At 39.0% G+C, this 72,089-nt stretch overlaps 4 protein-coding genes across 5 annotated transcripts in view; 1 reads left to right on the top strand and 3 right to left on the bottom strand.

Moving 5' to 3' along the window:
- Positions 1–23,438: 23,438 nt before the first annotated feature.
- Positions 23,439–34,336, bottom strand: fem1c (fem-1 homolog c). The gene is made up of 6 exons (XM_061729295.1): positions 33,778–34,336; positions 28,244–28,413; positions 27,950–28,138; positions 26,451–26,962; positions 25,544–25,720; positions 23,439–25,422 (listed from the first exon to the last, which is right to left on the bottom strand). The coding sequence occupies exons 1-6, from the start codon at positions 34,319–34,321 to the stop codon at positions 25,158–25,160; spliced, it is 1,857 nt and encodes a 618-aa protein (XP_061585279.1). The 5' UTR covers positions 34,322–34,336; the 3' UTR covers positions 23,439–25,157.
- Positions 34,337–36,810: 2,474 nt separating this feature from the next.
- Positions 36,811–42,469, bottom strand: tmed7 (transmembrane p24 trafficking protein 7). The gene is made up of 4 exons (XM_061729294.1): positions 42,359–42,469; positions 41,891–42,083; positions 39,512–39,757; positions 36,811–38,861 (listed from the first exon to the last, which is right to left on the bottom strand). The coding sequence occupies exons 2-4, from the start codon at positions 42,047–42,049 to the stop codon at positions 38,625–38,627; spliced, it is 642 nt and encodes a 213-aa protein (XP_061585278.1). The 5' UTR covers positions 42,050–42,083; positions 42,359–42,469; the 3' UTR covers positions 36,811–38,624.
- A 5,442-nt stretch (positions 42,470–47,911) lies between these two features.
- On the top strand, positions 47,912–55,955 carry LOC133451087 (RNA-binding E3 ubiquitin-protein ligase MEX3C-like). Its single transcript, XM_061730026.1, has 5 exons — positions 47,912–48,387; positions 53,404–53,642; positions 53,793–53,838; positions 54,618–55,354; positions 55,501–55,955. Exons 1-5 carry the CDS (start codon positions 47,946–47,948, stop codon positions 55,900–55,902), a joined length of 1,866 nt encoding a protein of 621 aa, XP_061586010.1. The 5' UTR covers positions 47,912–47,945; the 3' UTR covers positions 55,903–55,955.
- Positions 55,956–61,803: 5,848 nt separating this feature from the next.
- Positions 61,804–72,089, bottom strand: part of LOC133450568 (mothers against decapentaplegic homolog 4) — a 13,240-nt gene continuing 2,954 nt past the window's right edge. For both annotated transcript variants that reach the window (XM_061729292.1, XM_061729293.1), the window contains exons 4-10: positions 71,654–71,905; positions 71,228–71,329; positions 71,071–71,121; positions 69,905–70,088; positions 66,784–66,952; positions 66,422–66,560; positions 61,804–63,550 (exon numbers count right to left, since the gene is read on the bottom strand). In XM_061729292.1, the coding sequence (XP_061585276.1) occupies positions 63,339–63,550; positions 66,422–66,560; positions 66,784–66,952; positions 69,905–70,088; positions 71,071–71,121; positions 71,228–71,329; positions 71,654–71,905 (1,109 nt within the window). In that variant the 3' untranslated portion in view covers positions 61,804–63,338. The remainder of the gene's footprint in view (positions 63,551–66,421; positions 66,561–66,783; positions 66,953–69,904; positions 70,089–71,070; positions 71,122–71,227; positions 71,330–71,653; positions 71,906–72,089) is intronic.

Raw genomic sequence — 72,089 nt, 5'->3', positions numbered from 1 at the left:
GACAGAACAGCCGCTGGGGTCCCTTCATGCTCACGGCTTTGCAATTTTCTTTCAATTTTAAGGTAGAGTCAATGATTGTCCCCAGATATTTATATGATTGTACCTGTTCAATGACTTGTCCCTTAATCTTAACTGATTCAGTTGTTTTGGCGTTCTTCCTGAAATCAATTGCCATGTCTTTGGTTTTTGTCTTGTGTCTTGTGTCTTTGTGGTGTGAGTCTTCACACCACTTGGAGAAGTTTTCAACCACAGGGCCGTGGTAACTTTCATTTCCCTGCAGCAGGCTAACAATCACAGAGTCATCTGCATACTTTAAAATGAGGCGGTTATTAAAAGTGCTCTGCACATATTAGTATATAAAATGAACAACATGGGTGAGAGCACGCACCCTTGTTATGAGCCTGTGGAGGAACACATTTTGTCAGATAAAAATCAATTTACTCTGACTCTCTGTGTCCTGTTTGTTAAAAAGTTTAAAATCCAGCCCACGAGATTTGTACTCAAGTCAAAATGTTCCAAAAACCTCTGCGTTAAAACGTGCGGCTGGATTGTACTAAAAGCGGAGGAAAAATCAATGAATAAAAGCTGGGCGTGACACCCGCTTCCTTCGAGATGTTTAAAAAGTGAAATGAAGAAGAGTGAGTGTGGCATCCTCCACTCCTCTTTTAAGCCTGTAGGCAAATTGCAATTGGTCCAATCCACTCTATGTATTTTTCAATATTTCCAACCGTACCAATTTTTCAAAGATTTTCATCATGATTGAAGTCAAGGCTCCCGTTCTAAAATCATTCAGTGCTGTGGGGCAGGTGGATTTAGGGACTGGGACAACCACAGCGTCCTTCCAAGTCCTTCCAAAAAAAGCCTTTTCAACATCCTCTTGTGATACCAAGAAGTGCTGATTGTCACACAGTTTAAGCTGTAATGCCTGTATTTCCTTATATATATAACATATCAAAACGATTATAAAAGCTATTAAGAGCATTAGCAAAGTCAGTATTTGAGCTAAAACCATTTAAAGTGACATTAGTGCTTTCTCTAGTGTTCTGGAGACCGGTGAATAAGGGTGCATAAAGCAGGGTTACAAAAGGCTCAGCAAACACCCTCTAAAATGTTATACCAGCACAAATAGTGCAATACGCCTGTCATAATATACACATAGGGCCCGATTTACTAAGATCCTAAATAAAGAGTACTAAATTGCGTGTGCACTGAAAAAGTTTGCGCGTGCTGTTGTGTGTTTTGCGGGTGATCAACTAAGATTGCGTGCGCAATTGATAACAGGTGCAAACCTAATTTAAATGAGGTGTTGCGCGTCTTATGGATTGCGGCGCAAACTTTGCGCCATGGAGAGTGGATGGAAAGCAGGATATAGTTGCAAGTGCAAAATGAAATTTGACGAGTTGGAGTTAGAGATATTAGTGGAAGAGGCAAATTGTTGTGCCGTATTCAGCACCCCTGCCGTGAAAAGCACCCCCTCGTATATTCAATGATAAGTAGACCAAGAAAAAAAACAACACACTGACACTTCAATATATTTATATATACACACTCACACAAACACATACTTAGGAGTTTATATTATATATATTTACAAATATTATGGAAGACAACACAGTAAGCAGGCTATTAATTCACCCGATTTTTTTTTTTTTACCCGAATCCATGAGCGCATTTAAACATGAATCATTAACACAAAACTGGATGCTAAACAGAACATGGACAACAGAACATGAACAGAACACGGAATGAGAATAACACCGGGGTATGACTGCAGAACAAGTATAGGCGCACAATGAGAAACACTTTTTTCTCCATGAAAACACGTGATTTATTTATTATCACAAATAAAAAAATGAATGTGCCTCCTGTGGCAAACTTTTGCTGAATAATACTCGATTTAACATTCAAATAAAATATTTCTCCTTTTGCATGTGGAGATTAGCACCTTCCTTTCGAACGTATTAAATACAGACACAATCACAATCCACGCAAAAACTTTCAGGCTTGGTAAATCTCATTGCGTGTGGTAAATGGAGATATTTGCATGTTCCCCTCCCAGTATTTAGCGATTTCTGGCGGGTACGCCCCATATTGATTATTCATCAGGCCAAAAGTACTAAATGGATTGCGTGTGCTATTTTGCGCATTTGAGAGGCGCAGTCCTCTTTGCACGCTGTTAGTAGATCAGCTGGCACTTTGGTTTGCGGGTGCTGTCAAGTTTGCACACGTTTTTACACACGCAAACCTTTAGTAAATCGGGCCCATAATCTTATGATTATCAGATTTTTTTTTTTAAATTTTAGTTCAATTCACTTCAAAAATACTTTTTGAATCCCCAAAGGACAGTTAATTGTTGTCGAAGTCATGATGTCAGTCTCTTCAGAGATTGATGGTAAAGGGTTATTGCTGTTGTCTGAAGGATCTCTTGTAGCTGTTTGTGTTGCAGTGGATCTGAAGAAACCTCTGACTGAAGACACTCTGTGTCTGAATCACTGCGCTGTGAAGAGGATGTTCAGGGTTGTTTGTGATCTTCTCCATTTTATGAAGTATCCTAACTTGAACCATCAGTTCCAAAGGCTTCAGAACAGTCACCAGAATAAGAGCCAGCCTTCTTTACCAGTTTATTCAGTTTCTTGAAGTCACTGGCTCTGATGCTGCTCCCAAAACAGAGGACTGCAGATGTGATTGCACTCTCAACAACAGACTTATAACAGAATACAATATCTTGCTGCAAATGGTGAAGCTTCCTTAAACCTACCGTGCAGCTGCGCCCCCGGTGGCCGTGATGAACACAAACTCTGACAAAACGCTCCTCCGCCTGGAGAGTTGCTGTAGTTAGCAGCGTTTACCGGCAGGGGGCGCTGTGACTCGACGGTGGATTGAAGATCCCCTTTTCTCTTGAGTCTTTGAAAATAGTCTCTGGCTGTATGAGCAGCTAATGTCTCTTTGCTGATCATCTGAATTCGATTTTTTTTCAATTAGGGGAAAACATTTTTTACAAACAAAATAATTTTGTTTGGACACGTCACATTTTGAAAGTAAGTATGTACGTTTTTAAATAGGGTAATTACAATACCTCCAGAAGAGTTGTAATTTGCTTGTGAGAAACACATTTTAAAGGACTATATAAATGTAAATGAAAAAAAATCGGTTATGTATGTGTGTATATATTAATAAAATAAATATATGTGACATATTAAAAAAAATATATATATATCATATGTATTTTATATCAAAATTGCACATATGTATGCTTTAGGTTCTTACCAACATGGTATTAACCATTAATATGTCTGCAGACAAGGTAAAAAAATAAAAATAAAAAAAAATAAATGAATGTAAATGATTATTAACATTCAAAAGGTAATCTTGTATTGTACCTCCGAGCATACAACATTTAAAGATGGTTCATGCAGAATAGATTATTTCTGAAGATGCAAGCTGGAAAAATGGTATTGAGACAGCTGAATAGGAAGGCTGGACCAACTGTCCAACATGAAGATGAAAGTAGTAAAATGTTAAGGCAGTAGAGGTTTCCACAAGGAAAAAACGTCAATCCTGGCTTCAGCACATAAAACCTCCACCATGTCTTCATTTGTGGAAAGTAATATCCTGTTAGGTCAGGATTTCAATGTCCTCAATTGTAGTCTCACAACTAGATCGAACTGCCTTTTGAATCGCTGGATATTATTTTTCTTTTATTTGGGCCATTTCCTGAGAAATGTTACGGAAACATCTGACTGCACCTCAGTGCTGCCAGACATTTAGAATCACCTACATCTTACGCTCTCAAATGGGTGCTTAAGAATTCTGCAGAGACCTTGGTTATTTCAGTCGTCATCTTTTTTTCATGATGGACAACTGCTATAATTATTGTGGGAACTGGTGAAATGACAGTCAGAGAGAAAATGGAGGAGGGAGAGAGGGAAAGAATGGAGGGAGTATAAATAGCAACCTGAATCCATTATTGAGTGCAGATATTGGGAATGGTCTCTCCCATGGGTGCAGAGGCAGAGTTGACATCGCAACATAAATAGCAACCGCTCTCCTTAATGAAGAGAGTTACAATTTCCTGTCTCATCGCCAGCCAAGAAATTCACTAAATATAATAAAAGGGGCAAGCAGATGAACCCTGTAACTGATGCAACCAATCAGACAAGTGAGATGAGATTAGTAGGAAGGGATTTCCCACGAGGCGTCACATTTGTGAACAGATACAACATTTGTCATGACCAGTCCAAGTTTTTTCAGCTCAGCAGGTGGTTGAATGACTTCTGTCACATATTCATAGCGCTGGGAGAAGTAATCCGCTCTTTTACTTCAATAAAAACACCAAAGTTCAGTCTGCGACAAGCTGATTTCACACATTTTATTTTGACTTATTTTAGAAAGAAAAGAAAACCATTCAGGACATTATAATGAAAGTATTAAATGTGCTGCTTGTAAAGTTGGGGCAACTTTCATACTTTGTCCACTACTTGGTAGCATGATATTTCTGGATCTGAAGCAATGTCCAAGCATCAACCAGTTTAAAAACAAATATAGACAAATTATTTTTACAAGATACAGGGAGGAGGGTGCTTGAGAGGGTTTTGGGGGGCTTTGCTGTTATGATTTGTTTTTTTGTTTTCTTTTCTTTTTTGTATATTGTTGAGACTGATATATTAATTTATAAATGGGTATATTTATATCAGCGTATATAGGTGTGAGGATGTATTATTATTGATATTTATATATTGATCTTTTGTTTTATGTATAGAAATTAAATACATTTTGATCATAATGAAATATAGTATATGGGGTAGGATTTAATAAGTTTTTACTTCTTCCTACTCGTTTTCAAACATGTTAATTATGGTGGATGCATGTTTTTTTTCATTTATATTTTTGTTTTGTTTTCTTATTTACATTTATTTATTATTGATTATTATTTTTTTGTATTCACTACTGTTTCATGTTTGAAATAAAATTTCAATTCAATTCAAATTTAATAGAGTGTCACAATTGGAGTTTTCTGGGGAATAGAATGTACTAAAGTACACTCCAACTACTTCATACTCCAGTGTGAAGTGAAAGAACCCCTCTACTCCACATCATTGCATGTGGAGTAGAAGTAGTACACTTGTATAGCGCTTTCCAGCTGTACTCCTACAGCCCCAAAGCGCGTTACACTGCAGAGAGTCACCCATTCACACACCGGTTGTCGGTGGAGCAGCCATGCAACAGCTTGGCCTGAGGCACAACTGGGAGTTCAGTGTCTCGCCCAAGGACTTTGGTGGACACAGGAGGAACTAGGGCTCGAACCACTGACCTTCCTGTGGGGGGCGAGCGCTCTACCAACTGAGCCACCTCCCTCCTTTTCACCCACAGTAGGGTATCTTTAGAAAGGACAATTTAGAAATCACTTCAGAGCGTGCCTTTAATCTTATTCACATTTTTGAGATTTCACACTGCATTTGCATGCTTAAATCTCATGATATATCCCTGTCTTTAGAAGGCCATTGAGCAAGGGGAAGTAGTGGTAAAGTAAAGTAAAAAAAAAGAGAAAGAAAAACATGGTTGGGCATTAACCTTCTCTCAAGAGCTAATGTGCTGTTTGAAATGTTATAAGACTATCATCCCGATAGACTTAGAGGTCAGTTTCATATTCATGGACGGTGGAAACAGGAGCTGGTACATCATTATTTATGCCATGTACCAGCATGTTTATTTATGTGTGTGAATGTGTTTCCAATGAAAGCATGTGTGTTGCAATACTCCTCATACACCAACGTCAAGTGTGTTTACAAGCGTAAACCTTTAGCCCCAGTGGCCGTCAGCCCATTGCTAAATGGGAGTGTTTTCAGTCAACATCCCTGCTTTAAAGTGGACACACACACATAAATAGCACACAGATAAAAATACATTGCATGGACACACACATAAGTCCACATGACCATTTTTTTTATGTTAGAAAGTGTCTGGTGCCAAGATCCAGAGGGGCAATGTGATCAGTTATTTGACCTATTAAAGTCTATATGAATCAGAAAAGACCCTGTTATGTGCAGCTGCAACCTGTGAACATTTACTTTAAAGACCTTTGCGAGAATTCTGTTCGCATTATGTCCAAAGTGGCATTTATACCATATAACCCTAAAAAACATGTGTAGTTTCTCATATGACATAAATTCAAGCCATATGGGGCATACGTAGTTTCAGCACATGGGGTCAGCTCGGTCGGAGTTTTATTCGGGTGCTCCCTGATGCTTCGGGTAGCCATGCACACACACTAACACACACAATTTGTTCTTACACCTGCTGTAATCGTATCTGGTGTTATAAAGCAATATGAGCTGGCTGCATCCTGCGTAACATGTCGAGTGCCTTAGATGCAGACAGGCTGCTAGCTAGCATGAACACGTGCATTTGTGGCTGTGTGTGCGCGCGTGAAAGAGAGAGAGAGAGAGTATCAGCAAATTATTTGGACGGTAAGGAGGGTGGCAGAAGGCAGTGGGAAAGTGATCAGTCTAAATTATTTGCCTGCTGTGCTTTAGTCTTGTATGTTCTCTGTCTATGACGTCAACACCATCCTTTCTGCAAATGTACCTTTAGTTTAATGGAACACGTTTAACTCAAACTTGGACTTGACTTTTGACTTAAAGGGGGAGTTTATGTTCATGTGTAAATTAAAGAATTTTTTGAAAGTCTGCCAGTTGACGTCTTTTGCTGCAGGCCCAGTTGTGACTTGTCTAAATTCTGCAGACAGGCTTCATAAGAGGTAATTTCTATAGTGTTCATAATCTCTGCAATCATATACTCGAGAAAATACTGGACAATACTGGTTTGATTTGAAAGTTGAAAATGAAAAACGAGAGTCTTGTTAGACAAAAAAAACGTTTGGATCCTGAGAACATCAATGATTCTCTCACCTGACCTTTCATTCAACACCACTGGCATGTCAAAGTTTCCGCTTGGCCCACAGCCCAGCGCAGTCAGGATAGTGTTGCCGGAGTCACAATATCAATGCACATAATCTCTATAGCTGAGTGTTTTTATGATTAAATATAGCTTCAAATTTTTACTTGAAGCCATGCATTTTTCCATTTTCCATTTTTGTGTATGTATATATGCATATCTGCATGTTAACTTGCTCTATTCATCATTGGTCCATGTTGTTTTATTTTTTTGAATTTATTTTTCATTCAATTTTCCAATTCTGTTGGTTAGGTGTCCAACCTGTTCAGGGGACGGGAGGGCAGGGGTGTTAAAATATAAAAATGAGCATTGTAATCCTTTTGTGTCTGTATCCATGTGCTGTGCTATTAATGCTCAATAATAAATAAAATTATTTTAAAAAAAAGAAAAAAAAGGGCCTCTGGCAAGAAATAATAGGGTGATTAATTCTTATGCACCTCATCAGCTAAAACATGAAAATACAAATGCATGCATAAATAATTATGGGGAACATTTTTTTGTATTTTCATCATTATTTTCTTTCTTTTTTTGCATTTCAGTCTCTGGTTTCAAATGATTAGCTGTCATCACTTTAGCTACTTAGCGCTTCAAGTCTTTTTTTAGTTTGAGACTTAACATAGCAATTCTTATTTTAAAGATAATATGGCTTGTTGTGCTGTTATCTGTACTGACAGACCATTAAAGAGTTCTGTGTTATGTTTTTTTTCTCATTGTTCCCATTGCTTCTTCCCGTTTTCATCCTCTCCTCTTTTTGCCTGAAGCCACACATTTCTCCTTTTACTGTCCTTCTCTCGGTGAGGAAGTAAAAAAAACACATATCAGGATTTTTTTATTTATCTTTTTTTTATCGGTTGATGAACAAAACACTACAGAGCAGCTTTAAAACATGATACTGTTTGTGATTCCAACTGGCCACAAGTAGTCTCACATTATTTGTTTATGGGTTTTACCCCAAAAGAGGCCGTGGTCATCCAAAAAAAGGGCGAAACATGGATCTGTTAGTCACCTCTTCCTGTATTTTTTACAGTTACCATTTATGGAGTTTCACAAATCCAGTTCAGACAAGAAAAGAAAAAAGTTCAGGTTCAGGTGTTTGATGTGCATGTTGTCCTATCATACAGTATACTCAACATTTCTCACCAAAACTACAGGTTACTCTATTTCAAAACATATTTACTGCCATAGCGTGGCTTCTGTAATGGCATCTTTATGACGAGCTTAAACATTCTCATAAGGATTTAAGTCAGATAAAACGTTCATTGTCAAGGCCTTTAGTAGTTTGTCAAGAAGTGTTTTAGCTTATATGCCATGAATGAACTATGTTTTGGAAAGTACCTCGCCTGATCATGTTTGACACAGTTCAGTCTTTGTTCCTTGTAAACTTCGCATGTATCTGTGCATGAATGTGGTCAAACCAGAATCAGTTGAAGCTTGGGAGTTACCAACCCTGACTTGCACTGGAGTGAACGAGGTGCACAAATAGCTGCTCACTCTTCCAGTCATATGATGTTTATGTGGTTTATTTGATCAGGGAACTTTTACATTTTAGTTAGCCAGAAAAAGAAAGGGGGGGAAATGACTGGGAGGCGAATGCAGTCCTCTTTTGCATGTTGCCTCAGGCAGCTGCATTATTTAAAGTGATGTTTGCCACCAGAGACTCATATTGTTGAACGATGATGTCCTCCTTACATGCACTACATATTGTGCAATATACACACATACAGTGCAGTGTAATTATCTCTACAAAGACTACTAAGCATTAAATATATATAAATAAAGAACAAAACTAAGATCATTTTACAGTTATATGCAATATGTACAAGAAGTCTCCTCTTGTCAGCTTGTCGTTAAAAAGCCATGTCAGCTGTATTAATTGCATCCAAAAAGGATCATGATTTCTAGTGATAAAGTTGAACAAATCTTAATAGTTAATACAAAAACACAAACACGCGACAAAGGTCGCTGCAACCAGGTCACCCCTCCCATCAGAAAACCGCGTGTGCTCCGGCTCTCTGACTGGAGCGATACTCCCCTCAGAGCATCGCTTACTGTCATGGGATACACAAAATCTGATTACCAGCAGCCACGTGTTCAGCCGAGTTTTATCTTTCAAGTATACTCTCAAATACTTGTTGAGCAGTGTATGTGCTTTTGCCAGCAGGGTTTGGTTGACGGAGAACCAGCTGAGGCTAAACCAATGCAGCACAGCAGCAAATTAAGACTCACTGAAGAAGTGGGAGCAGCTGAAAGGATGGGGGTTGGCACGTTATAATCACATGTCTTCTGTCATGATGCTGCTCTTTGCCAACTCTGCCGCAGAGGATGATTTCTAAACCCCATTGAGACACTCTATCTTTTGACTGTAAGATAGCAATTTTTTATCTTATGTACTTCATTGCCAAGAGTTGGATTATCACTACTCTGAGGTTTGGACTTAAAAGGGCCAGGACATGTTAGCTGAACTGTGTGTAATGACTGGTAACGTGGGGAGGATCCCCAGCCCATCTGGCTGTGTCTAAAGGTAATAAAACCTGTCTACCAACACCTCTAATGCTCAATAATTAACACATCCTACTGTATTTTGTTTTTTTTTTATCTATTTAAAGTAAAGGAAAGCTGCTTCCCCAGGGATGTGAACTCGGGGGCCTTTTGGTAAGAGTAGATATCCATCATGAACAAAAAAAGTAAATATTTGTAAATATACAAGCTACTTTTATCTTGTTTTGTGTTCACATGGACTCCTTTTATTTACCTTCTCCATGCTTTATAACAGTTGCATATCCTATTATGCCATAATAAATGAGGTAAGGCTCATTAATTTGTCTTTTCAGGGAATATTTTTCTGCCAAAGCCACCTCTGCTGCTTTGATGATGACATTTTGATATCAAGCAAACTCCTTGAATCTTTCGTACCGGCTACTAAATGAACAACCACTTGTTGTAAATCCCCCAACAGTCTCAAATCATCCCGGGCAAATTCCAGCAGAGAAAGACAATTATATGAAAGTGCTTCTGATTTCAGAATACCCCTGCTGTGAGGACACTGCAGCGTCATCACTGGCTGCCACATGTACAGCAAAGCATACTGGTCTTAAATGTCTGTCGCCTCTCATTTACAAGTTGATTAAAAGAGACACGAAATACCTGTTGTCTACAAGTTATTACCATTTCTTAAAGTTGTCTTTGAAATGCTTTGGTCAAAATACCCCATGGATACGGTGCAACCTTTACAGCTGTTTCTTTACAGATCAGTAGCTGGTTTTAAGGGGTTATGCGGGCCACTGCACTCAACTCCAAACCTCTCTGCTCTCCAAAGTATGAGTATAGGTTTGTGCTATCACCCCAAATGTAAATTTGGTCATAAAGTACACTCAATGACCCTGAAAGCATGTTATTTCTATATCAGAGAACAAACAGTGGTGATGCTGAGCACTCGCGCCACCACACACCAAACGGATACATTTAACAACAAACTGATGCTTAGTGACGCAGTCCATGCTGACAAAAGCTCTAATGGACAAACTGAGATTTCTCATTTTATTCTCGGTTTGGAGAAAATGCTTTTCTTTGCCACAACCAACATTTTCTGAGAATACTCGTCCGTCATAGAAGAGCAACATAAAGCACACATGAGCTATTATAATAAAGTAATCGCCATCAGCAATTGAGTCACTGCCGGTGACTATTGTGAATGCTTGGAAAAATATTCTTAGACACTCCCTATTTGAGATGCCAAACCAAAAGGAGATAGAAGAGGTTGACTTTTCACTAATTACATGCAGAACAGAAACAGGGGTGTACAGTTACCCTTCTTGCTACCTCCATACCCGGGCCGCTCTAATTTTGAATGATCTACCTGTGTTTGCACACAAAAATACGTATAAACAGGAAATACATTGTTGAACAGTGTTAACATAAAAGTTTAATGTCCAAGATCAGTGGTATGATTCCCAACATGAGGAATGGACACCACAAGTCAAGATCTTTAACTCTTCCCCTGCATACTGGATCTGTCCCTGTCTGTTCCTGGCAGCTCAGAAGCAGAACGAACACTTTTGTCACTCTTTGTGTCAATTATCAGCTGTTGATAGGTGCTGGGATGAGGAAAAAGAGTGGGAAGGTGTGTAAGTCCATTTCCACACATGCAAGTATTGTAAGTGCGGCCTGTAGAGTAGAATAGAACAGAATAGAATAGAATAGAATAGAATAGAATAGAATAGAATAGAATAGACAACTCTCAGGTGAAACTCATTTTCAAGATAAGTATGAATCTTTGTCATGACAGCTGTTTTATCCACAGCTCTCGGCTCCCCCACATACTCGCCTCTGTGTTTGATTCAGCACTGCAGAGCCCCAGTGAATCACTGGGGAAGGTACAGTATGTGATGAATAGATAGAAAGGAGGTACCTTGAGAAAATTATGGAGCTTCAGAAGAGCGTGGGAGGGCCTGATGAGTCAGTGTGGCTTTGTGGCAGATGGTTTGGCAAAGGCAACAAATGTGGGCACAGCCAAACATATACACAAACCAAGAGGAATTGTCACTGTACAAGCTACATTTTTAAAGAAAAAAAATAAACAGTTGTAATTTCAGAAACATTTTAAGTCGTTTACAGTAACCTGGATGTTTTTTTGTTTTTTTTTTCTAATCATTAACAGTGGAAAAAAAGGAGGACAATTTCTTACTTAAATGAGTAAAATTAGATAGACAAACAAATGTCAACGTGAACAATGACCAACCAGATTGTGATAACTCACCATGATGTCACGACTTTGGCATTGCCTTGTCACTTTTACAGGTTTATTTTCACCTCCATCTAATCTGACCTGTAAATCTGCAGTTACAGTAAATGGTAATAAAATGACATGTTGTTTGTGACACTCCTGAACATATAGTCTTATTACAGTGTCTGTTAATGAGAAATTGCATGCTCAGCTGACTGCTGACCTAATTTCACAAGGTTATTCAGGTTCTCAGCTGTGTGTCTGTGTGTATGCTGCTTTGACATTCCTAAGTCAACGCTGCCAGATAGTTACTTGTCCGAGATTTGGATTTTACCCAATGCTAATGAAGAAGTATGGAAACTCATTATCATTCAGGCTCTGTTTGCATGTATATCTCTTAAGCATAATTGCAGTCCATTGTTCTTGTAGTTTGTTGCAATGGTCTGTCCTCTCTTTTATTCTTCTGCACATGTTTGCAGGTCAGAGTCTCAGGAGCTCCGTGCTGACCTGCAGTCCCCTCCTCTGACCATCCCAGTTTATATAGTCGTCTCTGTCGTCTCCACCAACTAACCATGTATCAGTCATATATACATTGAACTCTTAGTTCATCTGCTCACAGATAGTTAATACTAATATCTTGTCTTTTGTACCTTTGACAGTGTGTCGGTGTCTCTCCTCTCTCTGTTCTTCATTTTCTCTTTCTGATCTCTCTTTTCCTGCTCTACCCCGCTACACCTTAGGCAGGAGGGTCCCCCCTTATGAGCCAGGTCCTGCTCAAGGTTTCTTCCCTCCATAGGGGAGTTTTTTCTTGCCACTGTTTGGTTTAAATTTTTTGTCCCACTAGGGGAACTTTTACATGCCATTGTTTATGCAATAATTGTTCTGGGTCTTTGGAAAGCGCCTAGAGACAACTTGTATTGTAATAGATGTTATATAAATAAAATTGAATTGAATTGTTTGAATTCAAACTGTACAGTTGTGAGTTAAGGGTAAGTTATGATGCTTAATTCAGGCAACGAGAGACCAGGAATACTGGGAGACAGAAATACGAGTGCAGTGCGACTATCAGTAGAAGTTAGGAAAGTTCCATTCAAATAAAATATACGTAAGTCTGCAAAAACCTCAACTGTAATGTTCATAATCTATGTGTTTCTTTTATAAGCAATGCATACCAAAATATTTCAATACTTGGTAATGTGTACAACATGCAAACATACTCTTTGTCCCACATTTGGAGGCATCACGGATGCCTTTGAAGATGTTCAAGTTACCGAAGTCATGTGTTCTAATTCACTCCCATCACCATCATGGATGCTGAGCTTTGAAAAATTTTGTTCACATGTCTCAGCAGTCTGGAGCAGATGTGTGTGTGTGTGTGTGTGTGTGTGTGTGTGTGTGTGTGTGTGTGTGTGTGTGTGTGTGTGTGTGTGTGTGTGTGTGTGTGTGTGTGTTACTTATTGTATATGTATAGCTTATCATAATGATTCCTCAAGGGTCTAATAATACTCCTGAAGACTCAGTGCTGCACATTAATTAGCTTCGGTCAAATCCACACAGAGGATCTGTCTCTATGTGTTTGTTGTTTGCATGTGTGTTGAATTTGTGGATTTGTTGTTATAGTCACTGCTATGCCAGATAATTTTGCCTCTATTTATAAAAGTGTTGTTTTGACAGCTGACTCAAAGTGGAAAGTCTTGATGCCTGTAAGCTTGGAGAGCAGCACACACACAATAATGCTTCCTTGCTGCACACTTGCACAATTAGCAGGGTGTCCTGACCCAGTCGGTACATGGGTGTACAGGGAGAGAGGGATCGTTGCAGGGACGGGTGTCCAGTGCAGACCAGTATCAGGTGCAGACCAGTGATCCCCAAGTAAATCCCCAGCCTGTCTATTTTAGCTGCTCGGTCGCTTATGTAATTACTCCTGCTTTCTTAACACAGATTTCAACTACTTTTGCAGCTTTTTCATTACATAGTAGATTGTTTTAATCCTTTGATTATTTAACTCTCCTATAAAATGTCAGCTTATTCAAGATTTGGAAACTGGAAGAAAACTATTCAATCTATGCACTTGACAAGATAAACCCACATCATTGTTCTTAGAAATAGAATTTTAGTTTGTTTGTTTATTACTTATTTAATGCTCCTATCAGGGAATGTATAGCCAACTTCAAGTACTGTTACTAACCTCACCTATGGTTGCAAAGTGTGGGTATTTACAGAAAGAATAAGATTGTGATTACAGGCAACTGAAGTGATTTTCCTTCGTAGGGTGGCTGGACACCCCTTAAAGACAGAGAGAGAAATGTAGTCATCTGAGAGGGATGAGTAGAATCACTGCTCCATCACGTCTAGATGAGCCAATTGAGGTAGTTCAGGCATCTGGTTATGATGCCTTTTGGACACTTCCATGGCTAAGCGGATATGAACATAACCAACTAAGAGAAGGGCTTGAGGCGAATCCAGGAGAGGAAGTCTCTCAGCTGGCCTGGAAATGCCTTGGTCTGCTCCTGGAAGAGCTGGAGGAGGTGGCTGGAAGAGGGAGGATGGATGGATGGATGGATGGATGGATGGATGGATGGATGGATGGATGGATGGATGGATGGATGGATGGATGGATGGATGGATGGATGGATGGATGGATGGATGGATGGATGGACGACAAGCCTAAGTTTGAAATATGCCCTCACATTGCTGTCAACTAAGTGAGTCACCATCCACGAAAAGTCAGTAAGAGACACACAACTTGCATTGACAAATTTTGTTATGCTGCACACAACACAGTGAAACATGGTGGGGGTTACCTTCTGCTGTGGGGCTGCTTCTCATCAGCTTTGTCGAGATAGATGAGAAAAGTGTGCCAAATTGTGCTGGAAATTAAATGGAGTTTCCCATTTGAACATCAGCATGATTTGAGGTGTTTTTTTTAATTAGATAAATTCCAAAGTCTAGTTGTATGAAGTTAGTAGAGACAAAGACTTGATGTTGTAATAAAGGCAAAAAGATGCTTCTATTTAGCGTAAGTTGGAAGTTTTGTTCAGGTTTATTCAGTCGAGCTATGGTAGATTTTCTTTTATTTACAATAATATGAATATTTTTTCTTTTATTTGGATTTTTGTTTGTTGGAACTTTTTGTCACTTTTTGTAAGCATGTGTAGACTTTTTATATACACTTTTTACACTGGACTGAAAACTGAGTTACCAAGTTACCAAGAATAAGACTTGAGAGATGATTCAGATTTTGGTAGATTTAATGAAACAGTTGCATGCAAAAGGGTCAGAACGTACATCAGGCGTCTCGATCCGGAATGACAATGAAACAGAGGGGTACACTGATATTAAAGCGTAGAAGATAATACATTCTAGTAGAGAAACCATTGGTGTTCCCACAGCTAATCTTTCTACAACTGTAGGCTGAGGCTATATTTGGGGGTTCTCAATATTATTATTATTATTATTATTATTATTATTATTATTATTATTATTATTATTATTATTATTATTATTATTATTATTATTATTATTATTATCATTATTATCATTATTATTATTATTATTATTATTATTATTATTATTATTATTATATTTAGGTCAGATTTTCAAATGGGTTCAGAATTATTATCCTGTTATAGCCATCCTCGCCTCGTCTGGAGAACTTTCCGATATTCAATTGAAGTCAGTCTTTCCTTCACCAGTGAAACGCCAGAAATCTCACCACTGCAGCACAAACCACTAAAGAGTGAAATCTGTCCTTCCTTTTTTTCCCTTCAAATATACATTTGCTCACATGGGCCAAATCATTCTTTGAGCTTCAGCAGCACTCAAGAGCTGTTTCCAAATGACATCAGGATCATTTCAGGGTTTGTTTGCAAATCTTTGATGCCAGATTTTGCCAAGGATAAGCAAAAAGTTTGTAAAAAGGTTTTTGTTTGTTTATTTATTTTTTTACTTTTTATGTTTTGTTTTTCATAGCAAACCCATGAAGATACTGGTTTTGCAGAGTGTGTTAAATCCTCGAGGGATTTAGTTTTGTTCTGGTCCTCTGAGGTATTTTGGCAGTTCTTTCCAATATTTATTTTTTTTTAATCACATTTTGATTTGAGGAAAGACTAACTTCAAAATGTTTTATTACCAGTGGCACAGATTTCTCACTTAGCATCGTTTAAAACTAGAAGGTCCCTGGTTTGAATCCTGCCTGGAGTCTATCTGTGTTGTGTTTGCGTGCTCTCCCTCTGCATGTGTGAGTTTTCTCCATTGGATGGATGGAAAAAAGGATTCTCCTGCTTCATGGGAATCAGGTATGAGGCAGTTTATAAACCTTTGAAATTTGCATATATGGATTTTTTCAGTCAATGGATATAAGAGGCATCGTAGCTTTATATGGTTTCTGATATATGAAAATGCATAATTTGTACTTTTGTCATCATACAACTGATTATACGTGTGCTGTTGTGATCAGTGAATGAATACATGCAGGGAAGAAAGAAGGATGAGGTTTAGAGCAGACAACTGTTTCTGATGAAACGAGGGAAGAGACAGCAACAAAGAGATAAGAAAACGTCATGTCACATGGAGACAGGCGGAGGCACGGGGAAAGAAAGGTGTCTGGTGACTGAGTCAAGTTCACCTGCAGGTATTCAGAGACGGACGAGCACACTTTATGTAGGGCAGCTTTCCATTAGGGCATTATTCAACCCTAAATATAGACAGAGAAGAAGTAGGCTGAGCTGACAGCGCTATCACAAGGCTTGAAAAAAAAAAAATCTTTATATACTGTATATATAATGGGTGGCCTTTCATACAGCCACAGCCACTTTTGTGTTTTGTCATAATGATCCACTCGATCTGCTCAATCATTTAGCCTTGTTTAAATGTTAAGTTATTTTTTTTCCTAAAGATTGTTTCTGCAAATAATCATATTTATAGACAAAAGCATCTGGCATGTCCCTCGGTCAGTTATCAGACTTCATATGAATCTTACTTTAGACGTAGACATCAAAAATCTTACTACAAGAACCAATCAAAGATGCAGAATATCTGAGCCATCTAACAGTTGATCATCTTCTCTATCGGACATTTGACACGTACTGTTTCACCAGTTCAAAGCCTTATTTTAAGCAATTCTTATAAAAATGAAATGTAAGGCTTTAACTTATGTTTTAAACAAAAAATAAATAATTAAAAAAAAATGATGTGTGTGCAACATATGGTTAAAGGTGGAAGGAAAGTTTTTAAGCCCTGCCTGGTACTTACAGTATGCATCATAAGAGAAACTAGGATGAGTTCAACAGCAAGAAATGTGGATCTACACAGGAGGTTTGAAGCTGTAGAGATTTAAAAGGTACATGCACACACACGACAGACCACTGCCCTGTAATTATGAGGCTCATAGGCATTTCTGCTCCCTGGCCTACCGTCAGCCAGCCTGTGGCTTGAGGAGAGCAAGAGAACAGTCGAGCTGCTGTGACTGTCAATTATTGATATTGGTTGGTGGTCTAGTGGGTTATAAGCCAATAAAGTCATTTTATGATGGAAGTGAAATCTGTCACCTAACTGCGTCCAACGGAAATTTACGTTTTGAAATATATGTGAACGTTTCATGTAAGGGGAAATCCAAGTGAATCTAATTTCTCACAGTCCAGCAAACACACTCAAGATAATGTAGTTGAGTTAATCCTGGCGTGTAAACCTTTAGCTGAAGTGAACTGGTCTGCACACCCTAGAGTTTGATCTGGAAGTATTGGAAGAAGCAGAAAGAATTATGAGGAGAAAAAAAAAAGATTTAAAAAAAGACTGAAGCGTGGTGTACAGAGCAGCAAGTGTTTCCAGTTCATCATTAACCATCGTTTCATTTGGCTGCTTCCAACGAAACCAAATATCTATCTGTTGTTTTGATGTGTTGTGTATGAGAGGAACTGGTTTCCTTCCCATGGCTGTACACAGAATGGGATACACAGAAAGGAGTGTAAATAAATGGCCTAGCCTTGACTGTAGCTCAACTCACTGACTGTCAATCACCTGATCCCCCTAAGAAGCCTGCTCTTCATGATCAAACTCACAAATTTCTCCTGTTACACATAGGGGTGTGTATTTTTACAAAGAGTAGAGTTTGTTGTTACAGAACTGTCACTAAAGTTTAATTTCTTCACTTGCACAAATTAAACCCAGACAGGAACGCTAGCTCCATGAGGTCGGGAAAACTGCGGACTTGCTGAGTTCCATTTATCGCAGAAGTTGGAACTGGGAATGATGCCACAATCGAGTTGACTAGTTGCAAAGTTGGATACATAGACACCTACAGAACAGTCAGTAAAACCTATAAACCATGTGAACCTATCTATCCCACGTAGTTTTGGCAGTCACGTCTGAAATGAGGAGTGTGTGGGCGGCCCAGCTCTGCTGGGGCTACGCTGGACATCTGTTGGTAGCCCAATGCCAGCCGGGACTTGGCCCGGAGCAGCAAGAATCAGTCCGGATCAGTGACTTTTCCCCAAGTCCGACATCATGGGGCATTTCAGTTGAACCTCAGGATTAAAAGCTTTCTCAGTTTCATGTACGTTTGCAGAGCCACTGCCAACCGTTACGTAATATGATTGCGAAGAAGAAAATAAAAGATTTGAGAAATACTGCTCAGAATTCTTACTTTTGCTTCTGAATTTTTGTATCTATGCTCTTCTCACACACATTTCACAAAAATCATGTATTTACTGTATGAGTAACACAAGCTGCAATATAAACTTTTAATGAGGAGTTATAATTACATAGAGGATGTGAGAATTAAAATATGCCATGCAACTGAGTGAGTCCAAATGCATGGTGGTGATGTAACATTGCATCATCTCTTACTTAAAGCTTTAAAGACAGTCTGCAAGAGTTGCGATACTTGGCGTTCATTTAAAGATGGCAGCTGGGGAAATTTTCCCTTTGGATTCCACTAAAATAGGAAAGATGTTCTCAAGGCTGTTGTTTAAATGTTTGCTGCTGGTGGCAGCAGAAGGATAGTTGTAAATAGGAACTTGGGTCAGCATTTTTTCAGAAACTTTGACAATGATCCCAACTGAAATTGAGCGTGGATTTTGTTCCCCCTCCTAAATCAGAGATGATGAAATAAGTTGATTGTTTCAGTTATATATATGGGTATCTATTTTTAAATGCACTGGGAAATAGCTGGTATAGGCTACATCAGAATATGAACCCTTAAAACATATCAAAAGTATAATCTAATTTTGGATACTATTGGGGGGACATATCCTCAGAGAATGTCAGATATTCATGTTTCATTCCCAGGACTACCCTCTGACTCACTACACCCACTCCCCGTTGAACTGAGCTGACAAGATCTTTACAAAATCTGGCTTTTGTGCGCACTACAAACCCAGTTTGTACTCATTTCATCCGCACTCTCTTTTCCCTCTGCCTGCCTTTTAATCTCTCCCCGATTATGTCACCATCTAGTCGGAGCTGGCACCATGTACAACTTCCATGCCAGTATGTATAATAAGTAGGCCAGAAGCACATTAACTTTCCCAGGTTGCCTTGACAAGCCTAGACTTGCTCCATACCCACAGACCCAGAAACACCTACACCCTTTTCCTTACAATTATTGTCAAAGAGGCAGACTTAAATTCCTGCTGGAAAGGATGTAGGTCAGCTGCAGCTTTACTAAAATGAGGGAGCAGGTTTAAAAACCAAAAGGAAACATGGAGAGTAGCATGAATCAGATTTTATTTTCAGATGGAAAATATCTCTCTCGTCATTAGACTTTAGATAAATAAAATTGTTGTCATTCATCCAAGATATGTTTATTATTTGTTTCCAGTAAAGTAGGCCTGGGTGTGGTGATGTTAAAGATTAAAGCTCCCTCTATTGGCATCAGAATGAGTTATAAATTACCGGTATATGGACTTTAAACTCCATTCAAAACATCCTGCTTACACTTACCAGTAAGTATATTTTTTTCTATTTCCTCCTTCTAACCAGTTTCTTCACGTAAGCTAAGCTGTTGGTCCACATCCAAAACAAGAGGATGCTGTTTTTTTTTTGCTTTGTAAAATAAGAGAGAGATTGCAAATTGCTGAATATTGTAGCCATGAGCGCTACTTAAAAAAAAGAAAAGTTGTCAACTCAGAAAAAAACTTGTGTGTGATGCAGGTTGTAAAATATACCCATCGCAACAGTCCACTGTGCACCCACACTGATTCATTCACGTACCTACAGTACAGTGTTCGTGACTAGTTGATAAATCCTCACTGTGTGGTTCCTTACAGATCCTGGAGGTGAGTATTAATCAAAGGTGTGACCTTCTGGGACTAACTGTTGCTGTATGTGTGGAGGAAGCAGGTGGTGCAAGACGGAGGGAGGAAAAACACCTAATTCATCTTTGCAGGTGAATGTGTCTGCAGTCACGTGGTGTAATTAAGCTTCACTCTTTGTAAACAAGGGAGCAGCTTCATGTGGTTTTTAAATAATAGCTTTTTTATACTTTACTGTTCATTAGTTCATTAGTTTGACCATATTCAAGCTGCTGCGCTGATGTTTGGGGCAATGCATATTAAATGTTCATTATTCTTCTTGTCCAGTCTTCATGGTGGTAAGGTTGAGAGCTAGATGATATCCATCCATTTTATCCACACATTTTTGTGTGCAGAAGTTGTTTTCTGCCAGGTGAGCAGGGGGCAGGTCGTCGTGAGCAGGTAATGGTAATATCCTGGGGGCCAGTGCCACAAATGCAGGTAGTTGGATTTGTAGTGTATCCCCATTTCACCATTTCCACCTTTGTTCGTCCAACTTTGCTTCTGAGGCGTCATCCTTGCCTTTTGGGCGGCTTTCAGATGGCAGTATTGTCATGTCGTGGCTAGGAGGGGTTGCTTCCAGATTAGTTCTCCACAGATTCAGCCTTTCCTCGGAAGGTGTAGTATCCAAGGCTGTTGTATGGCTGAGGAAGCTTTTCCTTGATTTCAGTCTATGGGTCGCAGGCATCCAGTGACGAGGCGACAGGTGTTGACGACTGGATCAAGTTTTTTAGCTGACCTCTCCCATACTGCACGAGCATATTCGGCCGTGGAATAGCACAAGGCAAGAGCTGATGTTTGAGCAGTGAGGGTTTTGCACCCCATTTAGAGCATACAAGTTTCCTCAAGATGTTGTTTCTTGTGCTGGTTTTGGCTTTGGTGTTCTCAATATGCCGCTTATAGGGTGTGGTCCAGTGTTACGACAAGGTAGATTGGGTTTGGGCAGTTCTACAAGCGTGTTCCAGACCAGGTAATGTTAAGACCTCGGTTGGCTTGGTGGTTTCGCAGATGAAATTTGCACACCTGGGTTTTTGATGGGTTGGCCCCCAGGTGGTTTTCCTGGAAGTAGGTGGCAAGGGTGTTTAGTGCATTCATGAGGTTCTTCTCCTCTTATGACGCAGAGGTCATCTCCATACATGAAGCGTTGGGTAACTTGGTCCACTGGTTGGTCATTTGTGTAGAAGTTGTATAGCATTGGAGCAAGCACACTGCCTTGGAAGGCCATTTCTGCTGTTCTTTGCCATTCAGCACTACAAAGAAACTCCAGTTCATGATCAGACTGCCAATGAGATCAGTCAGATCAGGGTCTTTCGTCATCTCCGAGACCTTCTTGAGTAGGAAGCGATGGTTAACGGTCTCGTAGGCTGCTGACAAGTCCACAAATACTGCACCGGTGACTTTTCCTTTGTGGAAACCATCTTTGATGTGTGAGTGAGGTTGAGGATTTGTCCAGTGGTAGATTTTCCGGGGTGGAAACCAGTTTGCTGGGAGATAAGGTGTTTAATGTTCATTATCACAGCTAATTACACTAAAGAAAAGAGCAATAAGGATAATTCATGATACTGGTTTTAGAGATTCCCTATTTTTAAAATCATGATTTTTTAAATTGATTGATTTGGTTCATTTGATGTTTCAAACCTACTCCTAAACAATATTCAAAAACTGTTGTGGGGATATAAACTTGGGGGTGGGGGGTCTTTTCCTCTCCTTACTCCTTTTCGTATATCTCTCATCATTGTTATGGAATTATCTTTATTTGTTTGATATAAAGCATTCATTCAGTCATTCATACTTTATATTAAAATGAAACATCAGCAGTGATTAAACCTTGTAGAATAAACTGGTGAGGTTATGATGTAGTTAAGCACACAAGCCGCCTGAGAACTAAAACATAATTTCTATGTTGCAACAGAAACAACAGCAAAGGATGATGGTAATACCCAGAGTTTTGTGTATGGGGGTGTATGGCAGTTGAGTGCCTTCTCCATGTTTAAAGCCATGCTGCCACACGGCAAACCCACACCTGATTTCTAGCACATCTGGATGCAACCCGATCGTTCTGACATGAAAGATTTCAAGTCATCATATCTGATCTTTGCATCCTTGCCGACAACCCATGTGGTTACAATGATAGCCTACACACAAGGAACAAATACATGTACAAACAAATGGCTATGTGGAGCTGAAGTTACAAGAAGCCACCATAGATGGAGGAAACTTCTGTGCACTGGTTTATTTAACCTTCGAGATATAACCTGGATGTGCTGAACATCAGATTTGGGCTGGTACTATGAAAAAAAGACAGTCAGAAACATTTAATCAGATGTATAAAACCACACGTAACTACGGAGGACCGACACTGACATAATTTAGAAACAGGAATATATATATTTTGTTTTTCCTTTTCCTTATACATGCATTCCTTGTTTTTACATTCCCTCGTCTCCTCTCTTTACTTTACCGTATGCATTTTTATGCTTCATTATTCAAATGAAGAGGGCTGACCTTCTCGGTCCAGCTCCTCTACTAATGGGTGAATTTCTAAAATGGTCTATTAATGTAATGTGGTGTAGAGGTAGTCAAAGGCACATTATACAACAAACAAAGAACCTAGTGTATATTAACTATGAATCTGGACATTATTAGTTTTAGTCTTTAGGTTGCACAATAGTCTTAATTTTGGCCCGATCCTGCTTCTTCCTTCTCATAGAAGAATAGTGAGGAGCTGGACCAAAAAAGGCAGCGCTCCTCATTTGCATAATAAAGGTAAAGTAAAAAGAGGAGACAAGGGAATGTAAAAAAAAGGAACGCATGTATAAGGAAAAGAAAAAACAAAATACATATATTTTTGACTGTCAATTTTGGTCCTCCATACACGACATTGTGATGGTGGTGCAGGAAGAAATACCCAAACTCTGAAGTCGGTGTGTTGTTTTCCACCTGGGTACAGAACAATAAAAAGAAGGAATGCCGTCAGATTGGTCCTTGAGGTAGAAGATAAATGTTGAGTAATCCATATTAGGGAGTTTAAAAAAAATAAGTTTTGTGGGTTTTTTGCCAGATACTATAAACAAATACTGAAACAAATTGACAACCAATGCTGATGAAACATACACATGGTCCTTAAAGCCTCATTAATCTAATCAATGAAGAAATATACAGTATATGAATAAAACACAACTTAGCAAAATTAGGGCTATTGGGAATGTTTTGTTGAATTTGTCATCCCCACACAGGAAGCAATCAAGTCAGAAATATTTTGGCTCTGCAGAGCCATTGCAATGCACCTTTTAGATTCATTATTTTAGTATCAATTTGTGTAAGGTTGGTAAACAACCTTCTTTGGACAATATATTACAGATAATTTTGTATTGCATGTTGTGTACATTTAACTTATCCTCAACAGCAGCCAAAGTCCTCATCACAGAAACAGGAAACGGTGGAAAAATAAAGACAGTTGGACAAGGAGACAAGTGCAACATGGGTTTATTGTCAAACTGGTAATTAAGACATGAAATTGATTAATGCCATATCAAATCTTAAACTCCGCTGTAGTAAAGTGCAGATTCAAATCAAGTTGCCCTGGGTGTCCTGGTACATTATCCAAGTCTGGTTTTGAACTGCAATATGAAATCCTACAAATTATGAAAAGCCCTTTTTTTTTTTCCAACCCACACACCTAAAGCTAATGTGCAAACAAGGTACTTCACAAAGCTGTACTATTCTGTAAGTCAAGGCGTCCACCCACTTACTTGCCTTCAGTTCTCATAAAAACTAAACGATGGTTGTTACAAAATGAGCAGATCCTATTCCAGCTGCAGTTTGGAGTCTAGGAGTCGTCGTGACAGGTGTTCTGCTGTGATTATTTGGTTGATACACTGCTGCACATGCAAAACGGGCAAATATTGGCAAGGTACCCAATTTTCTTTTCGATCAGCATTATTAAAGAATGACGGCATTTAAAGGTCAGCCATAAATGAACATTGAGAGGTCACTTCTGTTTACAAACCTGCGCTCCCCAGCGGCTGTAGACAGTTTGGCTCCTGGGGTTTCTAGTGGCTGTCGTGTGCAATGCAGAGTCTCCATGAGCGCCACTTCACTGTAACGCATGTCCTTAATTTGTGAAAGCTCATCCACACCCTCCGTTTTAAAAAGAAACACACCGCATGGACCACACACATGGATCACCCATTCAAATATACAGCCACTTAAATGCATTCACTCCTAAAACTATCAGCACAATGGTTCTGCCCCATCCTCTCACACCACTTTTGCGTGAAACAGGTGGATACTGAAGAACGCGGCAGCGATGAGGTAAACAAAAAAAGTTATGACATATTGCACAGACAAGTGCCGGCACAGATTACAACAGTCTCTCTTTCAAATAGCCCTGCCTGTGCATAGGAAGAATAAAGCACTTATGGTGTTCACACACATTAACCCCTTCTTGTAAAGCTTTGTTACGCACTAAAGTGAGGACGACAAATGAGTCTAGAATCCACACCACTTGGCAGATATCCAGATTTGTCTATCTGAAACTACAGGTGTTGTAAAAGTACAAAAACATAAACCTAATGATGACCGAGGAAGGGTCCATGACTGTTGGCAACAGTGATTGGACAAAGAAAAAGAAAAAAAAATTAAATTTAAAAAATAACCTTAAGTCCCAGCATGTGTAGAAATGCCTTGAGACTGCTCTGAGGAGAGAAGCAGGCAATGTTGTGACTGGGTAGGAACCAGCATGGAGAAAAATCTCTCAAGTTTCATACAATAAATAGCATTGTGGAATTTGCAAAAAAAAAAAATTCTCCTCAAGCAAAAATATATGAAACCTTCTGCTCAGTTAATTGAGAGACAACTGTTTGTCCATGTTGCAACATGCTCCCAATTTATCCCCAGAGATCATGCTATGACCAATCAGAGCTGCAGCTCTTTCAGCACAAGGTCACTCATTCAAGCCAATTATTTTTCAGTTCATCCTGGTTAAATGAGGGCATTTTGTGCACATGATTCTTCAAGTTAATACCCTCCAAATAGACAGTTTGCAGACTTGACTCACACTATTGTCTTTCTGCTTCTTAAACCCCCGAGGGCTTATAAGGCTCCTCACCAGGTACCGTCCACTTGATGTAGTCGCGTTCCCACCTCTCTCTTCACTCTTCTGATCCCCGTTTACTTCTTCATGATCATTATCTGTGGAGCAAGACGAAGGCCTCTAGCTTCTCGGGAATGTTTCCCCGGTAATCGAGGCTGTGTTTGATGATAGCCCTGGCAGCTAGGCACTGCAGCGTTGTGTGGTTAATGGGCTGGATGACATTCCTGGCCAGCTCCTTCTCGTCCAGGAGATCACAGGCTGTTTGTTGGAAGGCGTTGGTGCTGTCAAAGTGAGTCCCGCAGGATATCAGCAAGTTCATGATGTCAGGGTGACCGTTAGATGCAGCTATGTGAAGGGGGCTGGTGGAACCATGGATATAGGGTTTTTGTTTTAAAAAGAAGAAAGCATATGATTATACTGTATAGATATATGATGTTTATGAAATATAAAATGGATACAATACATGATTAAAACACAGACCTGTTGTCATCTTCATCTCGGCTGTTAACGTCTGCCCCACACTCCAGCAGGACTGAAGCAACTATTAGGGAGGGAAACTTGCAGACGGGATAGCGGCCCACACAGGTGGTGTTGCGGTCAACGGCCAGGTGTAGTGGGCTGAAGCCGTTCTTACCACAAGGATGCAGTTTCAAGAATCTGACGGCGGGCAGAAGAAAAGGACATCAATATCTTGTAAACATATGACAGTAGGGCTGTGCGATTAATCGATTTTAAATCTAAATCGGATTTATTAATCAAGAGGATGTTAAAAAAAGGAAAATCGGAAAATCGATTTTCCTTTTTTGCAGCTGGCTGCATTACAGACAGAGCTCGTCTAGTCATCTTTGTTGTGTCAAGAAAATTGTAAATGTCACTTTACTTAACTCAAGGAGGATTTACAGTATCTTTCAATTGCACTTGATTCCCAATAGGGAAATTTGTTTGCTATTTTTCTTTAAAAATAAAGATAAAATATTTGAAACAATTTATTCCATTGTCTTTTGTAGTTTTACAAAAAAAAAAAAATCAAAATCGAAAATCGGGTTTTCAGAGAAAAAAAAATTTAAAAAAAATCAGGATTTTATTTTTGTCCAAAATCGCCCAGCCCTATATGACAGTGTTCCAAATGAAAAATAGGATGTCAGGTCTGAACTATATTCTCTGTGTAAATGATTCATGGAGACAGACGCCTTTGGTTGAGGTGGAATGCACCAGTCAGTCAGATTCAACTCCCTTATGCTAGAGCACAGGATAGCAGTCACGGGATGACAAATCAATTTTCAGAAACTGGGTCGAGGAATATCAATCCATTTTTGATTGCTTCGCTTACCTAAACGTCTGAAATCATTTCCATACATTATTACCAAAACATTTCACAAAGACGCACCTGTAGATGGTTTCCTTCTTGAAATGGTCCTGCTCTGCAGTACACGGCACCTTCTCTAAAAGACAAATGAGGTGCAGGATAATTGAGAGGGCCTTGCTTAGCTGAGCGGGATCGGGAGGCATTGGTCCACTTTGTTTAATTGCTCGCTCAATCTCCAACACACTCTTGGACAATATACCCATCAAGTCCTCAAAGGACACAGAGGTCCCCAAGAGCCCCTTGGCCCTGTCCTGCAGCATGAAGGAAAAGAGCTCTGCGAACGACAGCAGGCTGGAGGCCGTCATAGGGCTGAGCGGGTCCAGATTGCTCTGCTGCATGTCCAGTGCATACTTCCATAAGTTGATGCAGCGCTCAAAGTTTCCAGAGTCTGCGTAAACAGCGCCTCGGTAGCGGATATAGTAGGACGTGTCTGGATGTTGTGGACCAAGGATTCTCTCGCGGATGAGCAGAGCCTGCATGCGCATCTCATCCGGGTCAGATATCAGCCCATCCAGCTCTTCTCCATTTGTGACCTAGGAAGAAGAGTTGAAATGTTGTGATGTGTCTTGGGATTTCTGCACTTCATTTAAATCAGTGACTACGTTTACATGCAGTCAAAATTCGGGTTATTACTAATATTCCGGTGACTGAAACATTCAGAATATTCTGTTTCCATGCGTGAGAAAACAGGGTTATCCCTGTATACATGGAAATTAATCATTCGGGATATCTCGATCAAACCAGCGATGCGCGGAGAACGTGATGACGCAATTAGCGTCATTTCCGCTACCTCTTCCTGTATCCATTTTCAAAACAAATGCTGCTTCGCGCAACTTTTCGCTCACCTTCTTGTAAATCTCGCTATGCCGGTACTTTGTACCGTCTACAAATGCCAAAATGTTCATATCCTTCATTACATTTATGAAGTGATTAGTCTCCTCCTCACTCCAAAAGTGTGGCGCGGTCTTGAGTTTCTCCGTGTTTAGAAGAACTTCCTGGACTCAAAAGACCAGGATTCCTTGCGAACAGAGCATGCGCAGAAAACAAATTCCTGTTCCGTTTGATGGGGATATCCCGTTAGGCGTTTACATGCCGAATATTCAGGTTTTAAAAGGAGTAACCCAGGGGTCATATTGGGGTTTTTAAAAACCTGAATATGAGCAAATTCGGGTTATTCAAAGGGGTTATTGGTGTTTACATGGCCGTGCAAATTCGGGTTATTGCCAATATTCGGGTTTTAAAAGGGTTATTGATGCATGGAAACGCAGTCAATGTCTTCAGCTTCAATAAGGCCAAAGTTCCTTCTTCCAGGTATCTCTGGTACTTCATGCGATAGTGCAAATATTAAGGCATTAGGTTCTAATACAGCTCCCTTGCTGAACTTCTAATTTCCCCTGCTAAAATGGGACATCTATGACAGTAAAAATTGTTTTAAAAGCATAAAATACACTACAGAATGAATCTTCATTAAATTAAAATCACAAATTAAATACATTTAGCAATAGGTGAAACCAACTCACCTCTCTAGCATAGTCGTATGCCATCACCAGCTGCTTTGGTTCTGGTTTGTGGACGATATTGTTACTATCCAGGTATCTGAGGTCCATTGCTCTCCTCCAGTATTTCAAAGCTCCGAGCAGATCTCTTTTCTTGTCAACAAATGTAGCTCCCAACAGCTCAAGGGCATCAATGCGTTCCATGTGGCTGGTCTGTAGAGGAAAGATTGCTTTTTCAACATTTAAGTGATCAAACACTACGCCTTGCACATTTGACTATTGTCAGAATCTCTACAATTGAGTGACAGAAAGCCTAACCTGTTGGTGTGTTGTCAGGTAGTCTACAATATTAGTGTGGCCCGTAACACTGGCAGAAAGTAAAGGTGTCATGCCATAACCATCCTGTTCCATGGTTGCACCGTACTGCAGCAACATTCGCATGATCTCAAGGCTGCCCGACTCTGCGCAGTCATGGAGCGCTGTGTTGCCTGTGAACAGACACAACACATGCTTTACAATAAAGCCACATGGTGTTTTATTAATATCCGGTCAAGACAAAGGATGAAAGACAGCATTATGTCACACATTCTTAGCCAAAACTCAGGATTGTATTTTTTTTGCATGCCAGGCTATGCTTTAAATAAAGAACAATTTATAAGGAACATTTTAAACCTTTATAGGGCAGTCAAAATACTTGCAATTTCAAAATCTCTACTCTACAGGGTTATTGGAGAATATAAAAAAAAAACATAGACTCTGGATCTATGGAAGTGACCAAATAAAAAGTAAATATAATATAAATATAAATGTAATGGGTTAAAAAAAAAGAGAAAGATTTACTTCTGGCAGCATTTTTGGTTATGCTCAAAACATACACAAACAAAAAAAGGTCAGATGTTATTAGAATCATTATAGGTTATTTCACAAGCCATTTGCCCACCATAATCAACACAGCCAGTCCATGCAGTAGCTCACTGCCTTGCATGGAACGTCACAAGTTCCGTCTTCTACAGCTCATAAGGTATGCCCACATGAGCGTGCTTTCATTTCTAAAATGAAACTAAGCTGCATCCACATTAGCTTTTGAACTTTGTTTCAGAAAAGATTTCCATTAAAATACACCCCTGGAACTTGCATCACATGGCCACATGCCACACGAGTGAAAACAGTGCTGAAAATAACCTTTTTCAAATATTGTTCTTATGATGGTTTTCCTCCTATGGAAATAGCTAATTTTCGGCCTACACCATGAATAACAACATGCTCTGTTCTCTCTCAACAATGTTATTAAAACTCTTGTTATGGTCCGTCTGTGTGTAGCCTTCTGGTAATGATCACATGATCGAGGCTTGGACAAATCAGGGGAGGATGCATAAGTTAAGTTCCCACTGCGGCAGTCTGGGTCAGTACTGTATAGTACGATTCGTGACAGTACGGCCTGAAGTACCAGTAGTTTGTGTTTCCACTGCCAGGGGTGTTGGTTGGATGGTTGTAGCTACCTCGATACAACATCATACCCAGAACAACACACCTCAAATAAGAAAGGCCAAAAAGTAGAGCACATACTATTTTTTCATTTGAACAGGAAAAAGCTGAGCTGTGCTTCAGAAACAACTTCTAGAGAAGAGCTAGGAAAGACAATTCTTTGCTAACCAATCAACTGAGTAAAGTGCTTCCATCTCCAACTTTAGCATATACTACCACAGGATTCAAGTACTTCAAACTGGTGCCAAAAACCAGTACAATCTGCTCATTTTTTACACAATTAACAACTTTTGATAATGGAAAGACAAATGCATGCATACTATACTTTACTGGATTGGTGGAAACAGACTTATAGCGACCCAACTAGCTGCAATTTTCCACACTTTAAAGATACATCTATTTATACATTTTCTGTTCAAAACATAAAACCTTTGTTGGAGTTGCATCCGACATCTACACAATTCCAACAAATGACTCCCAGAAAAAGACATTACATTTCATTTCATTTTGTAAACGGTCTAACGGGGGTGGGTAGACAAAACCATTAGCATGTCATAGTTGCACTGCTACATGATTTTCTTTTCAACTTAAGACATTTCCTTCACGATTCATCGAGCCTGTATCATGTGACCAACCCTGGAAAATAATGGGTGGCAGTAAAGCACATTTTGCCCGTTTACCAACAGTCAATAAAACCCAATGAAGTATCTTGTTATTTAATTCCATAAACAACGTTGTGCAGTCAAAAAAGTTGCTGACTTTGTTGTCCTTGATATCAGCTGTTGTACACTCAAAAGTGTGCATTTAATAACACTGAAACTCCTTACATGTACAGGGGGAAACACTATGAGCTATTTTAAGAACAATCTGCAGCAAATGTTATTCAAGAGGAATTTCTGGCCAGTTTTTTGATGATGTGTGTATGCCCAGTGTGCACAGATGCCTGTCTGACATGCATTCCAAGGCCTTAGTATTGTGACAAATACAGACTAGTGTGGACGTGACTTAAGTTTATACTGATGCTTGATGCAATACTCTTTTCTGGGAACCTATTCTTGAAATTTATATGCATTACTTTACCAATGTTGCAATAAACAGATACGTCAGCTTTCCATGAACCAGTAAATCCATATTCAAGCAAACAAAAAGAACAGAGTTAGATGGAGAATTATTTATACCCTTTCAGTTCAGCCAAAACTACACTAATCAGATTCTTATTCAATCCAAATCTTCAACTGTAGGAGCTTAATTAAATGGACACGGCAAGCTGGGCTAAAAAACTTTAGCAGTGGTGTAGCAAAGGTCACTTACACAACTAATGTTTAACTTACTAGTATCAATTCTTTGATGGCAAAAATGACCAATGAAATATTCTTATTATATACTGTTCTTTACATACTTGAATCTGCTAACTTCAAAATCACACAACAGGCTTATCCGATGTTGATGTAATGTCCTTAAAACATGTCAAAATGAGGCTCAGTAGTGTGTGGTCTCCATGTGCCTGTGCAAATGGAAGTGTGATTGACTTGGAGTTACATTGTGTGTTCCTTAAGTGTTTTCATATCTACAGGACTCTCAGAAAATTAGAATATTGTGATAAAGTCCTTTATTTTCTGTAATGCAAAAATGTCATACATTCTGGATTCATTACGAATCAACTGAAATATTGCAAGCCTTTTATTATTTTAATATTGCTGATCATGGTTTACAGCTTAAGAAAACTCAAATATCCTATCTCAAAAAATGTGAATATTCTGGGAATCTTAATCTTAAACTGTAAGCCATAATCAGCAATATTAAAATAATAAAAGGCTTGCAATATTTCAGTTGATTTGTAATGAATCCAGAATGTATGACTTTTTTTTTTTTTTTTTAAATTGCATTTCACACACACACACACACACACACACACACACACACACACACACACACACACACACACACACACACACACACACACACACACACACACACACACACACACACACACACACACACACACACACACACACACACACACACACACACACACACACACACACACACATATAAATAAAGAAGTGCTGATTCTGCAGATAGAGAGCAAGACCAAAGTTTTTAATGCAGCTACGGGAGCTCTGAGTTTGGTGTCACCCCCAGTTAATTCACACTGGGTCTAACGTTATTGATAACCAACCAACCAGCCACCACCACCGACAAAAAAATAAAAAACATCACACATGTAATCTCTTGCATTGTTTTAGCTGTTACTTAAAAAAACAATGGTCTGGCGGATGTCTAGAACTGAAAAACTGCATTCCATTGCTGTTACACATGCAAGTTTATGTACTGGTTTTGCATCCAAGAGTGCATACCAACTGGTAAATTTGCACCAAAAAAAAAATAATTTGGCATCTGCCCCAAATTAACAGATGGTGACTTCATCAGGCAAGCTGAAAGCAGTTTACAAGAGAACCGTTCTTATCAATGTAGCCGAGAAGTGGACAGTATTTGTTAAAATCTACACAGAGGATCCATGACATACATATACTGTATAAAGATCAAAATAAATAAAATGAAGGTCAACTGTTTGGCAAACAAACTTTGATTGGACTTTAAAGGTTAATTTCTTTAAGCAATCCTATAGTTTATCATGAAATGATGGATGAAAATCAAAAAATTAGGTCAATTTCCATTATTAGAAATTGTTTTTTCAGAAGAAATTAAAGATCTCATACACATATCTACAAATAGAGTTGACATAGCCAACTTCCAGGTTTCCATTAAGAAATCAGACGCTCATATTTGTATATGGACTCATTTCAGACAGAAATAAGGGAATGCTCCACTAAGTCACGTGACACTGTTGCTCCCAGCTAGTTAAGCCTAGTCAAGTCGTAGGTAGTGTGGAAGATGTTTTCCCCGTTTACATTACACTTCTAGCTTCTTAGTGCCCGAGCACTTACAGTCTTGTATCTCCTTGTATCTTTAGGAGTTCTCGTTGTTTTTTTTCTTCCGACGAAATGAGGGCCTTTGTGCCCCCCTAAACGTGCCCCAAAAGTCACCAAATTTTGCACGCAAGCCAGGCCAGGCGAAAAATTGGATATTTAATGGTTTGCATTAATGGGCGTGGCCTAATGGCTCAACAGCGCCCCCTAGAAAACTTTGTGCCTCAAGCCCCACAATACGGTTTGACGTACATGCACGAAAATCGGTACACACCTGTATCATGTCGCAATTGAAAGAAAAGTCTCTTGGAGCCATGGCCGAAACCGAACAGGAAGTCGGCCATTTTGAATTAATCGTGTAATTTTGGTGCAATTTATGCCACTTATTCGGCTGTTAATGCGGCCTGCACCGTAAAGTGCACCCAGGTGTGTTATACATCAAAATGTGCGTCTCCATCCTGCGACGACGCGCGTTACTTTTCTAAGTCAAAAGTGTTACCGTGGCGACGCTAGACGCCAAAAAGCACGCCCTCCCTTCATCTGATTGGTCCATATTTGATAGTTCCTATTTTCTGCCATATTTTTTGAATGGTTTGACATAGAGAGTCGTGGGTGGTGTCATCGGACTTAGTTTTGAGTCCTTGATCTTTATGGGTGAAAATTGGACGCACAAGGGCCCGTTCATCGCTGCTTGCAGCTTTAATTTCTTTTTTTTATTGTTCCGTTTGTTTTATGATCAATAAGTCATGATAAGCCATTACAACCTCAGAGGGGAGAGCATATACAGGAAATCAACAATCAGAACCAACACCAAACTGAGATGCTACAGTGGCAGCGGTGGATGTATGGAATAAATTAGATAGGGATTTGAAATTATGTAGAACCTTAACCTTATTTAAAAAACCATTGAAAAGAAGGATGATGTCCTTATATTAAATTAATGAGTGGTGACGCTTGCTATGTTGATTTGGGTATTTATTTAATTGGTGATTTGCTTTGATTTTTTTAAGGATGAAGGTAACATGTAGACTGCACCTTTATTTAAAAAAAAATAAATTATTTCTTGAGGAATCTTTGTTATCCCCATGGAGGCAGTTTGTTTTACTGGCAGTCTTTCTCTTACTTCTTACTTTTATTTCATTAATCTTTTTGAGAGTAGGCAAATAATAAGCTTTGCTTCAGCCTACCCCTTTTTCGGTATAGATGTTATTTGTTTATTTGTATATTGGAAACTATTTTGTAATGTTTTCTTTGAACAGTGTATTCGTTTTCTTGTTGTCATTTTTATTCTTTGTTTTTTTTTTGTCATGACCGAAAATAAACTAAACTAAAATAATGATCTAATATTGGTCCCAGATCAAATTGTTGTTTTCTATAGCGTAGAAAAAAACTACACTAGAATTAAATAGAAATAGCACGTAGAGTCCAGCACATTACCTTTGACACTCTTCCTGTTGACATCTGCACCTTTCTCCAGCAGGTACTGCGCTATCTCCTTGTGGCCCTTGTAGCAGGAGATCATGAGACACGTGTGTCCGTGCCTGTTGGCCACCTCCAGGTCCGCCTGGTGCTCCACCAGGTACTTCACGATGTCCAGGTGTCCGTCGAAGCAGGCGGCCCTGAGGGGCGTGGAGTTGGTGAGGGTGGTGCTGTTGACGGAGGCCCCGTGGCCCAGCAGGGACTGCACCACCTTCAGGTGCCCGGCCGCCGAGGCGGCCCACAGGGGCGGCGCTCCCTCGATGGTCTCCCCGTCGAAGTTGACGGAGCCGCCGGCCTCCACCGGGGCGCTGCAGCACTCCAGCAGGAACTCCACCAGCTCCAGGTGGCCGTAGCGGGCCGCCATGAGCAGCGGGGTGGCCCCGTTGGTCTTCTCGCCCATCAGCTGGCCCACCTCGTGCCCAGCTTTGTTCTCCAGCAGCTTCTGCAGCAGACGGAGCTTCCCGTCCCGGGCGGCATTAAACACCGCCGTCTTTAAATCCATATCTGCTCGGGGGTTTAACTGTAAAAAAAAAAAAAACTGCAAAAAAAAAAAAAAAAAAAGAAAAGGGGGCAAGCAGCGGGGTTTTGTTTTTACAAATGTGCAAGAAAAAAAAAAAAAAAGGGGGGCAAGCAGCGGGTTTTGTTTTCACAAATGTAGAGTTGCAGGTGGAGCCGGGGAAGCCTTTGTTTTCAACGACCTCTCACTTTGTAGCGAGCAGCACAGAACAATCAGCATGTTATTGTTAATAATACTGTTAAAGTTGCAGCAGCAGCGGGACCGGCACAGCCCGGGGGTTATGCGACTCCAGCGCTATTAATAACTGTAATGAGACGGCTCTTGCTCTAGTTTCACCAGGACGTCGAGTCAGCGAGGTTGCTGGTTCACTTCCTCGGTGGGCTCACCAACACTCCCCGCTAGTCACCGCTCCGTCCCCGCCTGTGTTTCCGTCTCTGCTCATGGTTCCGTGTGTATTCTCTCCCAGAGGCCGAGGAATGGAACCCCCACCCGTGGTGCGGTGCGGGGCGGCTGTAGCTGTAGCTTAGCCCGGCCAGAGACCACAGCTCCGGGCGGATTTCCTCCGCTCCTCCGACACGGGAGTCGACTAACTAACTAACACACGGCGTGAAGGAAGGAGAAGAAAAACCGTCCTCCGGGCAGCCAACTCGGCGGATTGACACGACTATAATGTTAACAAAGGAGGAGGTAAATGTGGGGCAGCTAGCCGCCCACGGCTCGGTTGGATCATCACGACTCGGTTTCTGTCAAATCACAAACCCACGCAGGCTTTTTTTGTGTCTCCGCTGGAGGACGTGAGTGACAGCGGGATCGACCAATCACGGAGGCGGAAGCCTGTGACGTAGACAATAAAATAAAGCAGCTGGAAAAAAAAAATCCTGTTCATTTAATTTCACAACATATTGACTCTGATTTCTCCCTTTCATATGAAAATGTATCAATCAAATTTTATTTATATAGCACCTTTCATCCAGGTACATGAAATACAAAGTGCTTTGACATTTTGACTGAAAAATAAGCGTAATAAACAAAAAATAAAGAAAAACTGGGAGACCAAAAAAAACAAACTGGGAGACCAATGCACACTGACATACAATATAGTTAATTAAAATGAAAAAAAAAATGATAAAAGTTCAAGGATTAAGGCTAAAAAATAATCAGTACACAACAATAAAATATAATAATAAAAACATTACAAGAAATTGTTTGGATTCTTTTCTTACACCTCTAGCAAAGCAAATACATTTTACATCATCAATTTAACTTTGTTACTTGCAAAATTTCATATTCACAAATCTAAATTCTCTAATCACATACCATCTTTCCCGGCCTGTAAAAATGAATTCAAACAATACATTGCAACAATCCAATATTCCAAAAATAAAAAAGCCATCCAAACCACTAAGTTATGGACTATGTATAACTTTTTGTTTGAACGGATCTATAATTTCTGTCTGTGACTAATCCCCTGGCATCAACTGTTTCTATATATGTTTTGTTTGTTTTATAATGCATTGTTGACAATTTGAAATAAAGAAATGTGGGGGGAAAAAAAATCCTGTTCAGTGTCTTTGGAGTTTTTTTCTTTTCTTTTTTTTTTCTAGTTAAAGTGCGATTAACTAAAATACAAATATTAAACTCTACCGTCTCCGTGACCCAGCTAGGACATATTTTCATACCTGTCAAGTTTTGGATTTAAACATTAAGGGTCCCACCAGCCCAACCGAGGTCCAGTATCTTATATTTTAAAACAGATTTACGGGAAATCTAAAAATAACTCTGTCAACCACTTACTGACACTGAGATGACTTCCTATGTGTGTAATTCCTATAATAGAGCCTAAATGAAAACACGCAGGGGAATTAAAGCACATTTATTGATTTTAAATATTTTCAGTTTACATACACATTGATTGTCTTCAAGTGAAACATTTACATTTTCTTTCCTTTCCCCCGTGACACACTAAAATCACAGTTACACATCTTTCAGAAGTCGTAACTGTTCCCTCATCCTGCTCCTCTTTCGGAAAGTAAATTATCCATCCCATTTTTAGAGATTATTGGAACTATCTTCTCTCTCGTTACGTCCATCCATCTCTGATTTGTTGGTTTGTTCCCGTTGTTGCCGCTAACCTCGCGAGAACTGCCACCCAGGCTACAGCAGGTGGCAGTTCTCGCGAGGTTAGTGGCAATTTAGTTTGCTGTTTCAAATGTATTATATTATAAAACGGGAAATTTACGGGAAAATACTAACACGGGAGGAGGACGGGAAAGAGGGGTAAAATGCGGTATTTCCCCTGCCAAAACGGGAGAGACTTGACAGGTATGCATATTTTATTAATGAAAAATGAATGTTTAGTCCTTAGATTATATCACTCCCTGCAGGACGCAGAAAGCATGACAAGGTCGCTCATCCACTTACAATCTGCTGGTGTTCAAATTATCAATGTTGATTAAAAGAACCATTTCTTATCATTAAAACAAAAAGTTTATTTAGCCATTCCCCATAACTTAAAAAGTACACAACAGTTCCCAAAATGCCATAGAGCTGTCTGGAAGTTACACATCAAAGCATAAACAAGAGGGAAATAACACTGCACCAAACCAAATCTAACAGTAGATAGAACAGCAAACGGAGCCAAAAGACAAATATGTATGGAAATTCATTCATAATCAAATGTTTAGTTGCTTTTGATCAGTTAAAACAGTGGACTCGGTTTTGTCCTATCTACAGATTTAAAAATACACTAAGGGTGGAGTTTTATGGTATTTTCCAGTGGAGATGTAAAACTTTTTATAAATATTAAAAAAAACATGACATTTTACCTGTTAAGTCTAGTTGATCCAAGTCACGTTCACTGACCTTGTTCACAGTAAAACTTATACAAGTGAACATCCAAAATGATTCACAGGTATTTCACATCTCAACCATTCCTGTGTACAAAAGCTACATTTAGAGCCCAATTCCTGCAAATCAGGGAAGGCACGACCCATGTGACATGGCTGGAAGAAGACGACTGTAGTCCAATTATGCCTAAAATCCCTATGAGGCCCACAAGAGCAAAAGAAACTCAAGTTTTGTTCACAGATGAATAATTTAGATAAGGAAAAAAAAAGTTGAGCAACTGACCATTTGTTTTATTTGTATCAATCTCCCCATGCTCATTAAGATCCACTTTAACAGCCTTGAAATTAATCAAATTTCAATTATAACCCTGGAATCATCAAAAATGTAAGCAATACCAGCAGCTAATTTTTAACAGTAAGACTGTTACTGTATGTAGAAGCCGCTGCATTTAAAGCTGTCGGCTTTGCCAATTTAAACATCCAACATTCAGATAAAACAATTTCCGATAATTATTTTGTCACTTACACATCTTGGAATTAAATAGCTATCAAATTCAATTCTAGAATCAAATTATTCAGGGCAATGAAATAAACACATTACTTTACCCCACTTTATAATGGAGCCCATTTAAATGAACATTCTACATGTAGTTTCAGATTGTGTACATTTCAGATTATTTAGGTCACTTACGGGAGTCTACCAATTATAATTTCAACCCTTCGAACCAAATACAAACTTTTGTACAACAGTGTTCAGTTAATGTTACAGCAAAGGAAGGAACTCTCCATACAGCTCTAATAACTCAAAATATGACAAAGCTGATAAAAGCAAACACACTATCTAACCTTTGCATAACAGAGTCAGATTTAATAAAAAATAACTCCAACATGTTTTCTTTTGCAAACAACCTTTGTGGGGAAGCACTCTGCATTGTGAATTATTCAGAAACGCGGCAAGGTACCAATGAGGAAAAATACCCTCATCACCATTAAATTATGCCTTTTTAATCCCATCACCCACCACTTTGCCAGATTGCAATTTGGGCTGAAATTGTAGCAGAACAGGAGGAGGGTAAGGGGATGGAGCAGAGAACAACAAATATAAACAAGAACACATTTAGAAAAAGTAAAATTCCTTTAGGTTTGACTATATTACCAGCTCGAACTGTCTCAAATACAGATAGTTACAAGCTACCAAATCAATCACTTTCACTTGACCCCTCAAAATATTTTAAAGACACGTTTTCTCCCCCCCCTAGACTAATTATGCATCAGGTCTTTAAGAACAACAATGCTGAATGAGGATAACATTTCAGATTGCATGACCTGGAAGTCTGATATGATCCAATTTCAAATCAGCGATGTTGTTTTTACTTACTCTATGCACATGACCCCAAATACAGATAAAAAGTGATGAATGAGATGTTGGAGTTCAGAGCGTGTTATGATCCGACACGCGTCATAGTAGTCTTCTTGTCAGAGAAGAAGCTTCTCAGCAGAACCACCTGGCTGATGCTGACCACCAAGAGGATAATGGCTTCTCCAATGGACCAGAATGCAACGCGGGTGTTGAGGTCCTCAGCCCGACTGCGCCCTTGCGCCTCACGGAGGCGGAAGTGTGTCTGGTAGTCGATTACTGATTTCAGAGCCTCGTGAATAGACACACAGGCTGATTCCATCTGAATATGAAAAAGAAACCGGAGCCAAAAATCATCATTACAGTTAATTAGCTACAAAACGAAACCTTAAAAGATAGCGATTCACCAGACCTGCACAAGAACTTCACCAGATTCTTTCACAAAAGAACTGGTTCAAATCATGCATATTTAGAAGGTGTTTTTTTTCCCCCCCTTTTCTGTTAATGAGTAATCTTTTATGTGATTGTATTAACCATCATAGCTAACAGAATTCTTTAGGTTTATGTTATTATAGCATTAAATACAGTTTTACACTAAAACCCTAAAAAACTGACTACAAACTAATCTTGAAAAGCAGCTGACATATATTCCGACTTTTTATACAAAACCTATACCCTCAGTTTTAACTTATTCAGGATGTACATGTTATTGATCAATAGAAACTGTTTATACCTTTAACTTAGATAATGATTTGATCATATTGAAGTCATTTACGGACAAATGCAAATAATTTCCCAGCTCGCCCTAACAGATGCAATGATTACAAAGAACAATGATAGAGATGGAGGATTAGAGCCATATCTCACTTTGCACCACAAGATTTGATTTAAATCAGTCTATAATATCCATGTTAGACAAAATACGATCCTGAGTTAATGTTAATCACGACTACAAACAAAGAAAAAGCTCACCTGGGTCAGAGCAGTGACTCTGTTCTCATTGGGGAAAAGTGGAGGATCATCCCCAACCTGGAAGTCAAAGTAAACCGTCTTGTGTGTGAAGGTGGAGAACTCATTGCTGAAGCAGAACTTGTAGGTCCCATTCTTGGCTGCTGTAAAAGTAAAACTATCATACTGCTTCTTCATCTCCTTGTAGAGTGTCGTGCCATCTGGGTCCTCCAAACGACAGTCCACGTCATAGTGGCCCCCAGTGACAACCTGGGAATTCAAAAAACACGAGGTGGATTACCAATAATGGCTTAATCTCTTCAACGGTCCTTTCTTTCAACATGTTGTTCCTCTTTCTTTTTTTTTTACTTCAAAAATAACGGGCAGAGTCTGACCTAAAACCTAAGTGTAAAGTGCAAAGGTATATGTGCTCTGGCCAGAAATGTAATGTTAATAAAGATTACATGTACATTCTGTCAAGAACTACTACAGTAAAGTTTATTTGGGTCCACAGTTGAGGAAATGAGTATGCTTTGAAAAGCCCTTTATTTAAATTTAAATGTATTTATTTATTTTTTTAAATGTTTATATCATTTATAAAAAGAGCTAAATTTTACAAGGATTTTAACTTTTTAAAACCATTTGTTACCAAAAGCTGCCGTAGCTTTAAATATCTACCCAAACGTTGCGTCCGAAATGCCATACTAAACAGTATAAGTATACTTAAGTTCGGCACATTTTTGAGTAAATATCAGTAGTATGCATTAATTCGGACATACTATTCAAAGCCACACATCACTTCCTGCCGTTGAAGTGACGTGTCACAGCAGCAGTACTGCTCCGCTATTTCCCGTTTACCCTGGCCGAAACAAGATGACATTATATAATATTATTATATACGAATATTATAATAATATTATACTTATGACATATACGCATCACTTAGCAAGCAAACACCGCTGCATTGCATTGTGGGAAGTTTCTGCTTAGCTAGTGTCCATCAATCCACACTAATAAATTTCTCCGGAATGAGTATGGATAGAGCACACTATTGAGTACGTACTAAGGTTTCGGACGCACTAAAAAATCTCACATACTGTTTTTGCATACTCATTAGGGTGGAAGTATGCAATTTTGGACGCAGCCGAATATTTAAAAAAAAAATGGAGTTAAAGCCTCATTCAATCAAAAGTCTTCGTTTCACTCTTTGAGTCCATATTGAGATCACTTTTTGATTCATGTCTCCATGAGATGGTACAAATCTCTAAAATAACCCTAGTACACCAATTTTAGTTAGTTTTTAGTCATTTCTATTTTCTATTGGAATGCAGATGGGGTGTCTACAATACATCTATAACTAATGATATCACTAGGCAGTCTGCAGAGGGTTTATTGGATTATATATATATATATATATATATATATATATATATATATATATATACACACACACACACACACACACACACACACACACACACACACACACACACACAGTACTCGAGTTGTAAAAAAAAAAACATCAGGGGGGATGGTGGATTTTATCATATGGGGACAGATAATTTGTGCTGATTACAAATAATATAATATATTACAAATAATAGCAGTGACCAAAACTCCTGCAGAAATACTGCAGGAATGACATAGCAGCAGTTAAATGCAGCCTTCTGTAAGCTTTAAATATCCACTGGGCTTACATCTAATACATCAAAACACAACAATAAAAAACAGTTTTCTGAACTTATCAATATGAATCTGTCCTTCACAGGATAAGTAAAATGGATCACTGCAAAAACTCAAAATCTTAACAAGAATATTAGTTTAATTAGTAAGAAAATCTCATTACACTTAAAACAAGACTCATCACTAGAAAAAACAACAATTTTCACCTGTTTCAAGTAGATTTTCAATTGAAATAAGTAGAAAAATCTGCCAGTGGAACAAGATTTATTTGCTTGTAATAAGAAGATAAGTCTTGTCCCACTGGCAGACTTTTCTACTTATTTCAAGTGAAAATTTACCTGAAACAGGTGAAAATTGTCAAATAAGTTATTTTTCTGGTGTTATTTTTCTGGTGATGACTCTAAATGTTGAAATAGCAGTAAAACCACATTCATTGATGAAATGACAAGGGATGGAAAGGGGGGATGGCAGTTTTACAGGGGGGATGATTTGGACCGTTTTTATTTCAGGGGGGATGCCATCCCCTCTCATCTCGAGTACTGTAATATATATATATATATATATATATATATATATATATAAATAAATAAATAAATACATAAATAAATAAATGAAACTTTATTATCAAAGCAAAGGGTTGCTGTGTTTGGAGTTGCGGTGTCCGTATAAAGAAGAGGGAGACGGGTGCACGAAGAGAGGACGGGCAGACGGGGAGGGTACCTGGAACTCCAGCGTGCACTTGGTCCCGATGATGATGTCCTCGTAGAAACACTGCTTGGCGTTGTCGGGCAGCTCAAACGTGAGCTCGGAGCCCAACACCCATCCGCACAGCAGCTGGGCCCACAGCACCTGCAGCAGCAGCCGCACAGATCCCAACATCCTAACACCCGGAGAAACAGCTGCAACCACGAACCTGGCGAGACCAACACCCGCCGTCAGAAAACACACAAAACACGAGCCCAGAAATAAATACGAAGAATAAAACCCAGATTTAAGCGACAGTTTGTTAGCTCAAAGCTAACGAGCTATGTGGCCTTTGTATTTCACAGACCAAAAAAAGCTTGTTATTTGTAACATTATTCTCTACTTAGTATACTAACAACATTTTGATACGTGCATGGCCAAGTGGAGATAGCGTTAATTCAAGCACGCATTTATAAATGTATTATTTTGTGTTAAAGTACTTACTCACTAAAAGCTCCTCACCCGGATGCGAGTGCGTCAAATGCTGAGAAATGTGTCTGAAACAAGCCCCGGGATTGGCGGTGGGGGATGAACTCCCGCCCCCGGCCGCGTCTGGTTGGGGGAGACAGGAGAGAGGAAGAGCAGAGGGGAGGTCACGTGGCCTCTGGCTGGACCAATCAGCGACCAGCGACGCGCATCTTCCTCTTCAGTCCGCTCCAACGTGGCTGCTTCCTCAAGCCGGAGTATGGTTCTGCGTTAAATCGACGCAGATGCTACGGTGCGCGTCGCAGCGTACCCTACGCCGTAGGCTCTGCGTTGGTGTAACGCGGAACCATAAATCCGCCTTTATACAGCATGTAGACGTATGCATCTGAAAACTGGTATCTATCTTTAAAAATGAACGACATCCAGGGGCGCTTCCAAAACTGTTTCCTAGGGGGGGCCAGATGGGGCCACATAAATTCTTGGGGTGGACACCAAAACTAAAATACACCATTACAGGATTTTATTTTATTATACTGTTGTAGTATACAGGCTCAGAAAGAATACTTTTTTTCTTTTTCTTTTTTTACTTTCTAACTTGTCTGCATATTAAGGGTTAAAGGGAAAGTTCGGTTTTTTACAACCTGGACCTTATTTCTGGCATTTTTTATGGTTGTATACTCACCCAGAGGTGTTTGGTGTCATTTGGAGTCCTTCGGAAGATATTAGGAGTTTTTTGCGAGCCCCTTCTCCATATAACGGTAGCGCCTGGGGCACAGAGGGACACTGCGGTGCAGCGTCTAAATAACACATGATTGCCGTGAAACTCTTCATTTCTTTTATGAATCACTAGATCTGCTTCCAGGACCTGTTGTAACATTGTGGCACTGTCTGTGTAATAAATAAAATAAATAAATCCGTTTGTAAACAAGACCTCTGAACTCATGACGTCATCGCGAGTGCGCGCACTCTGTCCTCCGTTCAGTGAGCTCTTCAGCCGTATACTCCGGCTCAAAACGGTAAGGACGTCCATCATATTCAAAGTCGTCGTCCACAACCTCAGAATTTGACAAATATTCAGACATGTTTCAAATAACTATCAGTAAACTAACAGTAGCGATCTCCAGCTGTACACGGAGCTGTGTCTGGGACGCGCGCACAGAGATGACGTCATGAGTTCAGAGGTCTTGTTTACAAACGGATTTATTTATTTTATTTATTACACAGACAGCGCCACAATGTTACAACAGGTCCTGGAAGCAGATCTAGTGATTCATAAAAGAAATGAAGAGTTTCGCGGCAATCATGTGTTATTTAGACGCTGCATCGTCTGTGTCCCTCTGTGCCCCAGGCGCTACCGTTATAAGGAGAAGCGGCTCGCAAAAAACTCCTAATATCTTCCGAAGGACTCCAAATGACACCAAACACCTCTGGGTGAGTATACAACCATAAAAAATGCCAGAAATAAGGTCCAGGTTGTAAAAAACCGAACTTTCCCTTTAATACCATGTTGGTAAAAACCTAAGGCATATATATGCATTTTTAATATATAATATATATAATATATTTATTATTTTTATTTATTATGAATATATCATCATTTATTTTAGTAATACATATATATATATATATATATATATATATATATATATATATATATATATATATATATATATATATATATATATATATATATATATATATATTATTATTATTATTATTATTAGGCTCAGAAATAGTTAAAGAAAGGCCTACTGATATGCATTTTGCCCAAATGATTTGGGATGAAATGCATAACTGACGATAGAATCTATGTGACCGGCAAGTGTTGTTTTTTTTTTTATTTTTATTTAGGCCAGTGGGGTGGCCAGCAAATTTGTCGGGGGGGCCATGTCGGGGGGGCCATGGGGCCAATTTTTATATGATGGTCAGGACTGTTCTTTCCTTATATGATTACTTAAAAAAAAATAGGGACTGTGTTACTGTGAGTGTAGTAGTAGTCCAAAACCTGATTATACTAGAAAACCAACACAATCTCTTATGAATTTGCCCTCTTTTTTGTGGATAGCATTTAAAAATAGCAGAGATAGAAGATCACAGAAGTAGACCTAAGTATTTAAAGGACATTCTTCTTCTAATCGCTTTTGGGATGTTGTAGACATCTTCAAATACTGATCTGATCTATTCTGGACTTACATTTTCTGAATGAAGGTGGTTGTAAAATATACAAAAACGTTGATGAAGTTCTTTCCTGTGAGTATGTTTGACTTCTTATCAGCTTGTTGTTGCATTTTCAACAGTTGAAAAGTCTCTGTTTCATGTTTCTGGAGGTTTAATTTGAATTTAAATGTAGATTGAGGTGCATTTTGTATTTTAAACTTAACCCTATAGCTATAACCTCCAGTTAGCATGGCATTTATAGCTGGTATGGAGTCGGATCCTCATACAAACTGGCTGCTTTGCCTCTTATTCATGAAATTAGTTCAATAATAATAATAATAATAATAATAATAATAATAATAATAATAATAATAATAATAATAATAATAATAATAATCTTCTCTATGATTTTACCAATTCATGTCATCTGATAAAAACCGGGAGGGGTTTAAATACAAGAAATATAAACTCTGAAACTATATGTACACCAACGGGTGTGTGATCCATGGCAGTAGAGCATCAATTAATTGAAATATGTATGCACCCTGTAAAGGGTATCTTATTTTTTTTTTTTTACAGCTGTCATATTTTTTTGTCTGTGGTCCGAATTCTTTGTATTTTTGTTTAATGATTTTTGTCATTCTGTGTTATTTTGCACGTTTTTTCACATTACTCTTGATTATTTTTCTGTTTCAGTTTTGCCTTTTGACATTAGCTGGATTTATCTGACTTATTTGACAGTTGTTGTCATTTGTTATCTTTTGTTATCTATTAGTTTTGAATGCTTCATGCCATTTTACACTTCTTTGTTTAAGTCGGATAAAATGTATAACTTGTTTGTTGTTTACATTTCTTCTACATCACATTTTATCCATTTGGTATTTTGTGTTATATCTTTGAATGAGACAGAAGCCACTACATGCCGTTGTTCAGTGGATCCTTTCAGCAAGTTGCCCATGCATTATAATACTCAAATACATTTATTTTTTTTGTGATTAAACTTTTTTTTATTGATTTTCCATCACTTTTCCATCACTTGAAGCAATTCACATGTCCATAATATGACCGTTTACAGCAATACAAAACCAAGCTGTGAACACAACGAGAAAAGAAAAGACAAATACACTATACAAAACAGAAAACCAACAGAAAACATAGAGAACATGCACATTCCTCTTGACACCATATGCAACTCCGCATTTCCTCATACAACATTGCACTTCACATTCATCTACTGCGCATTATATGATAATACACATACATCAGGGATATGACACACATATTTCAATTATCATGGCTAACCTCTCCAATCATTTCCAGATAGGGGTCCCAGACTTTTCTGAACACACTTAGACTGTTGTTAACTCTGTGAATAAGCTGCTCAAATGAAGCTATTTTAGCCAACTCATCTCTCCATTCCTTAAAACTGACCTTCTTTCTTGACTTCCAATGCCTAAGTACTATCCTGCTTCCTGTTAGAACTTTAAACTTTAAACTTTATTTATTTATGTAGCACTTTTCATGCAGCTGGAGTGCAACACAAAGTGCTTTACAGTACATTGATACATAAAAAAAACAATCTCCCTTGACCCCCCCACTCCCCGTACCCTCATTCATACGACATACACACATACACACAGCATATTATATAGATGCATACACACCCGGCACCCCCACCCTTGTGATAAAAATGGAGTATGGCTGAGCACTGATAGACCAGGTGAGGAAACACCATCCTATGGGAGCCTTCCACACCGAGAGCCGTCCAAGCCCACGACTACAGGAGACGCCGCCGCAGAGACCCCCCCGACCCAGACAGAGAGGGGCCCACACTAGGCTATAAAGCCCTGGAGCAGGACCCCCAACTATCCAGGCCAGGACAGCAGGACCCCCAACCATCCAGACCAGGACAGCAGGACCCCCAACCATCCAGACCAGGACAGCAGGACCCCCAACTATCCAGGCCAGGAAAGGCCCCCCATAGGCAGACCAGACTCCCGGCGTGGAGGGCCCCCATGAGGAGAACACTGGCGCTGAGAACTAAGAAACAATAAACAAGATATGAACAGAACTAAAAGGAGTGTAAAACATACTAGAAACAGCATAAATGAATGTTAATATAAAAGATAACTTAGACACTAAGACAGTAAAGGCAACATTAAAACATAAATTTGTAAAAAAATAAATAAGTAATTAATAAAAGCTTTAAGAAGAACTTAAGAGGAATAAAATGACATGGAGGAAAACATTAGTAAGTATTGCTAAATAAGTAAAAGGAGACTCAGTTAAAAGCTAATTTAAAAAGGTGAGTCTTGACCTTTAAAAGCAGAAGAGAAGCCGAGAAGCTGAGAAGCAGCAGAGACTGTAGAAGGGCTAGTTTCACCCAAGAACACTTATGTGCAGACAAGTTAGCTTCTGTTGGTATGAACAGGGGTGGAAAGTAACAAATTACATTTACTCACGTTACTGTAATTGAGTACTTTTTATGAGTAATTTGTAATTTTCTAAGTAGTTTTTGAAATATGTAATTTTTACTTTTTACTCGAGTACATTTTGACCCAAGTATTTTACTTCGCTACATTTGAACCCCCTCATGTTACTAAGTACAAACTTTATGGTGAAAATCTTTTTATTTTGCATTTTATTGTGGTTTATTGTGAATAGCAGGATCCTGCGGGCATTGGGCACTTTATTTTGTGTTTGAATACTTTGATTCTGGTTTTAATGTTGTCGGTTGGACAAATGACGGAAAATAGTTTGCACTTTACAGTACAGGTCGTGACTGTCATTTTTGTCCTGTTCTGCGGAAGTAAAAGGATCATGTTACTGAGCTCAGCTGAGCTTTTACAAGTGTGGATGTTAAATTAATTAAATTAATACTTTAATATGCATCGAAGTTAATTAAAACAACTTGTGCTGGATTTGATTCGTGACTCATCCTTTTTTTGCATTAAATAACTGAAAGTAACTTTTACTCAAATTACATTTTAAATGAAGTACTTTTGTACTTTTACTCGAGTACATTTTTAGATGAGTACTTTTACTTTTACTTTGAGTAGGATTTAAGCAAAGTAAAGATACTTTTACTAAATTACAATTTTTCAGTACTTTTTCCAACTCTGGGTATGAAATATATTTATAAATCAGTCATCTTCATTATAAAACACCACCCCTACATGACGCGCACTGGCCTGGAGCGCGTCTTGCCGTCAGCTGTGAAAACTCGGCTGACCTCAAAACGAAGTCTCGCGTGACTTGGAAGTATGAGATTACAGCATAGGGAGGGCTGCATGGAAAGCTGAAAAGACAAAACAAAAGCCACACGTTTCAGCTCTCAGGCGCTGGTCGCTTTTCCCCCTTTTTAGTTCACCAAAAAACAGTTTTCTTTCTTTTTTTTTTCCTCGCATCCCTTTCTCTCTCGCAGCAACACTGTATCGGTGTCCGCACCATGCCCAGTAGCACGTCTTTGCTGGAGGCCGAGGAGGGGGAGTCGGAGCTGCCGCCGCCGCCGCTGCTGCACGCTTTCTCCGGCGTGGGCCTGGAGGAGCACGGCGGCCCCCGGAGCCGGGGCCGGGACCCGGACCCGGACCTGGACCCTGCTTTCCCCCCGCTGCCCCACTACAGCCTGCTGGGGACGGTGCTGGACCTGAAGCCGCTGCCCTCGGGGGGGGACGGGAACAAAGACCCCCGGCACCAGCAGCACCAGCAGCAGCTGGAGCTCCTGGAGACGGTGCTGCTGTACCCCGGGGACGGGCTGGAGGGCGGCGGGGCCGCGGCGGGGCTCGAGGCCGAGCCGGCGCTGCTGGCGTCCCGGCGGAGGAGCGTGAACACCACGGAGTGCGTGGCCGTGCCCAGCTCCGAGCACGTAGCCGAGATCGTGGGGAGGCAGGGTGAGTGGGGGGTGGTCATTTAACCCGTACACGGGACCAGGAGCCTCGGAGAGGGAATCAGACCCGAGAACAGTTTCCTGGTCTCCAGAAACCAGCACGCTGGCTAGCCTAGCCCTCTAAAGCCTGATTTATGGTCCCGCGTTAAAGCGACGCAGAGCCTACGCCGTAGGCTCTGCGTCGCTTTAACGCGGGACCATAAATTAGGATTTATACAGCATGTAGACGTATGCGTCTGAAAACTGGTATCTGTCTTTAAAAATGAACGACATCCCAAAATTAATCCCAAATATATATTATTTTTACATAGATACAATTTGATTTTTTTTTTTAATTTGATTTATTTTATTTTTGAACATGTAAAAAATCTCTTCTTTTTTTTTACATATAGGCCTACAATTTGATTTTTTTTTTATTTGATTCATTTTATTTTTGAACATGTAAAAAAAACAAACAAAACAACACTTGAGAAGTGAGAAGTTTAAGAAAACCAAACAAAAAAAACAACAAAGAATTTCATCCTTTAAAACTAGTTATCTTGATTTACATGTGTCAAAAAAGGAGTAGGAAGAAGTGTAAACTTATTTAGTCCTACCCCCATTCACTGTTCATTTAGAATCAGAATCAGAAAGGGGGTTTATTGCCAAGTTTGTTAACACAAACAAGGAATTTGTTGTGGTGATTGGTGCAATAAAATAAAAATATAAAAACAAACAGATATATAGAGATAAAGTAAGAGATAGAATAAAATAAAATGTATAAACAGAAATGTACAATATGAGGATTAAAAAGTGCCGGATATGAGTCTTTAATTTAACCTGTATTTATAAATATTCACACACTGAACTCACACTTCTAAATAACAGTATTATTATTATTGTTATATACTGTAACTGTATTTATAAATCAGTGTCTCTCGTCATTCTTTTACTTGCTAAATATCATATACACTGTTGTAAGTGGAGAAAAAGCCGCGTACCTTACGCCGTAAGCTCTGCGTCGGTGTGACGCAGAACCATAAATCATCCTTTAACTGGGTCACCACCAGCCTCACTCCAACACCCACGAAACTTAAACTCCCTACTTTTTAAATCAGCCACAAGTGTGTTTTACTTTTGACGGGTGGTTTTAACGTGTTGTTTCGTGTGAACTAGTGGACCTCGGTGCCGGGCTGGGCTTTGTCTCACAGCAGACACCGTGTCGGTCACCATTGCCACATCAGCTGGAGCTTTAGTTTGCTCTCATTTTGCAGCGAGTTTTATGGTTTACGACTTTAACCGGACACGTCTCCGTTTTCTCGTTGGTTGCAGATGAATCGGCTTTATCTTTTGTGACTTTACACAAAGTTTACAGAGATTGTTGGAGGAGTTGAGGGAGGGTTATTATGTGGTGATTTAGACCGGTTGGGGGGGAGGGAGCTGCAAGTGATGACAACAACAGGAAATGGCTCTGGTAATGATGTTGGACTCTCAACCACTGCTGAGAGGAATATTTAATTCATAAGCTGAGGAACTTTTAAATGGAATTAATGACTGCAAATGGGGCTCTAGGTGGTGGAAAAACTGACCTTGCAGTATGATTGTTTTTTTTTTCTTTTTTTTTTTCTGGAGCTATTATGATATCTTAAAGATAGACGAATCACGGCAAAAACCTTAGGCTCTCCAGAACTATGGAGGGAAATCTGCAATTGTGAACACCATAAATGATACAATCATTTGAAAAAAAAAACATTTTTCTTTGGAAGAAGCTCACCACTATGCCTGTTGAGCTTCTTTTTTTTTTTTTTTTTTTTTGCTTTTTGGAGGACTGATTATTGTTTGTAAAGATGCAGTGATTTCAATTTTCTTGAATAATTAATTTTTTTCAAGTGAAGAGAAAATCCGAAGTGCTCAGGGAATTGTTCAGAAAAAATCTTGAAGGTGCTCTTTGGTGTTGGGGAAAAATACAATATCTTGTCAAAAAAGGGAGTCCAAGGCACTCTTCTTGTGGAAAAATATTTAAAAGCCTTTATTGAAACATGGCTAATAAGTTTAAAAACATGGGAGCAGAGACCCACGCGTTTCGGCGCAAGCCTTGAAGAAGGCTTTTTAATATTTTTCCACAAGAAGAGTGCCTTGGACTCCCTTTTTTGACAATTAATTTTTTTCCCTTGAAGGTCTTACCTGTTGATACTGACCTACGCTGATTCTCTTTTTGGGGGGGTGTCTATAATCAGCCGCATATCTCATTTTAATTAACAATAAAAGTTGGCAGACACAATCGTGCTAAGGATATGTGCTCTAGTAACTTGATTTTTAACCTTTTTGGCTTCACAACATTAGGGTTTGGGATTATTACCAGTGAAAGTCTGTGAATACGATAAACGTGAAGCCGATTACTTTTACACTTTCTTCCACACATTCTTCCACATTTATTTTTTATTTGCTATTTTCTACTCCAGAGTAAAAAAAATACAAACAAACAACCAAAAAATAACTTTAACATGCTCCCCAGTGGTATCATCTTCATCGACTGGTACCAGTCAGAGCCAACACGATAAAAACCGGCCACCAACCATTGGTGCACTGCTAGTGGTTTGACATTCAGTATTATCCAGCTTAAAGTTCATGCAGCTGAAGTTTCTGGTTAGGGGTTTTGCAGTTAGATAAGCACAAAAGTTTTACCAGATTTTACCACAAATATGATCAGTGAGTGATTATTTTAGATTTGTTTTATTTTTTGCTCTCATAGAACACTGAAGTGGTTGTTGCTCTAAACAAGTGTAACTGGTATATTTTTCTAATGAAAGAGTACATCTCTTTGGCAAGGGAAGGGACATACACACTGACGAAATCTATGATACATGACTGAATAATTGAAACTATTTATATTAATTATTCAATCAAAGTATTTAAACCCAGGCTTGTCATTGTTCAAACCTCTTCCCAAGGAGTGCCATCATCAGATGAGACAGAGATCCTTCAAGCCATTTATATTCACACACAGCCTGATACAAAATAAACATGCAGCGCAGCGAACAAATAGGGGGGGGTCGGGCTTGCCTGCCCACCTAAGCAAAATGCCTCTCCAACAATAAGTGCTTAAGTGGACACAATGTAACGAGACAAGAAAATCGGCACTAGTGACCAGCTGCAACTATCCATAAACAAAATGCTGCTATCATGTGGAAGTTGAGACTTCGCAGATTGCAGTGGTAAACGACTCGCAAGTGTGAGAAAAATTCACTGAACTCGCTATTGGATAAGAGACGAGGGGGGAAAAAGAAGACACTTTCTGCAATCCAACTCTGAATTTGGCTTTGATATTTCACCATCTGAAAAAGCTCCAGTTGATTTGATTTGGTGACAAATCAAGATAAACATTCTGTTACCTGTAGGAGGGTACACAAGTAGGCAAATTCAAGTAGGCATCTTGGATGTATACGATCTTTTCTTTGTTTTGACTGGATCATTTCTGGAGTGATAATGGATTTGTTCGATTGTTTGTGAAGGTTCAATAGAAGTGTCAATATCCTTAATCCATCAGGTAGTTGCTTGGATACTGCTTTGTGCAAACACTGCAAACACCCATAGCTCACAGAGTGCTGCACAGAAGTCAAATGATAAACACTCCAAATTAATTATTTTGAAAAGAAATTAATCCATTTAGGGAAATATATTGGACAAGTAGGTTATATAAAACAACTTATCTAGTTTGGAACTAGAATGATCTCAACGGTACTCTTAAATGTGCCAAAGTGGCCAGTTTGAACACTCTGTTAAAACATTCTCCTTCAAATACATCTCTTAAAAACTCTGTTACACAATAGGAAAAGTGGTGCATGATGAGATGTTATAGAATAGATTTCTAGTGTTTTGGATAACTTCAATAATCCAAAGATGGTCAGCAACTTTTTATATATATATATATATACATACATACACACTTTAAAAAAAAAATCCTTGTTTCATCTTAATTGACTGGCCAGGTAGTATTTTATTCTTGTTTGTATGCTTCTACTCTAAGATTACATGCATTTATTTTGTTTTGAAGCCAAAATAATTCAAGTACACTTGGTCATTGTCATACACCAGGAGCTGCTCATTTTTTGGGAAGTAGCCTAGTTTTTAAGATGCAGTGATTTATTTATTTATTTATTTATTTATTTATTTTTTTATAGGTCATATGCATTCAAACAATATAGTCTGATGCTCTTACAGTAACACATCCTGGATTACACCATGTGTTGTTAATAAGCACTGCAGTCCCACTCCAACGTAAACTTGACACCCCCTGCAGTCCTTGTCTGGTCGTAGAGACTGAAAGCCGAGTAGATATGCATTGGAATCTGAAAATGTTCCTTCAACCATGTCTTGATGAATCACTTAATACTTACATTATGGTTATTCTCACTGTAATTCTCACTCTTCAGTGCTCTAAGCCAGTCTATATTATTTGCCAGGGATATCACATTACCCCATGACGAGTGAGGGAAGAAATGGTTTATCTTCCCCCTCCTCACTCCCCACTTTGCTCCTGCCCTACATCCGTGACATCTCCTCTTCCACTCTTTGGGGATTTGGGGTCTCATTCTAGGCAGTGATGAGGCTTTCCAAAGCTCAATTAGCTGCTCCCGCATGAAAACAACACCCCTGTTAGTTTATTTAATCACCATAACAGATGTTAAAAAGGGTCAGAATTACAAGCAGAAGTCGTTTAGCCAGCACAGATTCCAAAGCCAGTATGGAAACGAGTAAAATCAGTAAAGCATGACATTATAAAGCAGTACCTCCAAGCTACTGCTAACAGTGGCCACTATTCTGGAATAAGGTATAATAATAATTAGTATATTATCAAACATGCCATCATATAACACATACACCCAGTTTAACTGCCTGGACTGAAGGGAACATTTGCTGAAATTAGATTGTCTTGATGAGTCAACCAGAGAATTAAAGGGGCAGATTTTATATCTGACTTTGAAAATATTCAAACTTTTCTCTGACTTTTCTGTGTGCTCCTTAAATTTTCCCCTTCTAGGCTGTAAGATCAAGGCACTTCGAGCCAAGACAAACACCTACATCAAGACACCAGTGAGGGGGGAACAGCCATGCTTCGTGGTGACGGGGCGTAAAGAGGATGTGGCCATGGCAAAGAGGGAGATCCTCTCTGCAGCGGAGCACTTCTCCCTCATTAGAGCCTCTCGAAATAAGACCGGCCCTCTGGCCACTGTGACCGGTTTAGGGACCCCTGCTCTACCTGGACAGACAACCATTCAGGTCAACAAGCATGTCATTATGATTTATGTTATTAGTGACATTACTTTGTTGTGGATTTCATTAAGGGCAGTTCTTGTGGTTATCAAGTCTTCTAAATATTGCAAACCAAGTGCTTATGATTGATACGGTGTATATCATTTTATCCAACAGGTTCGAGTACCATATCGTGTTGTTGGATTGGTTGTGGGTCCCAAAGGTGGGTGTTTAATTTTTATTCCAATAAATGCTGTGTGTGTCACTGGACATCATGTTGTTCATTATGTGCAGGGAAAGCTTACCGTAACAGCTGTATTTTATTTTTTTATTTTTAATTTGTGCAATTATTTGAAGTAATGAATTTTATTTTAAATGTGCTGAAGACAAAGTTCTTCTCCCAAGCTTGCCCTTCTGAGCATGAAAGAAATTATTCGATAGATGCCTCTAGTTTCTTCTTGCATTTCCTCAATCATTAAATTCTCACCCTCTTGATTACTACTTCAGTGACAGTCTAAAATACACAATAAAAATCTTTCTGTCATGTGTCATTATAAAACAGAAGACATACATACATACATACATACATACATACACACATACAGTTGAAGAAGACTGGAGTTTAGTGTTGTGTACTTAACCAGGTGAGTCACCAGAACAGCCCGCAGTCCAGAGCTATAATTATTGCACAGCTGTGTTTCTTCAGTGTCCAGTTTTATTGTTGGCAAGAAACCAGTGTAATTACTTCCAATGTATAAGATGACTGTAGAGTCTTTGTATTACCCTGCTTCTCTCTTCTTTTTTTTTTTTTCTTTCCCCCAGCTGGAACTAATAGGTGACAGATTTAATCCTTTTTTCCCCTCGTGTCAGATTTTTGTCAAGCTTTATTATTTTCCTCTTGACATTGTTTTTCTTTCTCCTCTAACCCCCTCCATTTGTTAATCCCATCAGCAATGCCATTGTATGCTAACCCAATGAATGTTTCTCCCACTATAACTTCAGGGGCCACCATCAAACGCATCCAGCAGCAGACCCACACCTACATTGTGACACCGAGTCGTGACAAAGAGCCCGTGTTTGAGGTCACAGGGATGCCGGAGAATGTGGATCGTGCAAGAGAGGAGATCGAGGCACACATCGCCCTCCGCACTGGAACCTGTGGGAACATTGAGGCTCCAGGCGTAGACAACAGTGATTTCCAGTTCAACGGGACGGATGTCAGCTTTGACACTTCTGCGACACCTGTTGGTTTGGGGAAGGATGGCTGGCTCCGAGCCAGCGCGTCATCATCAGGTGGCGGGAGCTTGCTGCCAGTGAGCGTTAACGGTACTCAGCGAGTCAACGGCAATACTAGCAGTGGTGTCAGGATGTCTTCCACCTACCGCAACAACAGCTCCAGTTCCCTGGGTAGCGGCTCCAGTTCAGCCGATTCTTTTTACAGTGGTGGGAATGGAAACCGGATGGCAGATTTCAGCCCAACTTTTCCATTTAATGCCAATGCTAACAACAACAACAACAACAGCAGTAGTAGCGGCAGCACAAGTTTCTGGTTTGGGGACAGCCTTCTTGGTGTGGGGTCTGAGGAGCTCATCAGCCTGGGAAGTGGAGGTTCCTCCTCAGGGTTTGATCCATTAACCATTTCTACTGCCAATACCTCGCATTCTGCTGCGCAGCCGCACATCTGGAGCCCTTTCATGGACAACCAGTCTCTTCAGGCCTTTGATGCCTTTCAGTCTCAGGTAAATAAGCTTTATAGACACTAAACAACAGATTAAAGCACTGTGATTTAAGACAGGCTCGTTTAGAGAGAAGGTTTTAACATTCTGCATTTTATTTCTTGTTATGTGTGGAACTGTCTCATTAGTCTCATTATTGATTCCTTCAGACCAGCCAGCCTGGCACGCCCCGCCTCTCTCCAACTTTCTCTGGAACCGAAGCCTTGGAGCACCCTCAGGCCCAGCGAGTTCACCAAAGGCCTTTTGGGTCAGCCGGGACCCTGGATGCCCACAGGTTCCCCTCTTACAGCTCCGCCTTTTCTTCCTCCGGTGAAAGCACCTCATCCTCTCCTCCTGAATCCTCTTTCTATCGACCAGGGCTTGGATCAGCAGGAAGAGGACAGGAGTTATGCATCCAGTGTATGGATAACCAGGTGATTGCTGCCTTGGTTCCTTGTGGCCATAACCTCTTCTGTCTAGATTGTGCGACCCAGATATGCCAGGGCCCCGAGGCTGTGTGCCCTGTGTGCCTGTCCCCAGCTACACAGGCCATTCAACTACGCAATATATGATTTTATTTCTATTTTGTTTTTAATCTTTTTTTTTTTTTTTTGTTTCCTTTCTTTTATTTTAATTATCATTCACCTTGATGTCTGGTGAGGGGTCAGTCTCCCCAACACATGTGTATGGGAGCAACAAAACTGACCCCGAAACGGTGTCTAGGTATGTCCTCGCTCCAGCTTTGTCCGGGCTGGTGTTAGGTTGACAAAGGTGCAGAAGAGTTGGTGAAATAAGGAGTGATTTGTATTTGGGGCATGGGTTAGGGTGTTCAGCCCATTCATGTGCCTGCTATTGTGAAGTTATTTTCCTTGATTGATCAAATGGAGGGTTTGAAGCCCTATGTAGCATTGGGAGGGTTGGGAAATATATATACACATATATATGTATGTATGTGTGTGTGTGTATATACATATTATATATTTTTTTCCTCATTGTGATTTTTATTTACATGGATAATACATGATTTGAGTTTTTTTTTTTTTTTTTTTAGAAAGTTTTTAGTTATCAGTTTCTTCCTACCTATATTTTATTTTTTTAAAACTACATTGAAATATATTAGAAACATATTGTTGGCATATGGGTCAACACTTTATTTTTTATTTTGAGCGTTGAGATTATTTTGTCAACATCTCAAAGATTTTATTTTGCCAGAAATAAAGAAAGAACAGTAGGTGAGCATGTTTGGGTTTGGCAAGTCCCACATTTTACCTTTATATTTAATAGTATTTGAATGCAGAAGGAAGGTCGACTTCATGTCCTCACGTCATCCTGTCAAATTTCACTTTATCCCAGATGATTTGCGTAAACATGAGGCTGATGTGAATATGCTTCTTGAGAAGGATGTGTTCATGTACTCCAGATCAAAAATCTGACTTTTGAGTGTTGCTGATGTAAAGTTCATCTCTATATTAACGTCAACACTCCGAGGAGGTGGGTGTTGTTGTTGTGTTGTTTTTTAATTAAAAACCAAGTGGGTCAAACCTGCACCTGGAAACCTGTCACACTCCAGTGGCAACCTGTGGTTGCCTCAGGTTTCTCTTAGCCCAAGAACAGAACCAAGAAGTGTGCAACTCCTTTTTCGTATAACATCAGGATGTAACGCCACTTAGGTATCGCCATGTTGCTTTCCATTAATACTTAGAACTGTTTACGGTAAACTTGTGCCTAATTTCCCTCCGAGTAAACAAAAGAAACAAGTGGTTCAGCAGACAAGGTGTTGCTCTGCCCTCAAACTTGTGGCCTTTTTGGAAAGCCTATAATTTAATTACAACACTATGTATAAATCCTGATCTCGGGCTTGGAAGAACACAAGCTGAAAGATGGAAATCTTTTTTTTTTTTATAGTTTTTTTTTTTTTCATGCATCTTGGTGGAACAAAAAACTTTATTTTGCTCCCTGTTGAGCTTCTCTGACGTGTTTTGTACCACTTGATTTATATTTCCAGCACCAAACACTCAGTTTTCCTCTTTTTTTTTTTTTTTTTTTTTTTTTTTTTCTTCATGGTTTTGATCTTTTTTTTTCCATATAGATCCCTCTATGGGAAACTGTGCTGGTTTTCAGCCTGAAACCCATACAGATCTTGTACTTTTGTAACATTCCTCCTTCCTTGTATTGCAATCACTTTTGTAGATTGTGTAGATGAGTCATCACTCTTACTTAAACCTCACCTGGGAGCAAAATAAGATGATGTTCCCAGCTGTGACATGGAACAAATCCCAGTAAAGAACAGATGGACTGTTTTTCTCATTTTTTTTTTTCTCCCCCTCCCTTAAAGCGGTTTTTGTTATATCCCTTTCTCTCCCTTGAATGTTGGACTGCTCCGGTCTGGGGCTGTCCGATTAACTCCACTCGGATGTAAAACAGAGGTGAAGGCCATCCATAGCTCAACTCTGCCATCCTGCATCTCGTCTGCCAAGGCTATGCAAAAATCATCTCATTATGTGAAGTAGTTGAGTGACATTTTATGGATTTTACTTGGAGAAGTCAAACTTTGGTGTAAACCTGTAGACGGACGTACAAGTAGACTTTCTGCTTTTTCTACTGCATTTCAGCCAGTGTTAACCTTCATATCCTACTTCGGTGTATTGAGGAGAGGTCTCGGTGGTACAGAGTAGACTTGGCTTCTGTGTTTAATCAGCTGTCTCTCTGTTTTGTGCACTACTAAGCACAGCCTTCACTATATCTTATCACAGTATTGAGTAGTCAGAACAAGAGCACATTATCTTTTCTTCTTTCTTGCGTGTTCTCGTACTTATCTTCCTGAAAAGGTACAAGTTGGTGGAAATCATCTCAAGTCGTAGCTTTAAACACTTTTAAAAGGTCTGAATGAATTTAGACGATTGGAAGGGGAAGCAGCTGGAAAGCTTTCATTGTAGACACTACGTAAAGTTAGTACTGTTACTTTTTCTCATGTGGACGTTGCACTGCAGTTCCTCTTGCATTCCAGCTGTAAACAGTATTTGGGATTTATTACGTCACTTATTTCTTTTTATTTTTCTTCCATGGGGGATTGAGATTTCTTGAGGAAATGGAACCAAACAAATCCCAAAAGTGCAAAAAACCCATCTGCTCTGTCTCCTCAGCCCTTCTATCCGTCCCATTTATTTTATTTTTCTCAACTCTACCCAGAGTTGATCCTTTTTTTCTTTAAGTTTTTTTTTATTTTTATTATTTTTATCTTGATCTCTGAGGGAATGCAATACACGATGGGCCCTCATTGTATTCACATGAATCTAGTGACATTTTTTTGTGTATGTATTATATAACTGTTGATGACTGATAAATATACAGAACTTTTTATTTTGTTACATTTCATATATACATAAATATATATTAAAATGTTTACAATAAGGTTTTTTTTTATTTTACTTTTTTCCTGAGTGAATAAGTGAATGAAGAGATCCAGAAATGTTGGCAAGAGAGAGTCAGTGCTATCCGCTTGTAGTTTAGTTATTAGTTTACAGTATAGATAATAGTATTGATAGCTGCCGTTAAACTTAGCTGAAAGTGGAATGTGTATTACAAGCATGTCTTTGTAATTTACCGCCATTGTAAAACATCACTGCAACTGTAAAAAGGCCAAGGATTCAAGCTGCCTGTTACGTCTGTATACCACCAAATTAAGAACGGTATACTATTCAAATGTATCGTAGATTATCTATATATAAATATATATATAAATTCATATATTGTTTAAAGCTGTACCAACAATTCAAAGTATTTGCTAATTTTACTACACTTTTGTTATGTATATGTGTAGGAGGAGTCTTAAGGCATATAAATTCTTCAAATTAAGTCAGGACTTTAAAAGCAGACTATATTTTGTAACGGCCTTTTAAGTTATTGCGGCCAAAGCACTGATATTATATATTTGCTGTAAAGAGAATTTTAAGAGTTTTATTTTTCTGATATTAAAGTTACTTAATAAAGACAGTTTCATTTAAAGCCATGCTGGCCTTCTGTCATTCCTTCTGTAAAACTGAGTTCTTGTCAGTCAATTTTTGCTGAGAATCTGCCAAAAACTCACCACATGAACCCTTTGCAAATTTATCAGAAATGGGTATATGCTTGTAAAGAAAATGTGTAGAAAACATTTTAGAAAAGAGTTTGAGTATTTTCCCGCTCAAATTCTTTCCCTTTAAGCTGTAACAGTGTGAAAATTGGAAGATATTTGAAATTGTAATGTGGCTGTAAATGTTAGGGAAACCAAATGTTGAATAACAATACAGCCATAATCATTAGTTGTCGGAATATATATATTTTTTTTTTTTACGTGTCATGAAGTGTGATTTAAAATCTTGAAATGAAACATTCTCTTGCTTTAGTGGGTATGGTTAAGCAAATTGCGGATCAAACATTTTTCTGAAATGGATGGCGTGGTTTATCCAGTACTAATTATAGGCAGTGAATATTCTGTACATGCTTGACACCATCCCTGATGACGTTTTTGTTTCCTGTTATTTTTAATAGCCATGTCATACTTGTTTTTCTGTTTTCATTGTTTTTTTTTATGTGGAAGATTAATTATGGGAACGTCTGTACCTATTCCTTGATGAAAATAGGAGCGAAAATCAGGCTTGTGCAGATTATGCTGTTAATTCTTTAGACATTTTGGGACTAAGATGTCTGTAGATTATGCTATAATATACCTACACAAATTGGAACAGATTATCCAAAATCTATTTGTGACCATATGTGTAGTAACCTATGTTTCTTATATTCCATTATACCACTATTTCTTTTAAACAAAACTTGGACTACAAATGTCCATGTAAACAGACTCAATTTAAAATGTGATGTTTAGTATCTAAGGAATGCCTGCGTCAATCATGAGCTGCTTCTTGCAGTTTTGTGTTGGTCTGTGACGGGATACCTAAAGTATGACTTTATAAAAAAAACTTTTTAGGGTAAAATTGTAAATGAGTTCGACCAACTGCATCAGGTTAGAGCCGTATGGCGATGCCGGTTAGCTCTGCTGCTTCCCAGACGTTTCCACTTTGAACCTCAACTTCTCTACGAGGACTTTCCATCCTCTTTCTGCTCCAGCTTCCTCATACTGATACTCATCCGTCATTTGGATGGATGAGTATATCAAAATGATCAGATGATCATGTGGACTGTGTTAATGTAAAACAGTCATTGGCAACCTTTTTTAGATACAACTAATAAAGTGTATATGTTGTACAAGTGTGTGTGTGTACACACAGACACACACACACACAGTGAATTGTGGTCGTCAAAACTTGTGCTCAGGTTGAAAACACATGGAACCAAGCTGGGAAAGCAAAGTTGGTGTCATACATGTTTGTCTCCAGAATAAACTTCCTCAGGACAAACACATTGGCTCGTCATAGTCGGAAAAACCCCAGTTGCCAAGAAGGTTTCTGCTTTAAGTGATTCATCAACCCGACACACAGTATCAGGACATCTACCCTCAATGTTGCCCATGTTTTCTTACAGAAAATAATAAATAAGTAATACATTCTCAATACCGACATATACTAGACACATTTATGTCCTGAAAATGTATTATTGCTTGATAAATAAGACAACAGGACACCATGTAGAGAATATTAGGCCATTTTAATTATAGACTCTCACATAAGAAATCCAGGTTAATTTTTTTTTAATCTGCTTTAGTAGTCAACTCAACTGAGTGGTCTTTGGGCTCCTACAATAACTGCAATATAAAAACAGTCCACTTTAAAACACAGAATATGACACCTTTTTTCCCCCTACAGAATGAATTCAGCAATTTTTGTTTTGGGATAATTACAAGATACGCCGTTTCATGCCATTTGATCAACGGTATGCACGATCACGTGAATGTTTCTAAATTTTACTGACAATCTAACATTCCAACTCTGATTTAATTCACAGCCGAGACTAGAAGAGAATGTGCAGCTTCATTTTGAGTGGTTTGTTGGATAGTCAATTCAAATCTGACGAGGAACAAGTGCAAAACCTTGTGATACAGTTGAACAGCTCAGAAAAAACTAAATGAAGAAAAAAAAAATGGTTGAGAGTCTCAGCTTGAGAGGAGCAAATATAATCTACAGAAGCCTTTAAAAACCATTAGAAAAAAGCCAAATCACATGCAGCCTGGGACAGGAGTGCGTAATGTACACGTGTTTCAACCTCTACAAGGGAAACAACCGCCTGCCTGTACTCTAATTACTCTCAAAGCATGAACAAGAGGACGTGTTTAACTTAGATCACACCTTGGAGGATCATGTGAGATAAATGGAGGTTTGGCTGCTAAAACATTTGGTTTATATTACTGGATTAATTCTATCTTGGTTTGAAGTGACGGGCTGGTGATGTAATCACGTTTTTTTTTTTTTTTTTTTTTTAAAAAGGGGAAAGCAGAAATAAAGATGTCAATACAAATTCATGCAAAAAGTAGCATGCGATTTAAAGAAAAAATATTTACTTGAAATAAGAAAAACATTAAAAGAATGCAACTCAGATCAGCCAAAGGATCCCCAAAGATTTTGTGAATGCCGTGAGTGAAATGGTAAAACTGAAATAAAAATAATAAAAAGGTGTCCTAGTATGACATACAGTATGTTTCAATACAACATTGTCTCTGCTTACAATCCTAAATTAAACTAACCTATTCACTCCTTGTCTCGTGACAGGACGACATCTTAAACATGGTTACAGACTTCAGTCAAGAAAAAGTAAAGTGCTACAAATGTACAAATCATTTAATGGTAGCAAAAGTAAAAAAGGAAAAAACAACTTGTTGGGTACTGTCTAAAAAGTCTCTTTGCTGCCAGTAAACTCTACACAAGTGACTTGGATCAAGTAGTTCACACATGAGCTGCAAATGAGATACTTGGATATGATTCTAAACTTATTTCAGATATGCTTGGGAGATTAAAAATAAAAACAAAACCAAAAAAAAACCAGTTTAGAATACAATTAATCAATGAATGACTTAAAAAAAAAAAAACTTCCTCCCGATGATGCAGCTCATGAAAAGGGTCCACTGACTGGACTCTGACTTTTCTCCATCTCATGTTTACACGCGAGTTTCTTGTGGTATTTTTCCCAGAAACGCCTACATTGTTTCACCAAAATACTGATAAACCTCAATCTTTGTACCCGGAGATAAATTCTGCCATTTCTCTGTTTTGTTGTGTAATTCCAGCTGAACGAGAAACATCAAATCTCATTTTCTTAATTTTTATTTTATTTTTTTTAAGTTGAGAAATGGCAAACAGCTGTCAGTAGTGTGTGAGAAATTCACCCAGCCCAGACCTGTAATTCCCAAACCTGTAGTTTTGATTAAACCTGACATGGAAAATCAAAAACATGTTTTGTTAGGAAGCTGAAACTCTGCTTCAGATCCGGTGATGGCAGGCTTCTTTTGTGACATTTGTGAACGCTTGTGAAAACTACGCCTGCCGTGATCCAGCTGGATGGCCCCCTGCCTTTCTAGTAGCCGATATTGAGGGTTTGGCATGGACTCCAGTGGTGATTCACACAGTTGAGAGTGCTGCTGCTTTTCTTTTCAGCCTCACAATAGACTGAACTTACCTAGAAAACCATAAAACCAGCAGAGCCCTGGCATCCTCACACTGAATATGACTGATTAAGTCACTACACCACATACAGATGCTCTTGTTATCATTCACTGAGCTCACCGCTTGTCAGTAGTTGGTGGTTGTGTTCCAGTTTCATGGGATCATGTGCATAATGCTTCATAACTCTAGATATAGAACTTCAGTCTTAAAATTCAAAGCCATCTATGAAAAATATGAACACATCTTTAATACATGACTTTGGCTAATTTATGTGTTACAAGCAAAGATTGGGGCCACAGTGCACAAAAGGTGCCTCAAAACACACCTGGAAGAATATAAGTGGAACAGCTTCAGTCTCACTGAGAGAGTCTGTCCGTTGCTGCTGTGTGAGGTGTGATGCTGCCGCTTTGCAGATCTCAGTCGAGAGGCTGGGGATCTGCTATGGGCATAGTATGCAGAACCTCATCTAATAACTGCAGAGCTCTGTGCAGATGGATTTCAATCCAACAAGGAGTCTCCTTGATACTCTGCCGAGGGTAGTCCGGCCCCCAACCTTTAACAAAACTCATCCTGAGAATGCACAGCCTCCGGAGGTCGTCTACCCCGATACCAGCTGCTGCCGACAGGCCTGAGAGAACAGGAGGACAGAGTCAGCATGAGGTCATACTCATATGCAGGCGGAAAACCCCAAGCATCATGGATACGCATTACTTTCGTAATTAAGTAATTAGTAATTAGTGGATTAGTAATTAACATTAAGTCTGCCCTCATCAAAGAGACCATTGATTTTATACTACCACCTCTTACCCATATCTTTTCATTATCCTTTCAATCTGGAATCATTCCCCAGGAATTAAAAATTGCAAAAGTCGTCCCGATTTTTAAATCGGGTGACACTAATGAATTCGGAAATTATCGACCAATATCTATTCTTCCCTGTATATCTAAAATTCTGGAAAAGCTGGTCTTTCATAGAATATCTCAACATTTTGAAATTAACAATATATTATATAAACACCAATATGGTTTCCGAAAAAAATATTCCACAGAACATGCACTCCTCCAGCTTGTAAATAATATTTCCAACGCTCTTGATGATAAAAAATTTGCCTTAGGAATTTTCCTGGATTTAAGTAAAGCTTTCGATACGGTAGATCACAACGTTCTTATCTCTAAGCTCTACAGGTATGGTGTGGCGGGAACCGCCCTTAACTGGTTCAAAAACTATCTGACCAATAGAGAACAATTTGTCCATCTTAATGACTTTTCTTCTAAAAAATCCAAAATCTTGTTTGGTGTACCCCAAGGCTCAATCTTGGGCCCTTTGCTATTCTTAATTTATATCAATGATATGCCTATGATGTGTAAATCATTTCTTCCTGTCCTGTTCGCAGATGACACTAATCTCATCGCTGTTCATGAGGATTTTCCCACTCTGATTAAATGTGCCAATGATGAACTTTCTTCAATTGCCCACTGGTTCCAACTTAACAAACTGACCCTCAATGTCAATAAATGCAACTTCATGGTCTTTTGTAACATTAATAAGTTCTATCCCAAGGAGTTAGCCAAAATTCTAATAAATGGTAATGAAATCCTTCAAGTCAATTCAACCAAATTTCTGGGGGTTATTCTAGATGAACACCTCAACTGGTGTAATCATATTGATCTCGTCTCCAAAAGATCCATGAAGATGCTAGGCATTTTGAGGAAAGTCCTCCCTTTAATTCATTCCTCAGCTTACTTAACCCTATATTATAGTTTCTTGTTCCCTCATTTAAATTATTGTAACATTGTTTGGGCAGCTAATTATCCGACTCATCTAAGAAAACTACTCTTATTGCAGAAGAGGTTTTTGAGATTGATCTCCCACTCCTCTAGATATGCGCCATCAGCGCCTCTTTTTCTAAAGTATCGGCTCTTACCTATTGATAAGGTGAATGCCTATCAAACATGCCTTTTTATTCATAAGTTTATATACAGGAAACAAGATCTGCCTATTACTTTTCACAATTTCTTTATTCTGACAACAGACTTTCACTCATATCAAACAAGGTTTAGTAACAATAGCTTATCTATACCGTCCTCCCGAACCTCAAGTCACCAATTCAACATTACTTATAGAGGCCCCAAGCTCTGGTCTGACTTAAACTCTTCACTGAGGTCCACCTCCTCCCAATGCATTTTCAAAAAAAACCTAAAGGAATTTTTACTTTCCACAGGAACCTAATTTACTTTCTCTACTCGACCTTTAATTTTATCGACCTTTAATTATATATTCTTTCTCATTGTACTGCTTTTGTCACATTTTTTGTTCTTTCTTTGTGTCTTTTACTATTAGTTGTTTCAAGTACTTGAATTCCTGTTGCTATTGATCTTTGTCTTTTGTTGTTGTTTAGCTCATGCATGCTGTCTGCTTGTCCTTTGTTTTGTTTTTTTGACAGGGGTGGAACCTTGTATAAGTTCGCTATAGAACTTCGTTCCCTCCTTGCGCAGTGCTTTATGCATCTAATTGTGCTAAATTAATAAACTCTAAACCCCAAACTCTAAACTCTTTCCTCTATAATGTTTGGAGAACAGGCCTCACAGATGTGTAAAAGATCAGAATGTAAAGAAGAATTACTTTCTTCTCAGCAAACTCTAAACCATGTCTGGGCAATGAGATCTTGATCCCACTCACTTGTAAGACAATCAGGTGACTGTGATGATGCAATGCAGATACACTTAATGTGTATGTTTAAAAGTTAATTAGGAAAAATAAAAGTCATTTCATGAGGAGGGAAGCCATTACAATTGAATCCGTCAAAGGCCTTGATATTTATTTATAGCTTTTAGGCCAAAATGTATTGTTAATGGCAGAGCTGTAGTAAATGGATTTATCTTGCTCTGTAAACATTATCCAAATTTACTATGAATAATGGGGTGGAGATGAGGAAAACAAAGGCAAATGTATGCTGAAAAAACAACAAATATCCTTTTACATTTTGTCATTAAGGCTTTTGATGAGTTTATATTCCAGATCAAGCCAGCGTTGTTAGAACATTGTCACCCTCTCTTCCTCCCTACAGTTTGCATTAATATTTCTATTATTAGACATAGTTTTCTATAAAGATTACAGCACTCTCAGATACTATTAGCTAAAGATTGACAGTCTTGTATAAAACTAGACTGTGTGTACAAAAGATTACTTGTTCAGAGTCAAAAGTAATACCATGTTGCAGATTTGCATGGCCTTTGGCAAACAATGCTGCTTATAAAGAATGATATATATATTTTTTTTTTTTAAGTGTACAGTAACAACTCTGATAAATAAAAACTGAATTTAATTTTGAAGCAGTTAAGCCAAGAGATATAAGCCAAGAGATAATATAATCTTTAACTGTAGAGTTTCAGAAAAGACTGAAATCATCCCTAAATGTCTTGGTGCTGATTCTTTTCTCAAACACAAGCACAGAGCTCCCACCCAGTTCTCAATGGTATCAATATTTGAGTTTCTTACTGATAGCTGGAGCGATCCCTCCCACTGATCCAGGTCCAGGGATGTTTCCAGCCACAGCTGCTGCTTGTGCTGCTGCTGCTGCCTGAGCAGTGGCAGCCTGCTGCTGCATCTGTCTGTGACACTGACGGAGATCAAAAACCTGGAAAACAAAGAGGAAACTTTTAATCCTGTGCATTTTTTTCATATGGAGGTAGAAAATATGGAAAACAGGGACGGGAAATATAAAAACAGTCCAAAAAAAAAAATTGGATGAAACCTGCAGTGCATGTATGGAAAAAAGGGTTGTGTAAAATATTCACCAGTGAAGTACTCTTACAGTTGTTGGGTTTATTACACAGGGAACATTACTGTGGAATACTTACTTTGATATAAGCGCTGGGGTAGATTTTGTGAACAGCGTCTCCTGGGGCTCGACCTGCCTCTCTGTCCAGGTAGTAACTCTGAACAAACACTGCGTGGTCACTGAGGCACCGCACCCACACATCCCCTTCTCCTTTACACTCCAGCTGGACCCCTTTACCAATGTGAAGCCTGACAAAGAGAACAAGAAGGAATAAACATGAAAATATGAAGATTTGTGGCATAAAGAAATACGGTACACAAAAGCTTTGTAAGGAAACAGGAAAGACTATAGTGAACCAATGTGTTAAAGGGACAGATATTGCTTAAAAACTGTGCACCAACCATCTAATCCATTACAAAAAACCTGTATAAAAAACAAAAGTTGCTTCCAAAAATGTTCTTTTTAAGTATAGTTATTAGTTTAATAAAACTTTTCAATAGCTTAACTGAGTTATTCTCAAAGCTTGATACAAGACAACTAGATTTTCTTTAGTTTTTGGACACGCTTCATCCTGAAGGTTTCCCTGGTATGAATCTGATGAAGTCAGAAGTGAAATGTCTGAAACTTGTCCAGGAACAAAAGAAAAGGAAATCCCGTTGCCTTGATTCAAATTTTTGGCAGTCGCAATGACATGGATGTGAGAGCCTATGATCATGATCCACAAAAACCTTCCATTTCTTTAATTCAGAGATTCGGTCTGGCAGGGAGAACACATCCATGTTACATCATTACATTACACATCTGGCCATCCAGGTTACACATTACATTAAAAATGACAGGATGCCTTTAGTTTCCTCAGTAAGTCAGATGCAGATCTGCTCTGTACTGCTCCTTCATTCGGTAGCAGTTGAATACTCAGCCACCATAACTACCTGGTGAAACAAACTAACTGCTTTTCTTAGGTCGATGAACTAATACAAGGTTTTAGTGGATGAAACAGAGCTAAGAAAGGGGGTGTCTCATACAGAGAAAAATAAATGTTTGTTCAAAAGCTTGCCTTTTCACATATTTCAGTTGGTGCTTTATTATAAATAATAGTAGCTAAAAGATTAAAAGAATTGTTGAATCTAAATGCCAACAGTTCATTACAACAGTAATAGAGTTCCATTTATGTACAGGGGGTTGCAAAAGTATTCACCCCCCTTGGCTTTTTATCTATTTTGTTACATTTCAACCTGTAATTGAAATATTTTTTGAATCTGAATTGTATGTGATGGATCTGCACAAAATAGTCTAAGTTTGTGAAGTGAAATGAGAGAAATATCTATAAAACAATAATTAAAAAAATAAAACACTTAAGATTAGCATGTGCATATGTATTGACCCCCCTTCATCCATCACATACAATTCAGATTCAAAAAATATTTCAATTACAGGTTGAAATGTAACAAAATAGTTAAAAAGCCAAGGGGGGTGAATACTTTTGCAACCCCCTGTAAAATATTGATAGTGCAGTAAAACATGTTCATAAGAAAGTTATATTAAAAAAAACCTCCATCCCTGCATTTATCTGCAGTTGACTTGATTACTGCAACAGTGTCTTCACAGGTCTGCCTAAAGTGTCAATCAGACAGCGACATCTGATCCAGAATGCTACTGACCGAGTTACACTACAACTAAAAGTGGATCACATCACTCCAGTTCTGAGGTCCCTACATGGCTCTCTGTATCTCAGAGAACAGACTTTAAAATACTTTTAAAAATCACTGAATGGACCTGTTGTTGCCAAATCAACCACGCAGGCCTCTCAGGTGTTCTGGTTCAGGTCTGCTCCGTGTCCCCAGAATCAGAACCAAACATGGAGAAGCAGCATTCAGCTTTTATGCTCCACAGATCTGGAACAAACTTCCACAAACTGCAGGAACGCTGAAACCCTCAACTCCTTTAAACAAAGGTTAAAAACGAATTTGTTCACAGCTGCCCTTGACTGAATTATTCAAACCATTCTGAATTTAAATTTAAACAATGTTAATTTGAGTACTACACTGTAACTCTAGCGGAAGGCTACATTTTTTCTTCATTATGCCACTGCACTGGAACCGCAACCCCTTCTCTTTACTTTTCATGATTTCATTATGTAAAGCCCCTTGAGTCGCCTTGTTGCAGAAATGTGCTAAACAAATAAACTTGCATGCCTATATCATTCATCACTTGCAGTTGCAGAATGAACCTGCCCTTGAGCAAAAAAAAACAAAACACCTAAAGCACAAGACCGCCACGTGGGATGAAACCTGCTACACGCTCCCAGGACCTCTCATGCACATGGAGGTCCTTTAGTTTCTCCCTGGCCACCGCTGTAGGATATGTACAATTGCTTGACTAACTAATGCTGAACCTCGTTTTTTTTTCCCCTTCTCCAAATCAATCTTACAATTTGAGGCTGGAGGTTAATGAGTGCATTTACCAAGTCATCGTTTTCTACATGTATCCTGTAACTGGTTCACTGCCACTACCGTTTAACCTTCAAAAGCTGTTGCAACATTGATCTTCCTGCAATATTATCTGTCAGCGTCAAGGTAATGAGCAATCAGAAGGTCAAAGCACTCGTTAGTTTCTACCCTCAAAACTGTCAAGTCAGATTGATTCAAACAGCAGAAATCAAGTTAAAGAGAAGAATTTGTTATGTAATATAATGTTACATTTCCTAAAAGCATTGACCGGGAGGAACCTGCAGCACACATGGAAAGACTTCTTCATGAATTGCCTTTTCCACTGTAGATGTTTTTGACCATTTGTTTGCAATAATGTAATGTACGTTTGTTTTATTGCACGCTTAGGATTTAACAAATATGATGCTGTAATGAGCGGGTGTGTACGTATATATTAAGGGGAAGGGGCTAATGTAATATGTTTGTAAGAGGCAGGTGCAGGGTATGTACCAAGCTGCTGCAAGCACTCAACAGTACCAACCAACATTGTAAAATAGAATAAAGAAAAATAATGGCTTAAGTATTAAAATTGTGTGGGGAAACCCTGCGATGTGAATGTGTTAAATCAATACAATAGGGGTTGAGGAAAATACATTAGACAACTCAAATACTTGATCAAGTATTACTAAACAAAAATTGTTGGCAGTGCATCCTCAGGGAGATTATTTGTTCCATCATCTCATCACTTTTAATGGTGCTTGTCGAACTTACCTCGCCCTTTCAATAGCCTCAGTGCGATGTACATTACTGAGTTGGCCCAAACAAAACCTGTCTCCTCCAGAAGGGTCAACATAGCCATCAACTGTGACGATGGGGCAGGAGGAGGGCACTTTAAATGTCTCCCCAACTTGAACATCCATCTCAAAATAGGCAATGGAGCACCAGTAGTCAGGAGCTAAAACAGAAGATAGGAGATGTCAGTGGTTTGAAGTAAACGTAAACTTTAAACCCTAAGTCATCATCAAACTGATCCTATATTTGCTGTGATAGTGATAGTTTGTTGCAGTTTCTACCAAGTCGTTTCCTGATATTATAATTATTTATTTATTTTTGATAGAGTTTTGGATGGTGTGCTGCTTGAGAGATATATTGAAGTAACTTCTTGGATCTTTTTAAACATGGTTTACCATGAGTAACCATGACTACAGGAGACGTGATTGCACATGAGGGCATTTGACTGAGCTTTCAAAACATCCACCTCTTCGACTCATTTGGGATTTGGGAAGACATAGTTGCAGAGTGGATGCAAAACAAAGAGAAATAGAAAATTGAACATTTCCTCTCCTAAATGTCATGGGGAATGGAAGACCACTGGCCAATAAAATGGACTAGCTTAGAGTGAATGAGTATTGTGCACTTCACCAAGACACAGCAGCAGGAACATAGTCTTGAGCGCCTTTCAGATTACATGAGAAGACGTAATTACGTAAAACGTAAACTGCGAGCACAAAAGCAAAAATAAAGGCTGCAGGATTGCAGTGAGGTCCTTCATGCTTCTACTCAACAACTACAGGTCAGTTTCCTTAGTATCCTACATTATGTCAGTAACAGACAAACTGTTACTGGCCACCGAAAAACAACTACGCACCTTTCAGGACCTAATGCAGCTTGCTTATTTTCATGTTTAACATGCCATCATGGACCCGCTTCTGTGAGCCTACTCTCATCTGGACAATGTTAAGATTCACTACTGAGCTGAATCTTTACATCCAATATAGTATAGATTTTTTGGAAGAAGATATAACCTGTGACTTTTCATGCAGCCCCATCCAGAGCAAGCAAGGGTTGTTAGAAAATGCTAAGAAAAGCTTACTTTCAAATCTATTCACAAGCACTGTCAAATACTGTATATGACCATGGAGGTTGTGCATTCTCACCTGGATGATTGGAAATAGGAGGCTGAAAGGCAAGCTCATTGTGCACTGGCCCTGAAAGAAGAACAAAAATGTCAGTAAAGCTCTGCTTTGAAAAGAAAAAACTCTTCCATGAAATCTGTGGATTATGGTAAAGCTGCAATCAAAAGGATTAACTCACAGTAGTGTGTTGGATGTGGCATAGGAGGGTGGTGCTGCAGATGACCATTGGTGTGGTGAGGTATGTTGGGGGTGAAACTGCTGGACCAGTTTGAGTTGGCACCTGAGGAGAGGAGCAAATGTACACCCTTATTTATTTATGTATACACACACACACACACACACACACACACATGTAGTATAATACATACATATCTATATCTATATATATATATATATATATATATATGGGCATTTGACTGAGCTTTCAAAACATCCACCTCTTCAACTAATTTGGGAAGAGATAGCTGCAGCTATATATATATATATATATATATATATATATATATATATATATATATATATATATATATATACATATATATAAAAAATACAAAGAAAACAGACTGACCACTAAGAACACAGAAATGTTTCATGACTATCTTACTGCTAGATCCTGCAGCAATGGCAGGAAAGGATGCTGCTGAAGCAGAGGTGGAGGCCTCAGACGGGGGGAGCAGGTTCGGGTTTCCAAATGATTCAGATGGGGCCGTGTGGCTAGTAGAGGGGGGGTGCTGGATGGTCTGAAGAGAGTGTCCTCCCTCCACAGAGGGCAGGCTCTGGGGTCCATCAAAATCATACTCATCCTTTATCAGTCCTGAGCTGGGTCCAGAACTGGTCAAGGTTAGTCCTGATAAGTCTGTGGAGAAAGGAAAACTAGCAAGATGTGATTCATGCATGTCACAAAGACTGCTGCTAATTTCCAAAGAATGCAACTGAAATTACTGTTGTTCACTATTTATTTTTTTTAATATTTACATGCTGTAGCAATTCAACTTTAGACTCATTTGTTAAAATTGGTACAATCATTTGCCTTCAGTTCT

This window comes from Cololabis saira, chromosome 9 (assembly GCF_033807715.1).
Source record: "Cololabis saira isolate AMF1-May2022 chromosome 9, fColSai1.1, whole genome shotgun sequence".
Taxonomy (NCBI): Eukaryota; Metazoa; Chordata; class Actinopteri; order Beloniformes; family Belonidae; genus Cololabis; species Cololabis saira.
Note: the sequence above shows the minus strand (reverse complement) of the source record. Positions and strands in the feature narration are given on the sequence as shown.

What these genes read in the sequence shown, in the direction of transcription:
- fem1c (XM_061729295.1), bottom strand. Translation starts at nt 34,321, where the DNA reads ATGGATTTAAAGACGGCGGTGTTTAATGCCGCCCGGGACGGGAAGCTC. An exon ending in ACCTGACAACACACCAACAG is followed by an intron (nt 28,139 to 28,243) that starts GTTAGGCTTTCT and finishes TTTCCTCTACAG; the next exon opens with ACCAGCCACATGGAACGCAT. An exon ending in AAGAAGGAAACCATCTACAG is followed by an intron (nt 25,721 to 26,450) that starts GTGCGTCTTTGT and finishes GCCCGCCGTCAG; the next exon opens with ATTCTTGAAACTGCATCCTT.
- tmed7 (XM_061729294.1), bottom strand. Translation starts at nt 42,049, where the DNA reads ATGTTGGGATCTGTGCGGCTGCTGCTGCAGGTGCTGTGGGCCCAGCTG. An exon ending in AGTGCACGCTGGAGTTCCAG is followed by an intron (nt 39,758 to 41,890) that starts GTACCCTCCCCG and finishes TTGAATTCCCAG; the next exon opens with GTTGTCACTGGGGGCCACTA. An exon ending in GAGTCACTGCTCTGACCCAG is followed by an intron (nt 38,862 to 39,511) that starts GTGAGCTTTTTC and finishes TTTCATATTCAG; the next exon opens with ATGGAATCAGCCTGTGTGTC.
- LOC133451087 (XM_061730026.1), top strand. Translation starts at nt 47,946, where the DNA reads ATGCCCAGTAGCACGTCTTTGCTGGAGGCCGAGGAGGGGGAGTCGGAG. An exon ending in CTGGACAGACAACCATTCAG is followed by an intron (nt 53,643 to 53,792) that starts GTCAACAAGCAT and finishes TTTATCCAACAG; the next exon opens with GTTCGAGTACCATATCGTGT. An exon ending in TTGATGCCTTTCAGTCTCAG is followed by an intron (nt 55,355 to 55,500) that starts GTAAATAAGCTT and finishes TGATTCCTTCAG; the next exon opens with ACCAGCCAGCCTGGCACGCC.